Source organism: Miscanthus floridulus, chromosome 9, assembly GCF_019320115.1.
Source record: "Miscanthus floridulus cultivar M001 chromosome 9, ASM1932011v1, whole genome shotgun sequence".
Classification (NCBI taxonomy): domain Eukaryota; kingdom Viridiplantae; phylum Streptophyta; class Magnoliopsida; order Poales; family Poaceae; genus Miscanthus; species Miscanthus floridulus.
In genome coordinates this window covers 37,587,220-37,659,308 of record NC_089588.1, presented here as the reverse complement: position 1 = coordinate 37,659,308, position 72,089 = coordinate 37,587,220, and the positions used below count along the sequence as shown (strand labels likewise).

Here is a 72,089-nt window from a genome sequence, read left to right as displayed (position 1 = left end):
GAATCTCCTCGGAGCTTGTTTAAACGGCCGATATTTTTATTGGCAATTGATGTTCAATAATCAATTGGTCTAGACCAAGCATCTCATAGTATTTCCAAGCAAAATAGTCTTTAAATTCCTTTAATAAATTGACTAACTCTTGCTTATACTCAGGATCCAACTTGGCACTTACATACGTTGGCCTCGGCCTATCTCCAGAACCAATATCTACCTCTTCTAATTCATCGGCTAACGTGAAGCCATGTCCTAGCTTGCCATCTGTACCATCTATTGGATTATCCATTAAAACAATTTTTCAAAGCCGACTGCTTGGATCGGCTGTTGGCTTTCATCATTGATTCTAATGAAGCCTCCTTCCCATAACTTGCCAGAAAAACATTCGAAGTCTTCTAGCTCCCAAAAGACTGGATTGGCTGTTGCGATACTCACAGACTCATCAGCGCGAACCAGCTCAACATCATCTCCATGCCATTGAATCAAACATTAATGCATGGTTGATGGCACACAATAGTTTGCATGAATCAAGTCACGACCAAGGAGTAAACTATATGACCCTTTTCCATCGATGATGAAGAATGTGGTGAGCAGAGTCTTACTCCCAATTGTCAGTTCAACATTCATTGCCCCCGGGTCTTAGACGTATTACCCCCAAAGTCCTTAAGCATCATGTCAGTCTCAATCAGATCTCCTGGTCCCTTGCCAAGTTTGCAAAAAGTGGTGTAAGGTATAAGATTGATAGAAGCACCTCCATCCACGAACATCTTGTTCATCGGCCTCCCATCAACGAAACCTTTTACATATAAAGCCTTTAAGTGCCGATGCTTGACTGGTTTATCAAATATAGCCTACTATATAACTGTCAACTTAGCAACTATCTCCTCATACTCCGATTCATCAAAATCTGAGTAAACTTCTTGATCTGCTAGAGCTCTGAACTCTGATGGCAACATAAAAGCCATTTGAATATTAGCCGATGGTTGCCTTCTATCGGTTGTTTGCTTAGCACGCCACACTTGTGGTCTACCAGATGCTTGAGCCTGTTAGAACTCTCTATTCCTTAGGCATTGCACCCTTTTTTCTGGCTTCTTGTAAGACCTCCTAGACACCATTGGCCTTCCTACCAAACATATTCTTCCTCATTACTTTCTTCTTCATAATCAGCCCAGTTTTGATCAACAACTCGTTTTCTAAGCTGATCATGAACACTTCTATTTTTTAAGCGCCGATCCATGTTATTATGATGATATACATCTTGAGCATGGATAGATCAACGGTTGGCTTGAGATTGCCTAAACTCCCAATATTGTTCACTGCACTCTAGACAGTTATTTTTGGTAGGTAATTTCAAACCTTCATTCCAGCAATGCCTAAAGAAAGGACAATTCCAATGTGATTTAGCTTTGTTTCTTTCATACCTCTCTTTTTCCTATTGACGCTGGTATTCTTGCTCTTCTAACCAACGCTGATAATCCTTTTCCTTCTACCACTGCCATTTATTCAACAAAATTTGAGATGTAACATGTGGCTTTGTCGCTCCATCTTTTGATGTTTCTCTCTGCTCATATCAGCTCTTTTGCTTGTCGTGACGTCTTCTAATTTCTCTATATTCATTAGCCGATATTTGCATCTCGGGATCAACCATTCTAGTTTCTCTTGATCTGGTTAATGTTAGGACCTTAGTCTTTCCTTTGAGCAACCTAGCATCGACCATGTTTTGATCTCCTAGGAAAGGATTATCATCAACTTTCATTTTCCGAGGCATATCGAATTTGAGCCTTCCTTGCTGAATAGCCCTCTGTATATGCTGCTAGAAAACTCTACACTTATTAGTAGAATGAGATGTAGCATTATGAAACTTGCAGAACTTCTTATTCTTCAACTGATCGGGAGGCAACATAACATGATTATCGAGCAACTTGATCTGCCCCTTCCCAAGCAAGAAATCAAAGAGCATGTCCAATTTCGTGATGTCAAAGTCATAGCTCTCCTCGACTCCTCTTCCCCAAGGATTTGGCACCATTACCATCTTCATACCCCAATTCCATTCAGCCGTGGCAACCTCTTCTTCTTCATCGTCTTCATAGCTGTCATCGACTAAATATGGATTATAGGCTTTGGCCGTTGTGGTACTTTTCTGGAATTGGGTATCTCCACGCATACTCTAGAATTGGCTATTAAGCACTGCCACTCATTGAGCCAATTGACCCAAGTTATCAAACTCTTGTCCCAGCAGCTTCTCTCTCCATGTTGGCAACATTCCTTGAATGGCCAAAGCAGCTAGCTGATCATCAGCCAAGTTTAATGAGAAGCACAAATTTCTAGTCTCTCAAAACCTCTAAAGAAACTCGGTGCCTGATTTATTAGTTCTCTGTCTTATAGTTGTCAAATCGATAATCTTCTTTTCTCCTATCCTAGTGTAAAAATATGTTTGAAACTTCTTCTCTAGGTCAGCCAAATTGGCAATGGAGTTAACTGGCAATGATGAGAACCAGATGAAGGCTGGCCCTAACAGGGACAAGGAGAAGAAACGAACTCGATGGGCTTCTTCAATGGATGCTTCACCCAACTATGTAAGATAATGACTGATATGTTCTATTGTGCTTATGCTGTCTTGGCCAGTGAACTTAGCAAACTCTAGGAGCCTATAATTTGTAGAAAGAGTGACCAAATCATACCATTCTGGACATGGGTGTTTGTACGAGAAGGTATGCCCTTTTGGCTTCAAATCGAACTGATTCTTCATCATCTTGGTCACTCTCAGCAACAACTCATCAGCATTTGAATTTGAATTTCTTTGCACTTGCTAACCCATCTATGGATTGAAATCCCGTGTACCTTGATACCCTAGATTCGAAATCATGTGAAGGGTGTTGTAATCTATGCCATAATGATATCCCTGTAGAATCTCTATTTGTTGGGTCCTTTGCTGGTTTGCTGCTTGAAGTCTCTGGTTATAGACGTTAGGATCTATATCTCTATGGATCCTTTGAATTGATGGTGCTATTTTTTGAGCCGACGATGGTATGTGGCCTGATGTGACAAAATTAATCATCTAGTTTTGACCTTGCCCCACCGTTTGCTGCACATGCTACACTGATGATCTAGGATTATATTGTATCTGATTCGTAGTAGCACCTTGAACTTGCTCAGATGAACTCTGAACTACCTGACATCATCATTATTGGCTAGTGCTGCTTCTTGATGGCTAGTACCAGCTTGATTAGTCCCCTGAATCGATGGATGTGGAATGTTATAATAAGCTGGTCCAACCTGATCAACTGGAAATCCATGAAACATCTCTTTCATGGTGTTGTGGAATGTGTTCAAGAAAACTTTATTATGGTTCGATATGGCATCATGAATAGATTTGTTTATAGCTTCCATGAAGAAATGCCTGTCTTTAGCTTCATCTGCATCTGTCTGCCCATGCAACAGAATTCTTGGTAGTGGATATTTCTGAACAATTGTATTGTCACGTGTCTTGGTGTAGGACAACAAACACTTGTTCTGAAATTCTTCTATAGCTTTGTTGATGACATCTTTATCTCCATCAGGTAGGTCCTCATAAGGTACCATAAGGATGTCGTCGTTGTTGTAAGCCGCCATGACGATTATGGTGTCCACCGGGCATGCCAGAACGTGTGTCAGCACGAAAAAGCGTCGGGCACACAAGCAAGCCAGAAGGGTCTGCTCGATGGAGCTAGACATCCGCCTAGCTTCAACGCAAGGATGATCAATCCTACGTACTCCTCCCAAGACGTGCCAGTCAATTTGACCCTGCAATTGATAAGGAGAGAAAGTTTATCAATAATTTAAGGTGGAATGTGCTCGTCTGTGCCTAGATAGTTCCAAGTGTGCTGCTTCGGGAGTAGCCATACGGGAAGAACGATTAAATAGCCGATCTGCATAGAAATCGATTGTTACGGACTGTAAAGCTCATGGGTAGCGATTAATTTCATATCGACAGGTACAATACACGTATATGTAAATGAGATCATTAGCTAGGTGGATATTACCCATATAAATCATTGAGCCGATGAATCTAACGAGAAAAGATATAACATGCGAACAAATCGACTATCTAATACAAACAGATCTATAGACGCTCTGAATCTAATCTGTTACCACCAATAGTGAGGTTTGGCCGAATCGATTGTAGCTATGATGATAGTAACAAACTAAAACCGAAGAATCCGCAAAAACATGTGTACTTCGACAGGCTTTCCGAAAGACATGCTATACGTGAAGGCTCGGATGAATCGGCTGAAATAGCCAATTCGGGTGAAAAGGACTACAACGTGTGAACAATCGACTATTTCACATGAATAAACCTATGGACTCCTCAGACTCAACCTGCTATCTCTAATAGTGGGGTTAATGCACACCGAAGGCGTTAATGCATAGGCGATCGGCTATTTGGCCGATGCAAGCATAGCAAACAGCTAAGGTCACGCCTAACCATGAACAAATCTATTAACTAGCATCCTCCAATCTACAGTGCCATCAGTGGGGATCGACTGGATCGTTACAACCATAATGGTGAACTATAAACTCGATTCAACTATCCAGCAAACCTCTTCAAGATTATTCATGCCTTAACCGCGTACTATGCACGATCAAGATCGAAGTAAAAATAGCCGATGAAGCATAATCCGTCGCTCAAAGTAAGAAACATCGTGTTGTAGTAAAGCGAACGATGGACTGAAAGGATATAAGGCCGATCTAATTCGATCTCGACCAGGCAGATTGATGTTGCTGTAAACTAATAACAATGAAAAAATATCAGCAAGATCGGTAACTTAATGAATCTACCCGAAGGACGCCACCCTTAGATAGAGCCGATAACTTGACCTTAATCTAGTTCAAGCAGTGGAGGTCGACTGGATCGATGCAGCCGTACTTGAACTAGATAAGAGTGTATAACTAGCTTACACTAGAGTCGTAGTGGAGGTCGACCAGATCGATGCAGCCGTATGAACAGAAGTATAAGCCATGACGGTACTTACAGACAAGCCAGAGGTAGACTGGACCGATGCAGCCCTGCTCACTGAAGAACTCGCCGAGATCTACTCTACTGCTACTCCTAAGGGTTGGTCGGAGCCAAAAAAGTAAATGACTTATATTTGATTAATTGTGTGTCCTTTACAATAGCCAGGGTCTACTATTTATACCCGGAACCTACGCATGAATCCTACTTAAGCACGACTCATTACAATCTTTGGCATAAGAGAAAACCTTCCTATCTTAAGATAACTTGGACCCTAATCTTTCCCTTTTTGTAGAGTCCAACATGTTTTTTCCTGACGCCAACCGTAGCTTTTATCGTTATCCGCTGGTGCTTTCTGCAGAGAGCCGATTCCAGTATTACATTCGAATCAGCTGATACCGACCTTTAAGCAATCGATTCCTTGATGACACAATCTTGGGGGCTTTTCGAGTTACTGCAATTCTTCTTCCCAAATTTGGGTGTAAACACCGGTGGACACGTCTTCGGCTACAACCTTCAGGTCCTTCTCCCTCCGGAGCTCATTCTAGAGGTGGCCGACCCACTGTGGAGCATTGGCCTACCCCTAGCGAGTTAGCTCAGTCCCCATGCAGAGCTCCTCTATGGCCCGGAGCAAATAATCCTGCTCCTTCCATAGCCGTTTGGCCTCCACAACGTCTATACGTGCCCTCTCGATCAGGGCCGCGAGCTTCTCCTCAGCCTCGCGGGTGTCGTCGCAAGCATCCTTCTACCAAACTCAAAGGTCTTCCACCTCCTTGGTGGTAGGGGCAAGCTCAGCCACCTCCTAACGGGCGGTAGCGAGCTATGCTGCCAGCCCCTCACTCTACCACGTCTCCTCAGCAAGGAACTAAGACTTCTCCCGACTGCGGGTCATAAGGATCTATGAATAAGACAAGACTTAGAGGCGTGGAAAGAGAACATGAGGGTCGGAAGCACGGTCATATCATACCTAGCCAATCGAGGTGACAATGTCGCGCATCGAGCTCAGCATGGTGGTAGGGCGCAAACCACGTCCCCAACCTCCATGTGGATGCTCCCCCATTCCCTCTCTTCTACCACTTCATCGAGGGTAGCCACCCGGACCAGAGACCGGGACATCCCCGCGCTGACCTCAAGCAGCACCGACCTCTCCAGCTGTGGTAGCTCCTCTAGAGTGGCTCCTCTAGCAATAGAGGGGGCAGGTGACGCGGACACAGAGGCCTACCCTATCGCCACATCCACAAAAGATGCCTTGGGTGCACCCCCTTCTGTCCGCCGCACCATAGACACCACCACCTGCACGGATGGTGGCTCCAGACGCGCCCTCCTCCGCCTGCTCTCACATGGACACAGCCATCGGCTGCGCCTCCCCGGTCAACGCCGTGGCTGCCCAATGCCACTCACGCCCTCCGCCAGCATGGCGACCGCCAGCTCCTAGCATGTTTGCTAGAGGAGGATCTTTTTCAGAGCAAGCCATAGGAGAGTCCCACATCCTCCAACGCTACAAGGGACATGACGGTCAGTTCACGGCAAAAATTCATTAGGACAAAAGGATGACAAAAACTCTTAACTCACCTTGATGCCATCATACGAGGACGCTTTGGGGTCGGCTTGCCCAACCCCGGCTGTTCCTCGTCGGCATGTTGCTGCTTCGAGCCCTCCCTCATCTCGGAGAGCGCGGACGAATCAGAACGGCCACCTCCCACTGACTCCAGAGGCGCCGCTGGGGGCTCAGTCGGAGCAGGGTGACCTATTTCTACTGGCTCCAGGGCTATCGTCAAAGGCCCAGACAAGGTGAGGCGGCCTGACTCTGTCGGTCCTGAGGCCGCCATCGAAGGCCCAGACGGGGCGAGGCAGTTTGATTCCGTCGGCTCTGGGGGCGCGTCCTCCCCCTCCTACCTTGTGACATGCCATGCGAAGGGCCCTACCTATGGTGAAGGTGAGTCCTCATCCTCGGTGGCCAGATCATCCCATGGGATGGGTGACATGGAGCCATCCTCCTCCTCTTCTTCTTCTTCCTCGTCTTCTTTCGATAGCCATTTCTTCTCCTCGTTGTCCTTCTTCTTCTTTCTTTGTTCATCCACGGCATGGTTCGCCGCCCTCACAGTCGCATGCCCTAGCAGTGGCACGATAGAGTCCTAGAAGGCTAACCCCACCGGTAGCTCGATGAAGCCCGCATCCGGCCGCATCACGGGATGCCCCAGGATCAGAAACACGATGTCGGCCTCCCTCGTGGCCTCCTTGATGCGCTGCGTGACCTCACTATCGCGAACCAGCCCCTAGATGAGCATCGTCCCAACAAGCTACACGTCAGGCGTCATCCTGTACAGTGGGAGGACGCACGCCATCAGCGGCGCCACCCTCCTTGCGTGATAACCCCCGATGATGCTAGCCCTGCGGAGGCCATGGGTCTTTAGGAATGCAATGGCCTCGAGGAGGTCGCGCATCCTCTTCTCCTTGATGGGTGGCCTCCACGGCCATGATGGCGGTACCTCGTCGATAAGATGCCCGAAGAAGACCGATAAGGGAGCGGCAGGGTCGTTCTTTAGGTAGAACCAATGCGAGTGCCACCCCTTGTTGAATTTGGAGAGTTGGCAGGGCATGTACTCGGCCACCCGCTGCCCCCAAAGGTGGATGCCCGTGCATCCCATCAACATCGAGGTCTCCTAGCCTCTCTCCTTCTTCCTGATCAAAGAGGTGGAGAAGAAATATCTTCACAGCTCGAAGTGGGGCTCAATCCCTAGGTGCCCCTCGCACATCACGATGAAGTCCGTGATTTGTTGGATCTCATTGGGGTTCAAGTGCTGTAGCACGATCTAATAGTGGTGCAGCAGACCTCGAAAGAACGGGTGGGGAGGAACCATGAGTCCATGCTTGTGGAAGAGCACGAAGGAGATGACATAGTTGTCGGGCGATGCCGACGCATTCTCATGACCAGGCACAAGCCACTCCACAGCATCGGTCCTCCCACGGAGAAGACCATGCTTGATGAGGCCCTCCATGCATGCATGGGTAGCATCAGAGCGGTACCATGAATCCATGGAGGATGGAGGTGGCTGTAGAGAAGCAAAGGCGCCGACGGAGGAGCGGAAGCTATGGATTTAGGGGTCCGACAGCGGATTAGCAAGCACGGCAGATCCAAATGGTGGTGGTAGAGAAACAGAGAAGGTAAGGTTGTAGTTTTGGTCTGCAGGAATGCAAAGGGGGAGACCGCTATTTATAGGACGGAGCGAGGCGAGAAGGCGAACCGTCTGCCTAGATTCACGCACCCGTTGCACCGCATCATGTCACCTTCCTCCAAAGATCGTGCACACGTAATCTCTGGCCGCGCCCTAAAAGGATACGCCGGATGACGGTTTGCCCATTCGATGGGCCAAGAACCATCGCATGTAAGGTGGGATACGGAGCTAAAAATGCTCCTATGGCCCATTCAGGCCCAAGAGTTCGAAGGCTGGCCCTCAGATGGGTTCACCACCGCTCTGGGGCTCCCTTAGAGTGAGGGATGGAAAGGGATGGGCCCACTAGCACCCAGTACCTGGGCACATGAGCGTCATGGGCATCCCAGTCCACATTCAAGTCTTGGTCGATTCCTAGTCCACGGCTTAGCCCCTCCGTTTTATCGAAAAAAATGCTTGAGGGATGACGATCACAAAGACGAGCCGACCCTTGACCGGACCCTGACCACACGCGTGGGCTCGAGGGAAGTTGGACTCACAAGAAGACCGAACGCGCGGTCGTAGTATGGCGATGTACCAATCGGATCCTAGGGGACTAAAATCAAGAAAAATCTTTCCGACCTCTCGAATCCTATGGTTACATGCCCCCAAGAAGACCGATCACAACAAAAGGGAACCACCATCCTACCTGGACATGCCATGGGCTACAAAAAGAAGGCCAAGGCCCTCAGAGTCCTCCTGTCCGGAAAAGCCTCCAAAGGAGTATTCTACTCTTGCATAGGCTTGGGGGCTACTGTCGGGTATCGATATTAGGGATACCCAAAGCAAGGAAGTTAGTGCCCACGCTGACTTCCCTGGATGGAACAAGATGTATTAAAAGGTCTCGCCCGACCCCAAGGCTGTGGGGTCTCACCCAAGGCTCCGTCTCGCCTGACCCCTTGGGTGCGGGCTCCGTCTCGCCCAACCCCAAGGACGCGGTTTTTGTCTCACCCGACCCCATGGCCACGGGGTCTCGCCTAAGGCCACGGGATCCATGTCGCCCGACCCCTTGGGTGCGGGCTCTGTCTCACTCGACCATAAGGATGCGGTATCCATCTCGCCCGATCCCTTAGGTGCGGGCTCCATCTTGCTCAACCCTAAGGCCGCAGGCTCTGTCTCGTCTGACAGGGACCCATACCGCTACCAACCACTCTAGGTCCAAGCATATGGGCCTAGGTCAAAACTCTCACACCAAGGAAGAGACTGGCATGCCTCGATGTAACCCATGGCCATGATGGGCCATACCTAAGGATTCACATCAAGAACAGTGTTGGGAGTGCCAGTGTTGTTCTACCTAACCCTCATACGAACGCTAACAGGCGTGTCAGTTCACCACGACATCCGCCAGGATGGAATGGAATGCCATGACTGGTAGATGATGCCTGCACATGGTGCCAGTGATGAACAGGGCCACGACGTGGAGCCATCCTTGTTGACATCTATAGGAGCGACGAGGCCCACATGAAGGAGAAGAAGGACCCGGCGATCCTAGAAGTCTTCTTCTCTCTCTCGTTCTTCTTCTTTTTCTTCGCTATAACCCATGCTTTCCCTTCGCCTATAAAAGGGAAAGTAGGGCGCCCCATGAAAGGGGTCTGGACAATGAGCTTGAAACACAAGAGCACGACACGAGAACACTGCTGAGCGGCAATCAAGCTCTTAGCACCCGTTCACTCCTTTCACCAGAGACTTGGGATCCTCTCCCTCTCTCGCCTATTTGTAACCCCTACTATAAACCAAGTGCCAATAACACAAGCAGTAGCGAACTATAGCGCTGTAGGATATCACCCAGCAACTGCTTCCCTTGTTCAATGGGGATGCAGCGCTGCAGGATCTCAGTGTGGCTTCGCCTATAGAGCTCGCCCTCAATAATGAAAAAGGACTTGGCACGACGCGCGAGCCACCGAGCCTCCATTTTGTTTGTTGGCAGTGCCTCATGGAGGAGGTAGTCAAGGTAAGGCATCCTCCAGTCGCCCAGAGGGTCGGGCTCTGTAGCTGGATCCTCGTCAAGCTCCACGACTTTAGGGTCGAATGGAGCCGCTGGCTGGTTAGCCCCCGAGCCCAAGGCAGACGGCCCATCACCGGTCTATTTTGGCTCCTCGTAGCGGACCGAGGGCTTATACTGATCGCTGGTGAAGACGGCCGTCGGCACTGGCTCTTAGTCGTATGTTGTTTTCATCAGCATGTCGGCCGCCTTGTTGAGACACCTCGAGATGTGATTGAGCTCGAGACCATCAAACTTGTCCTCCAGCTGGCGGACTTCTTGGCAATACGCAGCCATCTTGGCATTATGGTAGCTTGATTGCTTCATGACTTGGTCGATCACCAGCTAGGAGTCACCCCGGACGTCAAGCCGTCGGATACCCAACTCGATGGTGATGTGTAGGCTGTTGATGAGTGCCTTATACTTGGCTACATTATTGGAGGAGGGGAAATGGATGTGAACCATGTACCTCATGCGTACCTCGAGGGGTGAAACGAAGACCAGCCCCACGCTGGTGTCTTTCTTCATCAGCGATCCATCAAAGTATATTGTCTAGTACTCTTGGTCAATGACTGCTGGCGGCATTTGGATCTCGGTCCACTCTGCAATGAAATCATCCAACACTTGGGACTTGATGGCTGTCCGGGGGGCATATGAAATGCCTTGACCCATTAGCTCGAGTGCCCACTTCGTGATTCTTCCCGTGGTATCCCAGTTTTGGATGACCTCGCCGAGAGGGGAGGACATCACGACAGTCACTAGATGCGACTCAAAGTAGTGATGCAACTTCCTCTTGGCGATAAGGATGGTGTACAGGAGTTTCTGGATTTGGGGGTAGCGAGTCTTAGAATCGGACAAGACCTCACTAATGAAGTACATAGGACACTGCACTTTGAGGGCATGTCCCTCTTCTTCTCACTCTACCACCAGGGCAGCGCTGACCACTTGCGTGGTGGCCACAATGTAGGGTAGAAGTGGTTCTCCATCGGTCAGAGGGACCAGGATCGAGGCCTTCATCAGGAGCTGCTTGACCTTGTCAACTGCCTCATGGGCCTCGGGCGTCCATTCAAAATGGTCGGTCTTTTTAGAAGCTGATAGAGGGGGAGACCTCATTCGCCGAGGCATGAGATAAAGCGGCTGAGCGCGGCGAGGCACCCTGTAACTCGCTGTACCCCCTTTATGTTCTGAATCGGGCCCATCCTTGTGATGGCCGAGATCTTCTCCGGGTTGGCTTCGATGCCATGCTCGGAGACGATAAAACCCAGTAGCATACCCCTTGGGACTCCGAAAATGCACTTCTTGGGGTTGAGCTTAATGCCATTTGCTCAAAGTTTCACGAAGGTCTGCTCTAGGCCAGCTACGATCTAGTCAGCCCATTTGGACTTGACCACGATGTCATCCATGTAGGCCTCAACGGTCCGCCCGATGAGATCCCCGAAACATTTGAGCATGCAGCGTTGATACATAGCCCCCGTGTTCTTTAGGCCAAACAACATTGTGACATAGCACTATGATCCGAATGGGGTGATGAAAGATATCACGAGCTGGTCGGACTCTTTCATCGCGATTTGATGGTACCTGGAGTACGCATCAAGGAAGCAAAGGGTTTCACACCCTGAGGTCGAGTCGACTACTTGGTCTATGCATGGCAAAAGAAATGGATCCTTTGGACACGCTTTGTTGAGACCCATGTAGTCAACACATATTCTCCATTTCCCACTCTTTTTTCGTATAAGAACGGGATTGGCTAACCACTCGGGATGGTATACTTCCTTGATGAACCTGGCTACCAAAAGCTTTGCAATCTCCTCACCGATGGCCCTACGTTTCCCCTCGTCGAAGCGACGCAGGCATTGCTTTACCGGCTTGGAGCCTGGCTTGATCTTCAAGGAGTGCTCGGCGACTTCTCTCGGAATGCCTGGCATGTCTGAGGGTCTCCACGCAAAGATATCTCTGTTGGCGCGGAGGAAGTCGGCGAGCGCGCTTTCCTATTCGGAGGAAAGTGTGGTGCCAATGCGCACCATTTGCCCTTGGAGCCGCTGGGGTCTATGAGGACCTCCTTGGCGACCTCTATAGGCTCGAAGGACCCAGTCGACCGCTTGGGATCGGGTGCTTCTTCGACGACCTCCTCCCTGATGGCTGCAAGTTCTTTGAAGGCGACAATTGCCGCGGTGTGTTAGTAGCACTCGACCTTGCACTCGTAGGCGCGCTGGAAGGCGGTGCCGATGGTGATGACGCCGCATGGACTCGGCATCTTCAACTTCAGATAGGTGTAGTTGGGGACGACCATGAACTTGGCGTAGCATGGACGTCCCAGGATGGCGTGGTAGGTCCCGTGGAAACTGACCACCTCAAAGGTAAGGTTCTCCGTCCTATAATTGGTCGGATTCCTGAAGGTGATGGGCAGATCGATCTGTCCAAGTGGTACGACCTGCTTTCCAGGTCGGGTGCTTCTTCGATGACCTCCTCCCTGATGGCCGCAAGTTCTTTGGAGGCGACAATTGCCGCGGCATGTTCGCAACACTCGACCTCGCACTCGTAGGCACGCTGGAAGGAGGTGCCGATGGTGATGACCCCGCATGGACCCAGCATCTTCAACTTCAGATAGGTGTAGATGGGGATGGCCATGAACTTCGCATAGCATGGACGTCCCAGGATGGCATGGTAGGTCCCGTGGAAACCGACCACCTCGAAGGTAAGGGTCTCCGTCCTATAATTGGTCGGATTCCCAAAGGTGACAGGCAGATCGATCTGTCCAAGTGGTACAGCCTGCTTTCTAGGTATGATGCCGTGGAAAGGCACCCTGGTCGGTTGGATGCACGATCAGTCGATGCCCATGGCGTCGAGCGTTTCAGCGTACATGATGTTGAGGCCACTGCCTTCATCCATCAGCACCTTGGTGAGCTGCTTCATGCCGATGATCGGGTCGACCATGAGCGGATATCTCTCCGGCTACGGGACGCTTTCTGGGTGGTCGGTCCGATCAAAGGTTACGGCGAACTCCAACCATCGGAGGAAGGAAAGCGCGGCCGGCTCGGCCGTATAGACCTCGCGGCGCGCAAGCTTCTGGCGGCGCCTGGAGACATAGGCCGCCGACCCTCCGAAGATCATGAGATAGCCATCCAGCGCCGGAAATCCGCCATCCTTCCCCTCGGCGTCGTCTGCGGCCGGCCTAGGCTCCTTCCTATGCTCCCCCTTGTTGGAGCCTCCAGACAAGAACCGCTTCATGAGGACGCAGTCCTTGTATAGGTGCTTGACGGGGAAAGCATGGTTCGGGCATGGCCCTTCGAGTAGCTTCTCAAAGTGGTCTGGGGTACCCTTGGCGGGCTTCCGATCCCCCTTGTGGTCGGCAGTGGCCACGAGCGAGCCCTCGTGCCGTTGCTTGTTCTTCTTCTTGTTGGGGTGGTTGGAGGCGCCTTCGCCGGCGTGCTCGTCCCGCTTTGCCTTGCCCTTTGGGCGGTCGAAAATCGTCTCGACCGCCTCCTCGCCCGAGGCGTGGCTGGTGGCGATGTCGAGGAGAACCGGGGTGGCTGCTTTAAGGCAACCACCTCGGTTAATATATTAACGGAGGCGGTTGCGTTAGGATAACTGCCTTGATTAATCGTATATTTATCGAGGCGGTCACCTTATAATACCCGTCTCAGTTAAGCATTAACCGAGGCGGTTGCTGGGCCAGCTGCCCTGTCACGAATAATCGAGGCGGGCAACCAGTCTGACCGCCTCGGAGACCATTTTAGAAATGCTTTGTAAAAGTTTTTGTGCAGCAGTGCTTTCATTTGAAATAATTTACGGTACCAAAATTCTGTTTGAAAATCTTATATTTTGAAATTCAAATTTTTTCAACTGTCCAAATGAATTCGGATGGAGAAATGACTAGAACAAAAGTTGTAGACCGTGATGAGACCTACAACTTTGTAGTTGACAACATTTTCATTTGAAACCATTTCGATACCTAAAATTTGATATAATATACTGAAGTTTCAGGGCCTATCCACTGAATGAGATTTTGACAGGACCCTGAATTTTTTTACAGGAGCAAGTGCAGCGTAACAGATTCCGGTCCCCTCGTATTCTAAGGGAACATATCAGGGTCATTGAGAAGAAATATGCTACTGCTCTACAATGAGTGCCAAAGTTTAGAACTCCAGATCAGTATCCATGCCACGGAATCTGCAGGAACACAATGGGGGATTACAGTTGTTCCAACGATAGAAACATGCAGTCCAGATGCAAGTTCAGAGAGGGCTGAATTAACGAAAATATTTATAGGTTTCCTACACTCCAAAATGACTTCATTACAGTAATGCCTGGGACAATCCAACTTCTATCAGTTTATGATTGTTTGCTTGTAGCCTGGGACAGTCCATATACTATTTGTTTATAGTGCTAACGCAATATGCTGCTCCTAATAATTATCTTGCTACTGCCCATATGAGCTGACAGAAGCTAGCATAGTAAAAACCAATCAGTAGCAGCAGCATTAGTATACATGTTTATTGTCTTGCTACTGTAGCATTGCTCAGTCTACTATCATATAATGTAATAATCATGTATATAAATTATTAGCACAGTTCTTGGTGACATATTAGAGCTGACCATGGCCAGATACATTGTTGCTTATACTTGTTACTTGTCATTGTTTCAGTGGTTTGGATTGGTACTGCTCCATATACAGCCTTGTTCTGCAAATCAGTCCTAAGATTACTGCTATAGGCAAGTGCAATCTAGCTTGTCAGTTTCATTTATCTCTTCTTTGTCGGTATTTTTTACATTTTTTATTAGAAAATAGAATTTTTATAGAAGTTGTCCTGCTATGTATATCGTTTGAGTGCTGCTCTATCAGTGCTTCACATTGCCATCATTTCTGTATATTGTTGATAGCATGTTTGCATTTGGTTAATTTTTTTGATATGAAGTAATGTGACCTGACCTGACACGAGCTCCTTTTAATTTGTGTGACTATGCTAGTGAGACATCATTAACACAAGCCATTTTTAGCCCATAATTTTCTGTGTCCAAACATATTTGTTGAACATCTCTTAAGAATGAATTTGCTAGTCAGCTCACATTTGAGTACTGGTGTGTTACTGCTTAACCAAAACTGCACTGTGCCATTTGTATTCTCAGCGCTAGTTTAAAGCATTAAGCCTTATTCGTATAGTCAAGCTAGAAGAATGTCACATTTTATTCAAGAACGAATTTGGATATTCAATATTGCTATGTAACATCAACTGGGCTGTTGTGTTGCTGAAGGTGTTCACCAGCTCACACAGTTGGTGCTCTGCTCTTTTATTTGTTCGGCCATAGCAATTCGAATACTTGGCAGAGCAGTTTTTCCTTCTTACTGTAGCAGGACTTGTTTTAGTGAATATATTGGTGTTTATGTATGCAAATGTATGGTTGTTGGTGCTTTTTTATAATCTGTGAACATATTGTTGTTTATTGATTTCTGATAATATTTTATATGAATATGGGTCACACGAAATTACTCTAATTGTGAAGATTGATTGAATGGGCTGGGCCCATTGTTAATGGGGTTGATATGAAACTGCACCAAAGAAATGCCGGCCTATACGGGCTAAGCCCAATTATCTAGTGTAAAATCCAGCCCATGCTATATGGGTCAACTAGGCCAAATTTGTTTTTATGAAAATTATTTTCGTCATACTACCTGTGCCATGTCACACGTCACGTCATGTACCACGTCGCATCATTGGACACTTGTCAGCATCTCGTCTCATATATTATGACAAATATAGTGACAAATACCATCGTCATAACTTGGTGACAAACGTGCAATTATCACTAAGATTAATAATAAATTGCATTTGTTAGTCAGAGAAGGGGATAGTGACCCACCTTCTATGACCGCAGCTATATCGTCACTGTTGTGTCATAGAAGGGGTATAATGATAAGAAAAAGATTGTAAATATCACAATCTGTTAGTCATAGAAGGCCTAACCTCTTTGTAGTGTGTGTTCATCTTGATGTTTGCATATGTTTGCAATGGCTACACACGTGGCGTATGTTGCAAATGTTTTAGCTGTTTCGGACATATGAAGTGTTTCATCAAGATGTTGTAAAACTAGATCAGGTGTTGCACATATTGCAATGTGCGTGAGAAGCGGGGGAGGCGCGAGCGATTCCCGCGCACGGTCCGGCCACGTGGGCGACGTCCGGACGACGCGGCAGGGCATGCTGGCTCGAGTGCGGGCGTGGTATGCAGGCGTGCGCAGGGCCAGAGTGCAGCGCTGGCGTGTTCGGACGTCCGGACGCCAGCTCTAGCATTGTTATCTGTTATTATGAATTTTTCTAATTGAGGTTTTTATCTCAACTATTGCACGGATACATATATGGATGTACATAGTGCTATGCTTCGCCTGTAGGCTGTTTTTTTAGCCAATGCAAAAAAAAAAAGGACTGATTCACCGGAGGAGCTAGGAATTTGCACATTGTGGGCCCCCAGCTAATTACCACGGTGGCCAAGGGTGCTTCACTCGTAGGGCTGTTTTGTTAGCCAAAAGCCAACAACAACAACACAAAAAAAAACTGATTCACCGGAGGAGCTCCGAATTTGCATGACATTGGTGGGACCCAGCTAATTAGCACGCTGACCAAGGGAGGCAGAAATAGTCGGACGCGACGAACCGGCCACGCTGCAAGCAAACCGTCGCGCTCCTCTTCCAAGGCGGTTCTCGCCTCGTCGTCTCCGGCACGGCACTCCGCAGTCCGCACTCGCCTGCTCTTCCCGGCAGCAGCGGCCAGCGGAGGCCGGCGAGTGTATCTACGGAAGAGCGAGGTACGCTGACGCGTGGGAGCCGCTCATATCCCCTCCATTTCCATGCTGTTCTCTGGCATCTCATTTGCCTCCCCTTCAGCAGCACCGGCGCCCACCGCCTGTTCGACGGAATGCCTCCGGGCCGCGAGGACAAGAGACTCAACCCGACGGCCGCGGTGAACGGCGGCGGGGACTTCCTCAGCAGTCTCCCGGAAGGAATCCTTCACCACGTGCTCTACTTTCTGCCGCCACATGAGGCGGTGCGCACGTCCGTGCTCTCCCGCTTCTGGCGCGACCTCTGGAGGTCGATGACCGCCCTGCGCATCTCCGACGACGGTAGGTGGTCCTCTGCGGCGGATTTCAACACCTTCGTCAACAATCTGCTCCTCTTCCGCGACCGCTCCCCTCTGCGGGAGTTCGAGTTCTATACCTATTTCCATCCCCAAATGCAATCTGATGAATACAAGGACAGTGATGAGGTTGTCCGATACGTCGACATGTGGATCCAGCACGCTTTCATGTGTGGCGTTCGAGTGCTCAAAGTCATTGGCATGTCCTTACCCAGACCCATGGTGCTAGTCAATGTGCCTCTCATCGCCAAGCACTTGGAGACCCTGCAGCTTTGGTCTGTATTGCTGGATGGCTGCTCTATGGATTTCTCAAGATGTGAGAGGTTGGAGGATCTTATGATGGATGACTGCAGAATTTCGGCCCACAGAATGGTCTCCCAAGTCACTAAGGCGCCTCCGTGTCTGTTACTGTCACTTTTCTCATGATACCCGTACTCGGATTTCTGTGCCGAGTCTTGTTTCGCTTCAACTGGATGGAAACAGAGGCTTGACACCTTTCCTTGAAAGAATGCCGCTGCTAGTCACAGCACTGGTCAGACTTGGTCCGACTACGGCTCTCAAGGATCTTGATGGCAGCCAAACGTGTGTGCTTCTTGAAAGTTTGTCCAATGCTGCAGATTTGGAGTTGGTAGCTGAATCTAGAGTGGTATATTTATTTCTACCCTATCTTCCAGTATCTGTTCTGGTCAATTGCAAACTCATGCAGCATTATTGGCATTGCATATTTAGAAAAATTGTCTTCTCTAAGTTATTATTTGTTTCAAATGGAACCATGAAGATTACTTAGTCTGCAGGGTGTAGTGTTACAGGTTTACAGCCCATCTTGTAAGGGGGGTCTCCTGGCCCCCGAAAACTCTTTCTTCTTAATCAATGTTATGCCGAGCAACCGGATCTTTCAAAAAAAAAAAAAGGTTTAGAGCCCATGTTCTTGGAACTGCTTTTCTTGGATTTGGAATCTGAAAATAGTTAGATGCTCATGCATGGTTATTTCTACAGGACTTCCAAGAACATGTATATTTCTGTGCCAGTAAAGAGAACCCTGTAAAATGAGAAGTGATCTTTAGCCCTGTCAAGTGTTCCTCTTCGCTTAATGTCTTTTATACAGAAAGATTTTATGCTTTCTTCTTCATTTGTTCTGTTTTTTTCTTAAGCTGTGATGTTTCAAGAAGCTGTTCCTGATGGGTATTTTGTGTCTCTGTGTTGTGACGCAACAACAACAACAACATAGCCTTTTAGTCACAAGCAAGTTGGGATAGCCTAGAGTTGAAACCCACCAAGAGCCCCAAGTCACGGTTCAGGCACTTCAATAGCTGCTTTCCAAACACTCGTATTCAAACATAGATCTTTAGGTATATTCCAAGCTTTCAAATATCTTTTTATTGCATTCCTCATGTCAATTTCGGTCTTTCTCTACCTCTCCTCATATTATTAGCTTGGCTTAGGACTACACGATGCATTGGTGCCTCTGGAGGTCTTCTTTGGACATGGCCAAACCACCTCAACCGATGTTGGACAAGCTTTTCTTCAATTGGTACTACCTCTAGGCGATCACGTATATCATCGTTCCGAACTCAGTCCATTCTTGTATGACCATAAATTCATCGCAACATATGCATTTCTTCAAACACTCAGTTGTTGAACATGTCGAATCTTTGTAGGCCAACATTCTTCTCCATACAACATAACTGTTCTAATCGTCATTCTATAGAATTTGTCTTTTAGCTTTTGTCGTACCCTCTTGTCACAGAGAATGCTAGAAGCTTGTCGCCACTTGATCCACCCTGCTTTGATTCTATGGCTAACGTCCGCATCAATATCTCCATCCCTCTGTAACATCGATCCCAGATACCGAAAGGTATCTTTCTTAGCCACTACTTGACCTTCCAAACTCACATCTCCCTCCTCCTATGCAGCTCTGTCAAAGTCGCATCCCATGTATTCGGTTTTAGTTCTGCTCAATCTAAAACCTTTAGACTCAAGGATCTGTCGCCATAACTCTAGTTTTCTATTTACTCCCGCCTGACTTTCGTCCACTAACACTACATCATCAGCGAACGACATACACCAAGGGATATCCCCTTTATGTTCCTGGTAACCTCATCCATTACTAAGGCAAAGAGATACGGGCTTAAGGCTGACCCTTGATAAAGTCCAATTTTAATCGGGAAGTAATCTGTGTTACCATCGTTTGTTCGAATATTAGTCCCAACATTGTTGTACATGTCCTTGACGAGGGTCACGTACTTTGATGGGACTTTATGTTTGTCCAAAGACCACCACATAACATTTCTTGGTATCTTGTTATAAGTCTTCTCCAAGTCAATAAAAACCATGTGGAGGTCTTTTTTTTGCTCCCTAAACCGTTCCATAACTTGTCTTATTAAGAAGATTGCTTCTGTGGTTGATCTTCTGGGCATGAAACCAAATTGATTTGTTGATATCTGCGTTGTTCCTCGCAGGCGCTGCTCGATGGCTCTCCCATAACTTCATAGTGTGGCTCATCAACTTAATTCCCCAATAATTAGTATAACTTTGGATATCTCACTTGTTCTTGTAGATTGGTACTAATATGCTTATTCTCCACTCCTCAGGCATCTTGTTCGATCGAAAGATATTGTTGAACATCTCGGTTAGCCATACTATAGCTATATCCCCGAGACATCTCCACACCTTGATTGGGATACCATCAGGGCCCATCGCTTTGACCTCTTTCATCCTTTTCAAGGCTTCTCTGACCTCCGATTCTTGAATCCTCCGCACAAAGCGCCTGTTAGTGTCATCAAACGAGTCGTCCAACTGAACGGTGGTGTTCTCATTCTCACCATTGAATAATTTATCAAAATATTTTTTCCATCTATGTCTGATCTCATCCTCCTTTACCAAGAGCTGCTCCCTCTCATCCTTTATGCACTTGACTTGGTTGAAGTCTCTTGTCTTCCTATCGCGAGCTCTAGCCATCCTATAAATGTCCTTCTCTCCTTTCTTCGTACTCAAACATTGGTAAAGGTCCTCAAAGGTCCGCCCCTTTGCCTCACTCATCACTCGTTTTGCAGTCTTCTTTGTCACCTTGTACTTCTCTATGTTGTCTGCACACCTGTCATGATACAAGTGCTTATAGCATTCCTTTTCCTTAATAGCCTTTTGCACATCTTCATTCCACCACCAAGTGTCTTTCGAGTCGCATCCGCTCCCTTTGGTCACTCCAAGCATCTCTGAAGCAACCTTCCGAATGCATGTTGCCATCTTCTCCCACATGTTGTTTGCATCGCCTTCATCTTTCCAAGGGCCCTCTTCAATGACCTTTTCCTTAAGACCTTTGATACATCCCCTTCTGATTTCCACCACTTCATTCTAGTTCGTTCTAGCAACCCTAGCTTGTTTGTTCACATGAGTTTGCACCAGAAAGTGGAAGTCAGCCACCACCAACTTGTATTGAGCGACCGCATATTCTCCAGGTATCACCTTACAGTCCACGCATATTCGTTTATCCCCCCTTATAAGGACAAAGTCGATTTGACTAGAGTACTGGCCGCTACTAAAGGTCACTAAATGGGACTGTCTCTTACGAAAGAAAGTGTTAGCTATCATCAGATCAAAAGCTATGGCGAAGTCTAAGACTTCCTCTCCCTCCTAGTTCCTACTACCATATTCAAAACCTCCATGAACCGCCTCGAAACCTGCACTTGATGTACCTACATGGCCATTAAGATCACCTCCTATAAAAAGCTTCTCGCTATTAGGGACAGCTTTAACCAAGCGATCTAACTCTTTCCAGAAAAGCCGCTTAGCACTCTCATCATGGTCTACTAGGGGGGCATACGCACTAATTACGTTTAAGACCATACCACTAATGACAAGTTTAACTAAGATGATCCTATCCCCTTGCCTTCTCACCTCCACCACACCATCCTTGAGGCTCTTATCAATCAAAACTCCTCCATTTTTATTCGAAGTTGTCCCTGTGTACCAGAGCTTGAAGCCGGTATTGTCCACCTCCTTCGTCTTCTGCCCCTTCCATTTAGTCTCTTGGACGCATAAGATATTTACACGCCTCCTAACTGTTGTGTCCAATCTCTTAACTTACCCGTAAGGGACCCTACATTTCAGCTACCTAAACGGATCCTAGTTGGCTCGACTAGCTTCCTTACCCTTCACACCCGCCGAGGTAGGTGTGAAGACCCTTGCTCATTTTGCATCACACCCAGGCGCCGATGTGGCGCGCCACTAAGGATGCGACGACCCGATCCTTGCTCACTTGACACCGTGTCCAGATCGTGACACGGCGCGTCACGGGGGTGACGACCCGGCCCTTGCTCATTTAACACCATACCCGGGTTCCGACATGGCGCGTCGCTAAGAGGGTTACGCCCCAACAGGATTCTTTTGTTGTGACGCGACTTTATAGTTTTTAAACTTTTGTAGACAAGTTGTTTGAAGAATCTGATGATGTTTAGAGATACTCAGTATTTGTATAGGAGGAGGTTTCTGGGTGTGATGAATCTTAGATTCCAGTTCATTATTGATTAATTCCGCTTTCAAAGTCTAATTAGATATTTTTGAACCTTTGCTCAGACTATTTTCAAGCAAGATCCGAAATGGTGCCCTAAATTTAACAAGTTAAAGACTTTGATACTCAGTGATTGGGTGTTGGGCCATGACATTCGTGCACTAAAAGTTATCCTCCAGCATGCTCCAATTCTCGAGAAGCTCATTCTTCAACTTTCTGATGTATGACCTCACTCTTTGTCTTTATGATGTACTGCGTATATGCAGTTTATGTTAGTTGACATCTTTCTGAACTTATCTTGCGTGATTAATTTAGGTAAGATACTTTTATATGATACAGGATCATAATTACGGAATTGAAATGGAAGAAAGTTGCAGTCTAGTGCAACAATTTCTGCTATCTGAGCACCTCAAAGTATTTGAAGTTAGATGTAGAATGGATGATGAAATGGTTCGCAAGTTTGAGAAAATGTTGAAGGCCTTTGGCATAACTTCTATTACATTCACTTTACAGGAGCCCGACAGTTGATTCACATGTAAGTTAATTAGATACTAATGTCCACCACACTTCTTATGTTACTATATGCGCTTATACATCAATTTGTGTGCTATAATGTGAGCCGTGAAGTTCTTGGAGAAACTAAGTATATGTTTAATGTTAGAGTTGGTTGAGCATGTGAACATTTAAATCCCCACGTCTGCTAAGGAAAAGACTTAAATGGTCTTATGCATTTACTTGCTAGGACCTATTATCATGAATGACATCTACAGAGGTGTTGGTTTTACATAACTAGATTCTACGCACTAGTTTTGAGCTAATTATGTTATTAGCATTATTTGAACAACACTAATTGTTTAGCATTGGTTTATGGAGGTGGCGAGATATACATACTTTAACGAGATATATAGAGTACTGGAGAAGGATGATGAAATGGTTTTCATTAACTTAGAGAAGGCTTATGACAAGATACCAAGAAATGTTATGTGGTGGTCTTTGGACAAACATAAAGTCCCATCAAAGTACGTGACCCTCATCAAGGACATGTACAACAATGTTGTGACTAGTGTTCGAATAAACGATGGTAACACAGATTACTTCCCGATTAAAATTGGACTTCATCAAGGGTCAGTCTTAAGCCCGTATCTCTTTGCCTTGGTAATGGATAAGGTTACCAGGAACATACAAGAGAATATCTCTTGGTATATGTTGTTCGCTGATGATGTAGTGTTAGTGGACGAAAGCCAGACGGGAGTAAATAGGAAACTAGAGTTATGGCGGCAGACCCTTGAGTCTAAAGGTTTTAGATTGAGCAGAACTAAAATTGAATACATGAGATGTGACTTTGGCGGAGTTGCATAGGAGGAGGAAGATGTGAGTTTGGAAGGTCAAGTAGTGCCTAAGAAGGATACCTTTCGGTATGTGGGATCGATGCTACAGAGGGATGGAGATATTGATGTGGACGTTAGCCATAGAATCAAAGCAGGGTGGATCAAGTGGCGACAAGCTTCTAGCATTCTCTTTGACAAGAGGGTACCACAAAAGCTAAAAGGTAAGTTTTATAAAACGGCGATTAGACTGGCTATATTGTATGGAGCAGAATGTTAGCCTACAAAGATTCGACATGTTCAACAACTGAGTGTTGCAGAAATACATATGTTGCGATGGATTTGTGGTCACACAAGAATGGACCGAGTTCGGAACGATGATATACGTGATCGCATAGGGGTAGCATCAATTGAAGAAAAGCTTGTCCAACATCGGTTGAGATGGTTTGGCCATGTCCAAAGAAGACCTCCAGAGGCACCAGTGCATTGTGGAGTCCTAAGCCAAGCTAATAATACGATGAGAGGTAAAGGAAGATCAAAATTGACATGGGAGAGACAGTAAAAAGAGATTTGAAGGCTTGGGATATACCTAGAGATCTATGTTTGAATAGGAGTACTTGAAAAACAGCTATTGAAGTGCCTGAACCGTGACTTGGGGCTCTTGGTGGGTTTCAACTCTAGCCTGTTAGTCGCTGAATTCTCACTCTTGGTAGTAGGAGAATTTTTACTCTCATCGAGAGAGGATGACACTAGGAGTTGGGGGAATTTTTTTGTCTATTTCTCACATAAGCTCACACAAATGCCATACCAACCTGAGGGGTTGGGGTTACATATTTATAGGCTGCTAACCAGTCAAGCATATGCCAAGATGCTAGTCTAAGATGCTAATATGCTGTCCTAGCTAAGATGCTGTCCTCTAGTCTAAGATGCTGTCCTCTAAGATGCTGTCCTAAAAACAGAAAAACAGCCACAAGGACCATGTGAGCAGCACAGCCCCACAAAGACCAACCACACATGAGACTTATCCATCATTCTCCCCCTAAGTCTTGTGCGTCGTCTTGTGGGAGAGTTGAACCATCCCCGTTCTGGAGCAGAGCTCAAGGAACTTAATCCTTCCAAGGGGCTTGGTGAGCAGGTCCGCAAGCTGGTCCTTGGTGTTGATGTAGCTCGCCTTGATGCTCCCTTCCTCCAAACAGCCTCGGATGAAGTGATACCTCACCCGGATGTGCTTGCTGCGTTCGTGGAACACGGGGTTCTTTGCCAGGGCCAGGGCGGACTTGCCGTCCACCCTGAGCTCCACCGCTCTAGTGTCTCTGCCGAGGAGATCACCAAGCAGTCGAGCGAGCCAGAGCGCCTGAGTCGAAGCGGTGGAGGTCGCTATGTACTCGGCCTCGCAGCTGGACAGGGCCACCACCTGCTGCTTGACCGACTGCCAGCTAACGAGGCACTTGCTGAGGAAGAAAGGATCCCGCTCGTGCTCTTGCTGGTGTCGATGTCGCCGGCGTGGTCGCTGTCGCTGTACCCGACGAAGTGTGCCGCCCCAAGGCACCTCGGGTAGTAGAGGCCGTGGTCGAGAGTCCCCGCAACGTAGCGGATGATCCTCTTCACAGCCTGCTGGTGCTCCGTCGTCGGTCGCTGCATGAACCGACTAACGTAGCCGACGGAGAATGCCAAGTCCGGCCGTGTGTGGGCGAGGTAGCGAAGGCTCCCCACAAGACGCCGGTACTGCGCAGCGTCCACCTCCTCCGTCATGATGTCGCGGCTCAGCTTCAGCCTCCTCCATCGGAGTGAGAGCTGGGTTGCAGTCGGTGAGCCCAGCTAGCTCAACGACGCGCTTGGCGTAGGCGGTCTGTCGAAGCGTGATCCCAGAGTCATCCTGGTGCACCTCGATTCCTAGGTAGAAGGAGAGAGGCCCCAGGTCACTCATCTGGAAGGTGGTCTTCATCTCTTCCTTGAATGCCGCCACCTCCGCATCCTTGGTGCCGGTGATCATCAAGTCGTCGACGTAGACACCCACCAGCAGGGCATTACCTCCATTGCCCCGTCGGTAGATGGCCGCCTCGTGCGGGCTTTGCTCGAAGCCCATCTCCTTTAGCGTGGAATCCAACTTGGCATTCCACGCCCTCGGTGCCTGCCGCAAGCCATAGAGGGCCTTGCGTAGGCGGAGTACCTTGCCCTCCTTGCCGGGGATCGCAAATCTCGGCGGCTGGTGCACGTAGACCTCCTCCTTCAAGTCGCCGTTAAGGAACGCCGACTTGACGTCCATGTGATGAACACGCCAGCCCTCTTGGGCAGCTAGCGCAAGGAGGAGTCGCACGGACTCCATCCGTGCCACGGGAGCAAAGGCGTCGTCGAAGTCGACCCCCTCCTGCTGCACGAAACCTCGTGCCACCAAGCGAGCCTTGTGCTTGACGATGGCACCGGCTTCATCCCTCTTCAGCTTGTACACCCACTTAAGGGTGATCGCGCGATGACCACGAGGAAGGTCAGCAAGCTCCCAGGTACGGTTCTTCTCAACCGCATCCATCTCCAAATGCATCGCGGCGCGCCATGCCGCGTGTCTCTCGGCCTCTGTGAACGACCGAGGCTCGCCGTCGTCACACGCAAGGTGCAACTGCGCCTCCAGGTCGTGAGGCACCGGTCCCGGCACCGGCTGGTCGCCGAGAAGGTTCTCCATCGTATGGTACCGCAACGGCTCGCCGTCGTGGTACGCGTCGACGCGCTCCTCGTCGTGAGAGCGGAGTAGCGAGCTCAACCGGGCCGTGCTCGACACGAGCTGGTGGTGGAGTAGACGTGCCCGGAGTGGTGCCTGTCGGTGCTGGAGTGCGTGGCGTTGCCGGCTGTGGTGGAGCCGGCGAAGAACTCATCGCAGCCGAGGTCCTGGCTGGAGAGCGTGGTGCTGTCGGAGTAGCAGGCGCCGGGGTCGGTGGAGGCTCGGGGACTGGGGTAGACGCGCTCGCCGAAGAAGAGCCGCCTACTCCCCCAGCTCCCTCGAAGTGGACGTACTCGACAGAGAAGTCGTCGTACGTCGGAGCCAAGCCGTCGTCCACCGCCTTGTCCCATGCCCATCCTCGCCCTTCGTCGAACACAACGTTGCGCGCTGTGCGCACACGCTGTGTCTTCGGGTCGAGGATGCGGTAGGCCTTCGAGCCCTCCGCGTAGCCGATGAACACTCCCGGAGTGCTCCTATCGTCGAGCTTGCTGATGTGGCCAAGCTCCTTGGCGAACGCGAGGCAGCCGAAGACCCGCAAGTGGGAGACCGCCGGCTTGCGCCCATGTCAAGCCTCGTAGGGCGTCCTGCCGTCGAGCGCCTTGGTAAGCGAGCGGTTGAGGATGTAGACGGCCGTCACCACCGCCTCTCCCCAGAAGACAGCCGGCATCCCCCTTTGCTTGAGGAGGGCCCGAGCTATCCCCACAACCGTCTGGTTGCACCGCTCGACGACGCCGTTCTGCTGCGGGCTGTACGGCGCGGAGTAGTGGCGCTAAATGCGCTCGTCAGCGCAGTACGACGCGAATTCAGCCGCCGTGAATTCGCCGCCGTTGTCGGTGCGCAGCACGCGCAGCTTGCGGCCGCACTCCGCCTCCGCAGCAGCCTGCGCGCGCCTGATGGCGTCCACAGCCTCTCCCTTGCTGCCGAGGACCATCACCCACATGTAGCGGGAGAGGTCGTCGACGAGCAGCAGGAAGTAGCGTCGTCCTCCCGGTGTGGCCGGTGTCACCGGACCACACAAGTCCCCGTGCACAAGCTCGAGCCTCTCCTTGGCTCGAAAGCTAGCCCGCTGTGGAAAGGGGAGTCGCCTCTGCTTCGTCAACACGCAGACGTCGCAGAGCTGCTCCACATGGTCGAGGCACGGCAGGCCTCGCACCATCTCCGTGACACTGAGCCGCTTCAGGGCCTCAAAGTGAAGGTGCCCGAAACGCTCGTGCCACTGCCACGCCTCGTCGTCCCGACGAGCAGCGAGACAGAGGGGTTGTGCCACCTGCACGTTAAGGACGTAGAGTCGATTTGCGCTTCTGGATACCTTGGCAAGAAGGCGACGACGACGATCCCAAATCCTCATGACTCCATCCTCAACCACCACGCGCGAACCGTTCTCATCCAGCTGTCCCAAGCTGATGATGGAGTTCTTCAACGCGGGGATGTAGTAGACTCCGGTGAGCAGCCTGTGCTCACCAGACACGGTGGTGAAGATGACGGAGTCGACGCCCTTGATCTCTACGCCGGAGGCATCCTGAAAGGTCCTTGTTGGTTTTGGTAATTGAGTGACAACCTAGGTGGACTAATTGTGTTTATGTGAGATACACAGGTGATTAGTCCACAGGTACATATGTGTGAGCAACATATGCCATGAAGGTGAAAATGGCTTGGAGATGTTGCAAAGCTCACACATGTGATGATGAAGGAGCTTAAATGCACATGAGACATGACATTGAGTCATGTGATCAAGGTGGAGAAGATCAAGACAAGACTTGGCTTGATGGACCGGTTGCAAGCGTGAAGGGCAAGTCGAAGGCTTTGGAGTGATGGACCGCGTGGCGGTGAAGCTTGAGCAAGACTTGGCGCCGATGGACGATGGCAACGGTGAAGAGCAAGTAAAGTCAATATCGATGAACCAATATGATCACGTGATGATATGAAGTGGATCATATCATTGTTGATCGTGTTGGTGCATGTGTTGCATCGACATTGGAGGAGATGGAATGGAATGCGCAAGGCAAAGGTATAACCTAGGGCATTTCATTTCACCGGTCATAGGTGTGTAGAGAAGTGTATGACCGGGTTTAGGATAGATGGCCGTACTATCAAGAGGGGCAAACTTGTTTGCATATCGGTCATCTAGTGCCACTCGAGTGATTTAACTTTGCATTGTCGCTAGGATCGAGTGGCGTGGCAAGTTGAGTGGCTAACATCCTTTGGGAAATGATTGTGAAAATGCTAACACACATACACATGATGGTGTACACTTGGTGGTGTTGGCACATTTACAAAGGAGGTGGTGTTTGCAGGGGATCGAGTGGCGGGATTCGGCGCTTTCGGGAAAATAGAATGCCTATTTTCTATTGCGCCGGATGCAAATTCTTGGTGGTTGGCTCTTTGGAGCAAGGATGAAGAAGTTAGAAGTGAGAACGAGTTGGTCGCGAAGATGCTGGCGTCGGTCAACTGACCGGACGCTGGATCTGAATGCACCGGACGCTGGCAGGCTGCGTCCGGTCGCGCTGACGTGGAGCATAGCAGTAGCTGGAGAGTGACCGGACGCTGGTGCTGCGTCCGATCGCGTTCGACCGGACGCGTCCGGTCATGCTCGGGAGCTTACTGGAAACGACCGGACGCTGAGGTCCAGCGTCCGGTCAGTTGAAGCTGCTGCGTCCGGTCAGGTCAAGTAACCGTTGGAATCGGGACACGTGGTCGTCTGCGGGCGACCGGACGCTGAGGTCCAGCGTCCGGTCAACACGACCGGAGCGTCCGGTCAGCCCGACCATTGCCCAGTGAAGGGGTAACGGCTAGTTTAGCCCTTGGGGCTATAAATAGAAGTGGCCTTCGGCCATGGCTGGGGCTGAGCACCTCAAGGGACTTAGTGTCCATGCTTGTGAGTGCTTGGGAGCCCTCCATCACACACATACTTGATAGCGATCATCCGATTGTGTGAGTGAGCGATTCTAGTGCGATTGCATCGTGAGGTTGCATTGAGTGGCACTAGGTGATCGAGTTGCTAGCCGGTGGTGCTTGTTACTCTTGGAGGTTGCCACCTCCTAGACGGCTTGGTGGTGGTCTCCGTCGAAGCGCGCAAGAAGCTTGTGCGGCGCTCCGGAGAAGTGCTTGTGAGGGGCATTGTGCTCGCCCCGCGGGAGCTGCGAAGAGCAACTCTAATAAAGCGTGTCATTGAGCTACCCTCACTCAAGGGGTAGGTTCTTGCGGCGCCCGACGTGCGGGCTTGGCGGGTGATGCCAATTAGCCGCCGAACCACCAAGTGAGCGGTCGACACAACGGGGACTAGCGTGTTGGCAAACACGTGAACCTCGGGAGAAAAATCATCGTGTCAACCTTGTTCTTCCCGTTGGTTTGCATCTCCGTTACACAAGCTTGCGTTTACTTTCATATACATTAAGCTTGTGTTGTTGCTTTTGTAATTAGTTAGCTTGTGTAGCTTGCTAATTACCTTCATGCTTGTGTAGCATAGAAGTAGCTCCTTTGCGTGGCTAATTTGGTTTGTGTAACCTTGTTAGTCACATTACTTAGTTTGTGTAGCTAAGTCTTTGCGCTCTCTAATTAGGCATTGGTTGCCTTGTTATTGAGCATTGCTAGTGAGCTTAGTTAGCTTTGTGCTTTTGCTTACTAGCATGTGTAGGAGCTCCCTTGTAGCTTAAAGTACTAGTGGCATAGGTTTGTGTGACCTTACTTCTAGAATTGGTTAGGAGAGCTCTAACTAGCCCGGCACCTTTGTTGCATAATTGTTATCTTTGCAAGGTGCTAGTGAACATATATAGTGGGGTATAGTCTTGGCTAGACCGATAGTTTTAATTCCGCATTTGTATCGGTTAGCCGACGCGATTAAGTTTTAGAAAAGACTATTCACCCCCCCTCTAGTCCGCCATCTCGACCCTTCACATCCCCAAACTTGACGGAGCCTCGGACGCTAGGGTCAAGCTCGGTGAAGAACTCCCGTCGACCGGTCATGTGATGGGTGGCGCCGGTGTCGAGGCACCACCCGTCAGTCTTGTCGTTGCCGGAGCTGTCGCCGAGGAGGGCGTGTGCTTTTGGCTCGTCAAGGTGGAGGAGAGCCGCTGCGGCCGGTGCCGCTGGAGGTAGCTCGATGCTGGCATGTGCCATGAACAGAGCCGTCTCCTCCTCCTCCGCCTGTGCGACGTGGGCCTGGCCGTGTCGTGGCTGTCGACAGTCCTTGGCCCAATGGTCAAGCTGGCCGCAGTTGCGGCAGGTGTCGTCTCGTGCCGGCTTGTGCCTGCCGGCGGCGCCGCCCTGGGCGCCTCCGCGGGCATCACCCTCGGCACGTCCTCGCGCCCCGGCCTGGGCGTCTCTGCGCGCCTTGCGCGGCTTGCCACGCTTGCGGCCGCCTGTCGCGGAAGATGGCTCCCCCTTCCTCCGATCACCTTGGCTGGCAAGCCACTGCTCCCGAGTGAGAAGGAGCTTCCCGCCAGTGGTGATGGGCCCCGAGAGGGACTATGGCTCATCGCTGTCGACGACCTTGAGGCGACCTATCGCCTCCTCGATCGACATCGTGGAGAGATCCAGCAGAGACTCGATCGAGCGAGCCATCTGCTTGTACTTCTCGGGGACGCAGCGGAAGAGCTTTTCGACAGCTCTCTCCTCGCCGTAGGTGTCGTCGCCGAACTGCACCATCTTCTGCAACAGAGTGTTGAGACGGAGAGCAAAGTCATCAACGTCCTCACCTGGCTTGAAGGCCAGGTTCTCCCACTCCTTGCGAAGTGCCTGCAGTGTGGACTTGCGGGCGCGGTCGCTGCCGATGCGTGCTGCAACGATGGCGTCCCAAGCCTCCTTGGCAGTCCGCTTGCTGGTAAGCGAGAACTGCATCTCGGGCGGGACTGCAGCGATGAGAGCATCCAGCGCCCATCGATCTAGGTCGTAGTCGACGTCGCCGTACCGAACTGCCTCCCACATGTGCCGCACCTGGAGATTTACCCTCATCACCGCAGCCCACTCGACGTAGTTGGTCTTGGTGAGGGCAGGCCACCCACCGCCGGGACCGACGTCCCTGACAACAGCCTGGAGCCCGTGGTAACCACGGTACCGATCCGGGGAGAGAGAGCCACGCTGCCTGTGAAGGCCGCGCTCTCCATCGACCCGTCCGCCACCGTTGCCGTGCGCGCCTCCTCCAGGAGCGCCGTCAGCGCGTCCGCGCCTGTCTGGGCTGCCGCCGCGCTCGTGGGCGTGCGCGGCTGCCCCAGGAGCGCCACCGCCATGTGCGCCTCCTCCAGGAGCGCCGCCAGCACGTTCGCGCCTGTTTGGGCTGCCGCCACGCTCGTGGGCGTGCGCGGCTGCCCACTGTGCCGCCCGCGCTCGCGCTGCCTCCCTCTCTAGCAGCTCGAGATCCGCGTCGACAGTGTCGTCAGCGGAAATGGAGCTGCCGATGCTGCCGCGCAGAGCCTCGACCTCCGCTGCCGCCGCACACGCTGCATTCACCGCCGCCGCAGCTTCCGCCTCCGCTCTGGCTGCTGCCAGCTCCGCCGCTGCCAGCCTCGACGCCCTTGCCGCCGCTGCAGCGGTCTCTGCCGCCGCTCGCTCGCGTTCCTCTGCCGCGGCAAGTTCGGCCTCCTGCCGACGCCGTGTGCTCGAGGCGACCGAGCGCTGAGACTGCCCTGCGGACATGACGCGCTACCGGGGGGCTGCTGCGTGGGGAGAGGGCTGCTTCAGACGAGCTGGGAGAGGAGTGAACAGGAGCGGCCGGAGGAGCTGCTGCTGCCAACAGCTGGGGCTGTTGTGGGGCTGGGAGAGAAGATGAGCAAGAGATGCTCAGGCTACAGGATAATACGGCTCTGATACCAGTTGTTAGTCGCTGAATTCTCACTCTTGGTAGTAGGAGAATTCTTACTCTCATCGAGAGAGGATGACACTAGGAGTTGGGGCAATTTTCTTGTCTATTTCTCACACAAGCTCACACAAATGCCATACCAACCTGAGGGGTTGGGGTTACATATTTATAGGCTGCTAGCCAGCCAAACATATGCCAAGATGCTAGTATAAGATGCTAGTCTAAGATGCTAATATGTTGTCCTAGCTAAGATGCTGTCCTCTAGTCTAAGATGCTGTCCTCTAAGATGCTGTCCTAAAAACAGAAAAACAGCCACAAGGACCTGTGAACAGCACAGCCCCACAAAGACCAACCACACATGAGACTTATCCATCATAGCCTAACCCAACTTGGTTGGGGCTGAAAGGCTATGTTGTTGTTGTTGTTGTATATAGAGTACTAGAAATATCTATGTTGAATGAGAAAATAATTCCAATTTTAACCAATGTCTAGGGACAAGGGGAAATAAATTTGATTCATCTCAAGCAGCCGATATATTCCTTTTACATTTTTTTTTAACTTTACAGAGCTTATATGTTATTGGTTCTTGAATTGGTAGCTTGCACCTTCTATGCCATGAACATGAGCATTTGTGGGTGTACAATGGCTTGCAGTTACTCTTTTTTTTCCTTCCTTTTTAATTTACATTTTCCAGAAATTACTATGGTCGTGTATCTCCATTCACAAATTGAACTTGAAATTTAGTGCTGGACTAGTTGTGGAATATGGATACATCAATAACAGAATCAAATTTTAACTTTCACATTGATTTTTTTTCTCTGTAAACTATTCTAGGGCGTGTAGGGTTCCTATGGCTTTGCAAAATGTGTCTACTATGTGATATAAAGTCTGGTGATAAATTTGTTTTTGTGTCTTTCTGTCCACTACATTAAACTTTTCCCTCCCTTTAGTATCACATCAGTAAATGGTTTTGCTTACTTCAGTGTCTAATTTAGCTTCGACTTTTTCCACACTTACTGGTTCTCTTTGTTCTACTTGTACTTTGCTGTTTCAAGTCATTACTTTCATGCAGACTTCTAGCGCCTCCTTTTTATTTGATAATTGTTTTGTACTGCTTTTAGTCCATAATCGCTTATGTAACTCTTTGATACGTGTTATGATTCGCTATTTTAGTGCTATGAGTCCTCAGTGCTTTGTTGCTATGATGCTGGTGATTTTTGCCATTCCCTAATTCTCACTGGGTGCTACTTTCGATGATCAGGATTCTTCAGTAGAGGAAGGAATTATCTGATAAGGTTTCAGTTAAAACAATAAGCTTGAAAATTATCTGATAAGTTGTCACTGTAGATATGAATTAGGTGGGAAATGACGAAATGGTATGTTAGTGGCACAAGGCTATTTGTGCAATATGAAAATTTTGGTTGAAATTCTTGTTGAGAGTAGTGCAGCCAGTTTCACTAAAATATGTCCAACTTGCATGCTAGCCTAGGTGAATTTTTGTAGGAGTGGCACATAAAAGTTCTATCTGTGTGCAAATTCTAGGTACAGAAAAATCTCACAACCCATACTGTACCATTACTTGGCCTGAAAATAATGGTTACTGACATTTTTCAGAATGCCTTTTGACATGCAAACTTAGAAATTGATCACTTTGTGGCTTGTTCCTCCACAGAAACCGTGGCTCCACCCGTATCCTTTCCCAGCAACTGAATATCCTGATATCATATATGATTCATAATCTATTATGATTTTTCGTGTTTGTGCAGACCTCAGTTTCAGGATGCGCATGGATGAATTTGCTGTTATTGGGTCTGTACATTCTTTCTTGAGCACCCAGAAAGTTGTCGCTTGGGTTTGGATGAAAGAGTTTGCTGATGAAGCTTACAAACTGGAGCTGTGAATTGGTTATATTTCCTACTTGGATGTGACCAGATTTAACAACACTGTTCAAAATATGCTTTTAGCTACTCTGCAGTTGTAGTTTCGCAAGATGAACCTCTCGTCTCCTGTGTTGAGAGCCAGAGAGCGTCATCCCCCCAACCTCAATTGTCTTTTCATAAACGTGCACACCTGATGGTCTTGCAAGACTTTTGTCCTTCGTTCTATCATGTAATGCTTAGGTATACCAGCTTGTTGTTATGGGCTGGCTAGGGTCACCACTCTGTGAAGCATCATTTCCGTTGGCGCCACATGTTTTGTATCCAAGTGGTGATACATGACTGATGATTTTGCAGCTCTTTTTTGTCTCCCTGAAAAACTTAGATGTTGGCGAGAGAATTTGTAGATTCGCGAGAATATAACGATAAAATTCTTGATCTTTATTTTTTTTGTCGTGGCTATAATTTGCAATTAGCTAGGTTAACGAGCATACTAGTATGTATTTTAAATTAGTTTCATCCCCATTTAAAACTACGACATATCAGCAAATTTCATTAGAATGAAACCTAGCCATCATGGTTACCAACACGAATGAAAATAGATGAAACAAGCGTCAGAACTCAGGCCCCATTTAGTAGAGCTCCTGTCGGCGCCAAGTTCTCTAGCGTATTCCCTGTTCATCCACTGTTTACATAAGTTCTTTTTTCTCTCTCCTCTCTCCTCTCATAGAGCCCGTGGGAGTAGAAGCCAAAAAAAAACTGGTTGCTCCCACCGGCTCTATGAGAGGAGAGATGAGAGAGAAACCGAGAAAAAGAGAGGAGAGATGAGAGAGAAAACGAGCTCCTGTGAACCGTGTATGAACAGTGAATGCACTAAAGAAGCTGGAGTCAGTGGGAGCTCTGCAATTGGGGCCTCAATGGTTTCATCCTCACACGTTCCCAGATCATGTGCGCCTTTTGTTGCTCCCCACCCAGAGCGCCCAGTGTGCCACTATTTTAGTGTAGTTTTCCTTTTCTCACGTGTAATGAAAACTAAGAATCACATATACTACTCTAGATTCACCAAACCACACCTCTTTAGGTTGTATGGCAGCTTTGAAAACTGCATAAATGCACTAGGAATGGTCTTAACCTTTTATGCTTAACTTTTGACATTGCTCATGAATACTTGTGTGTAGGGATGACAATCCTATTTGCATGGATTGTGCTCGAAGAGTGTGGATATGTATACAGATTTTTATCAATCGCACAAGTGCGAGTATGTCGCTTCAAGTGTAAAACTTCTCTAGGCCATGTCATACTCATATCCTTCTAAGGAATCTAAGTGCCAGGGAGAGTGTTGCCATATGTGAAACATCCAAAACCATTGGCTCTAATCTGGTCTATTTTGATGTTGTAGTTTTATTAAAAAACCATAGTTATTTGGCGTTTATAACCAGACAATTATAATCAGGGTGGCGTACCTTGCACGGGGAATTATAATTATTATTAATAATAATGATGTGAATGAAGACATAAAGATAAGAAAAAGAAAATGATTGGTGGGTTGGGCCAGTCTTGAAGTTTTTTTTTTTGTTACTGGCAAAGCCCAGTAACCATTTCTCGGAGAAGTTACAGAACCGGGGCTACAGAAACATCCATTCTCATTTCCCACCCCTCGCTCGCGACTCGACCTTCCGTCCTTCCCCCGTTCCGCCGTTCCCGTCGTCTTCTCGTTCCCAGCGTCGGCAGCGTTGGCGGTTGGCGGCCGGCGGCCGGCGAGAGGGTCTTCAATCGAGCGAGGTGAGATGATGCGTCTACTAAAACTTCCTTGCATCATCCTTCATCCATTTCCATGGCAATGGCATTCTTTGGCGTTTTATCCTCTTCCGCTTCTGCAGAATCGCCGCCCGCCTCCTGTTCGATGAAATGCCTCCGAGAAGCAACAACAAGAAACTCAAGCTGATCGCTGCGGAGAGCGGCGAGGACCGCATCAGCGCCCTCTCGGACACGGCGATTCACCGCGTGCTCTCCTTCCTGCCGGTGTATGAGGCCGTGCAGACGTGCTTGCTCGCCCGCCGGTGGCGCCAGATCTGGAAGTCCATGCCCGTCCTGTGCGTCGAGGTTGCCAGGAGGAGCCCGGCAGAGTTCAACAAGTTCGTCAACCACTTGCTGTTCTTCCGCGACCAAACGCCCCTGGACGAGTTCGAGGTCAGGACTAGAATGGCGTATAATGCCTCTGCGGACAGTGTGGAGCCTGTTCGGTACCACCAGATGTGGATCCGATACGCCCTGATGCGAAAAGTTCTGGTGCTCAGGGTCCGTTTCGGTTATTTGTACAAACGCCCGCGGTTCTTCAACGGGCCTCTCATCTCCCAGGACTTGGTGACTCTAGAGCTTCATGGTGTTGTTCTGGATCGCTGCTCTATGGATTTTTCTAGCTGCCCTTTGTTAGAGGATCTTGAGATTAGTGACTGCCGAATTTCTGCCCACAAGATGTCATCCCAATCCATAAGGCGTTTGTGGATCCATAGTTGTGAATTTCCTAATGCTGCTAGGCTACAGGTGCTTGCCCCAAATCTTTTTGCACTTCGACTGGAGCGAAATGATGGCCTGACTCCTTTCCTCGGAAGCATGCCATTGCTTGTAAAAGCATATGTCGCACTTGAACGTGGGTCGTTGTCCATTTGGCATTGTTGCAGGCGCACCGACCTAGGGTTTTATTGTAATCGTGATCTATGCATTGATTGTTATGGCAGTGAAAAGTGTGTAGTATTTGGAGGTCTATCCAATGCTACAAAAATAAAGTTGAAAATAATTGGGCGTTGGTCTTCAGAGGTATGTTTGCACTTCTTCCTTGTCTCCATGCTTAGTTTTACCATTCATGCTTTTATGCAGAATGTTTACATACCATTACATGTTCATAAGCATTAGACTGTACCATGGTTTGAAGGGCGGGCCTGGTGCAAGCGGTAGAGTCTTACCGCCTGTGACTGGAAGGTCCCGGGTTCGAGTCGCAATCTCCTCGCATTGCACAGGCAAGGGTAAGGCTTGCCACTGACACCCTTCCCCAGACCCCGCACAGAACGGGAGCTCTCTGCACTGGGTACGCCCTTTTTTTACTGTATGCTAAATTATCATGTTAAGTATGGACATCTAAAGCTGTTTGGGAATGTGAAGATATCTACCATTGCAATGTTTCAGTGTCAGCAAAGTGAATCTTATAAATCAAGAGCTTCACTACATAATTGCCCTTTATGTGTTGACTTTGATTTAAAGTCTAACTGGATGCTTTTTTCTTTACCCCCAGAATATCTTCAAGCGAGATTTGAAACGGTGCCCCCCCATTTAGCAAGTTAAAGACTTTGGTACTTGATGATTGGGTTGTTGACGTTGCTAACTGCGATATTCGTGGGCTAATCTGCTTTCTTCAACTCACCCCAATTCTAGAGAAGCTGATTCTTGACATTCATGAGGTATTAAACTCACTCTCTAGCTTTATGAAATATATCCATTTTATGATGCTTCACATTTTGCCAAATTTACCGTGCCAGACAGATTGAGCAAAGTTACTTGTATCTTTTGCAGGAGATTACATTTGAAAAGAAAATCGATAAAAGTTGTAGTCTGGTGGAACAATTTATTCCTTCTGAGCACCTTAAAATAGTTCAAGTCACTTGCAGCAAGGATGCTAAAAATGTTCACAAACTTGTGGAGACTTTAATTGCCTGCGGCATACCTACTGATATAATCAATATCAGGAGACGTATAGTTGTTGAAATGTAAGTTACATTTTATCATTGGGCAAGCAAAGAAGGTCCCACACTTTCACTAATTTCAAGTTTAATTGTGTGAATTGTCATTGTTACTTGAAAAGTAATACTACAACAGTACATCTTACTTTAGAGAAATGCGGAAGTTACATTGAGTGCATCTTGTAACAGCCCATAGTCCTTCACTTTTTACATATTGTCCTATCTAGTTGTAAAATAGTCCTGTGGTATATCTGCATTTTTGTTTTAGTTATATATTGTTGCTGTCTTGTTTGCTGAATTACTTGCACATCTGTACAGATAGCTGGTCTCCTTATCCCATTGGTCAATTTAGCTTGCACTTGTTCGCCACTTGCTGTTTGTGTATGTTATTGATTTGGTAGTGCTTTGAGTCATTACTACATTGTTCTAGACTTCAGTACTGCTTTTGGGTTTTATTTGGTGTCTTGGGTTTTACATGTTTTCCACCTGCACTGAAGAACAAGATCAATGAAGGATTCCATGGGTGGTCTTTCTCGTTGGCAATGTTGTGCGAATTAGGAATAGGAAAGTGTAGGGGACCGTGACGCCTAAGGGGGGGGGGGGGGGGGAGTGAATTAGGCAATTTAAAAATTCTACTTCTAAACTATGGCATCTTTTTCTACCTTTAGCAAAACCTATGCATAAGATAAATTATCTAATGTGCAACTGCGGTTTTGCTAATGTGTTGCTATCTCTACCGCAAAAGGAGTAAAACAAATAATGCAAATGCGTAAGCTAAAGAGTAAGGTAGAGATATGCAAACTCCCGTCAACAACTCCGGTATTTTTACCGAGGTATCGAGAAGCGCGCAAGCTTTCCCCTAGTCCTCGTTGGAGCCCCTCGCAAAGAATCCCTTGCAAGGGCCAATCTCTCGGTCGGGTAACTCCGTGAATAGCTCCGGGCCTTCTCCACGCGCAAGCGGGTCTCCGGTTAAGCCACTCGTGGTAAAGCCTCTCCCGGACCGCTCCCCGCCATCTTCACTATCAAGCTTCCGGCCGAAACGCCGCGAGCCTTGTTTCCTCCGGTACACGGTGGCGGCCACACCACAAACGCGGTTGGTGTCATCTCGCAAGACTACAAGCCCCTTCGATGTACAACAATGGTGCGCGCAAGCATCGAGTGGTGAGAGGTATGCAAACCTCACTAAACACTAGGCCTAAACCTGGAGCAAGCGCATAAGCGGTGGTCTAATCAACCTACGCACTTCACAAAGCACCTACGCTAATCACCTAATGAATCACTAAGCACTATATAAGTGGAGATCACTAAAATGGTGTATCAACACCCTAGATATGTTTCCTCAGCTCCACCCTTGTGACATGGCCAGTTGGGGGGTCTATTTATAAGCCCCATGGAGAAAGTAGCCGTTGGGGACGAAATCCCACTTTTCTGCTACTGACCGGACGTTGCTTTCGTCCTGACCGGACGCGTCCGGTCGTCCCGACCGTTAGAGCGCGATCAACTGATCGAACGCTGATGGCGTCCGGTCACATGCCACCAGACGCGTCCGGTCGCAATTTCGCCACTCTGGAACCTCTCTTGACTCGATCGGCCGCTGCAGTTCCTGCGTCCGGTCGATTTGCCACCAGCGTCCGATCAATGCTGATCTGTTGCCGGGATGATGAACAGTACCATCGGTGCGTCCGGTCGCTATAAGGACTGCGTCCGGTCACCTCTGTGAAGCTCGTTTCTTCGCGATCTTGCGTCCGGCTTGGTTCCTATCTTTGTGCTTGGACTTTGCTTGATATCTTTTGGGTCTTCTCTTGTGCTTCTAGGGTCTTGCTTATGGTGCTGATCGTGGGATCACCGTGTTGCCTTCGTCCAAGTCACGTCTTGCACCCTATTGAACTACAAAACAATCACTTGCAAATTCATTAGTCCAAATTGGTTGTGTTGGTCATCAAACACCAAAATCCAAGGTAAATGGGCCTAGGGTCCATGTTCCTTACAGAAAGATAGTTGTTTAGCAATAACCCTCACTTCGGTCAATCAGTTACTGGTTCTCAGCTGCTACCATGCTACCTTTTTACAATCAATGAAATGGCACTCACGAATAGATAGGAGTCCGTCCTTCGAAAAGGAGATGCTCGAGCGTAAGTTATCGTTTCGTAACATGCCTACGTTAGTCTCCAAAACAAAAGCAGAGGAGGTATGGTTACCTGAAGAAACCCTGAACTCGGAAAGATACGCTAACTGAGTTATTAGAAACAAGCAAGGACACATTGGGTTCTCCGAACCCTTCAATCACTCATCCCTCCAGAGGTGGACAGATGATTATTATCATTTAATGGTTCTCGATGATGCTTATTTTGATCTAGTATTGTAGTGCTCCTTTCTGTATTATTGCTTTGCTCACTGCGATATTGTTGTGTTTGCTCAACTGAGGCATGTGATAAGCCTCCACTTAGAGCAATAAGCTTAAGATGCTCTTTTCGTTGCTGTGAATTAAAGGGAAAATGGCCAAATTGTATTCCCACGAGGCTAATTCAAATATCAAAACTTTGTTGAAGTTGCTATTAATTTCACCTATTTAATTCCATGTTGCAAGTTGGGCTAGGTGAACTTCTTATGCAGTAGTAAAACACCTTGTTCCAATCAGGTCTCGACTTCCAGTTTTGTGAAAAGGAAAAAAATATATACTAGCTTGATTCTTGGCTCGAAAGCACTGATACTGGTATTTTACTGGATGGTTTAATCTGTTTAATTTGACATCAAAAATTTGAATTGACCATTTCTTGGCTAGTTAACTCCGAGAAACCATGTATTAAGTGTGATTCCTTCCCAAAACAACTAAAACGCTATATAATCCTGTGTATCAAATATGGCCTTTCGAAATTCACTATGATCTTTTTGTGTTTTACAGGCTTTAGTGGTAAGAAGTGAAAAGATGATCATGCTATTCGTCGATCAACAAGTTCTTGACCACCTACGGATTTTGTTTTCTGGAAACGAGACGTGTCTGACAAAGCTAATGAAGTTGACCTTAAAAGAATGTTAGTCATACTGCATAGCTGGATGTAGTAAGACCCGGTTTATTAGTCTGCTGACTTGTACTCCTCTTGCTACTCTGTACTCTCTAGTAGTACACAGTAGTTGTGGTTTTGCAAGATGGAGTTCTGTATCAGTCTCCTGGCCCCTGGCCCCTTACTTTTTCAAGTAACGACCGCACACCACCTGTGTTGTTGCAAGTATTCCTTTTAATGCTCTTCTCTTCGTTATACTTGTAAGAGCACTTTGGTGCCGAGGTAATGAAAATGTGTGTGGCGAGTGGTCCACGAGTCATGACTTTGTATAAGTTTTTGTCGTGTTCTGTATGAATGTTTGAACGCTGTCAAGGGAGAGGCGTTTTCTATATGAATTGGTTGGGCATTATTTGCATTGCAAATTTCACGTATTTGCCGGGGGGAAAACAACTTGATGTGATTTCTTTACGCTTTAACATGACGTTTGGAATGGAAACAGTATCGTTGTACGGATTTGTACAACCGCTTAGCATATACGTGTGGCTCAATAATAAGTGAACCATCAACCAAGTAGTCCCATTTCACCGGCCGTTTGGATCCTCCAGCTAAAATTTATCTGGCTAAATTTAGTTGTGGTGGATCTAAATAACGTACAACTAAACTTTAGCTTGAGGCTAAAATGTACAGAATCCCTTCATCTGTTTCAACCTGAGCTAAAAGGCCTCAATGACCAAACTCTCCCGGCTAAAGTTTAGCTAGAGGATCCAAACACTTCAAGCTAAAGTTTAGCTAGCTAAATAATAAAATTAATGAGGGGTAACATGGTCAAGGTTTTCAATTAGTTAGAGAATACAAACACCGTCAGCTAAAGTTTAGCTAGTTAATCTTTAGCTGGCTAAATTTTAGCTCTAGCAATTAGCTAGCTAAATTTTAATTAGGATGGATCCAAATAGGGCATAAATTTTTCTGTTGCTAATATGAATGGCAACTCATTTAATTTCAGAAAACATGAGCATTGTCTTATTGCTTTGCAATAGGAATGCTTTCTCAGTACACATAGACGTAAAGGATGGAAACGGGAGGGGATACACAGGATGGAGGCACAATTTGCTGTATTTTTCTAAAAAAAAGGAAACGAAATAGATTCAGGAAAATTTGGAGTTTGTTTCCTTGTCGAGACTCTAGAGGCACCATTGCACCAGACCTCCATCTGGTGCATGGATTCTATCAGCCACTTGAAGTGATGCTGTGGAGTGGTGGGGTAGCCTCATGCGAGGTCACATGTCTCAAATTCGATTCCTGCTGCCGGGATTGCCTAGTGGGCTTCTCTTGGTGCTTAAAAATGCTATTTTTTCTTGATTTTCAAATTCTGTAAATGTCTAGATGCGGCTGAGTTTCGATCTGCCTCTAGAAATTGATTTCCTTTTTAGAAAACGGAATATAGTTCCTGGGCAGCTGGATTTCAACTTGCCACTAGAGTCGATTTCTAAGGGTGTCTGAATAGCCGCTTCTAGACATAGTTGATTTTTAGAGACACACAAGTAGAAAAATATATAAGACCGCCTCTAAAATATTCTAGTCTACTTCCAAATCACACCTGAGTAGTGTAGCCCGTTGCACCAAGAGAGCATGGCGCCTCTAACTACAAACTGGGGAAATCAGGAGCAAAAAATTAGGGAATAAAACAATGAAAAAAAGACCCCCAAGGCTCCAACGAGGCACACCTCTTCTTCTTGATGGCTAATTGTTCCAAGACAATAGCTCATGTAGGAGAGCAAGAGAATTTGTAGCAGAGGCAAATAGAAATGGGCGTGTGGTGGAGCTGAGGAGGTAAGGTTCATTCTACTTTTTTTTGCAAGAGAAAGAGTGCATTCATTAATCAATAGTAACATTACAATCCAGTTTTAGGAGCTCACTAATACAAATAGAAAATCTGCCTCTCCAAACTACATACTGCATTGTACGTATTGCTAATCGAGCTAATTCGTAAGCTACCTTATTGCACTCTCTCCCAATTTTGCTAAACTGCACCTCCAGGAGCATCCTTATAGCATACTTCCTTCACAATGTTTGAATATCTTGACCTGTCCTCCATAGGCATTTTTAGAGCCTCCACTAGGTATTGGCATTCTGTCTGAATTATATTTTTTATCCATTCCTCCACTGGCTTGATACCTTCAAAACAAGCTTCAGCTTCCGCCTCTTTAACCGTAGCACAACTTTTTGTTTACCTTCCATGCTGATAATAGTACGCTACCTGAATGGTCTCTGGTAGTGGCTCCACTAGAATTCTCCCATGTCACCACAACGAATGATGCATCAATATTCAATTTTACCCATCCAATTAACCAGTGGCACAATCCATTTCTTCATTCCCTCTGTTATTTTTCTTTTGTACACTTCCCTTCAGTTTCCACTTGGCAATTTTTGGTGCTTTCCTTTTGACATCTTCATTTCTCCCATGTTGAATGTTCAACAATGGCTGCTAATAGCTAACAATAAACCTTGCCAAACCCACAATGGAAGTTGTGCCATTGCCATGGATTGTATCATTTCGTAGATGCCAAGCCCTCCATAAACAAAATAGGAGCTGGGCTTGCCACTATATTATCCAGCAGGATCAAAAACCATTCCGTACCAATTTTCTAGAGTTTCCCTTCTGGCACCACGTCCCAACTTTTCCTCAATTCCTCTCTCAGTGCCCTTGTTTTGTTACAGGCTATCACTACATCGAAACCATCTTCCTCTCCTTGACCATACAAACGACAGGTTCCATTTGCTTCCAAATTCCTTTGATTCCTATTTTGCATAGTGGCCAGACCCTCATTTGCTTCTCACAATACCATGCTAAGACATCCACTGCTCGCATTTCTAAAGTTTTTATTTTTGGAATCTCTTCAGCATCATGGGCAAGGAATACTCCCTTGATCAAGGTCTCATAGGGCGTGTTTGGTTTGTGGGGTCCATTGTAGTCTGGCCAAGGATCCTAGCTTAGCCTGGGCACCGCAGGCCTGTTTCGAACCAAGAGGCGTTTGTTTGGTTGCGTGTGCTGTGGAGCCTGGCCAGGACGAGTTCGTGTTTGGTTTGTTGTGCAAAGGGCATAGAGTCACCTCTTCCCTCAACTGGTAAGTCTACCTCCTCTCAGGCATTATGTCGAACAGGTGGTGTGCGCGTAGGGGAAGCACCTCGGTGACTGCAGAGACTCCTCCTCCTCCTCCTCCTCCTCTTCGCCATGGCCGGGGACGAGAATGCATCCAGCTCCTCCTCCTCTGTCCATGGCCGGGGATGCCTCCTGCTCCTCCTCCTCCACCACCTCCTCGCCATGGCCTGTGCGTCCGCGTTCCCGCCCTGCTCCTCCTCCTCCTCCTCACCATGGCCAAGATAGCTGCTCAATGGTGCCCTGCGCGTCCGCGTCCTCGCCCTACTCCTCCTCCTCGCCATGGCCAGGGCCGAGGGTGGTGACCGCGCCGAGGTCCGGTGGCAGGGGGCGGAAACGCTCGCCCCCTTCGTTTCCCTCTGGCCAGGCTAAGGCCTGTCACTGGCCTGCTGAGACCTGGCTAAGAGGCCCGTTCACACAACCAAAACACACCCATACTAATCTTGAACATTAGCGCATTAACTATGATACCCAACACAGAACATCTCCTCCTCCTCCCTGTTACCTTCATAGTTGGAATTTTCGTATCTAGTTATCTCTCCATATTCTTATGTGATCTCCATTCCCATCATGCCACATTATCCTTTTCTTTACGAGTTCCAGACCGAACCCAGGCACTTCCATGAGGGCAAAGAATCTATTGGAAATACTGTCAGCTCCCCATTTGGAAAAAAACGAGCTTTTAACAGTCTCACGCAAAGGCTATCGGGATATTGAATTAGCCTCCAAGCTTGCCCTGCAAGTATTGCTTGGTTGAAAAGGCGTAGACCTCTGATCCCCATCCCACCCATACCTTTAGGTGTCATCATTTTCGCCCATGCTATCCAATGTGCTTTTCCTATTGCCTGGTTCATCTCCCCACCAAAAATTTTGAACCACGCTTGTCTGAATTCTGGAGGAATCTAGATGGTTTGGAGGAATGCTGGAGGAATTTGTGAGAGAAAAACACTGTTCCGGATGAAAAAATAAGCGGATCAAGCCGGATTTAAGGGCACACGAACAGGGCGATAATCATCACAAAAGCCTGCAGTGAGTTTAAGTTCCCCCATTGCATATGTTGCTATGGCCTATGCTACTGATTTGATTAATACCTCTTCTCCTGTAGACATATTCTTCTCTGACCAAGCATTCGGCCTCTTAAAAAACTAGAAGATGCTCCGTGCGTTGCTGCGGAGATTGCGAAAAGAATTTGGAATAAAAATGAGTGAAGATGATGTATATTGAGTTTGCAATTAAGAGGTTGGAAGTTAGCAGGATTACCTGTTGGAAGATGATGTGAATAATTAGTCGAGATGATGACTTGTAGTGGGGATTAGCTTTATAAGAGATATAGATCTCTCCTTTGTTGGTTGGAAACATTCAACTTTCATTCATCCTTCCACTTAACAGACCCAAATATTTTTCTTTGGAAGAAGTGTGCTCCACTGCTAGTACTGAGGTCAAGACATTAGGGAGTTTTTTGCTTGTAGACTGTCATCAGCAACTAAGAGATGTGAATCCTAAAATCCCAGTTTGGTTTTGGTAACTAAGTGGCAACTAGAGGATCGTGCTGATGATTTCAATGGAGATGATTAAGCTAGGTCCACATGATGGAGTTGAGCAAGGTGACAACCATGGTGAAGATATGGTAATTGCCACAAGTTGGAGATGCTCAACCTTAGAGAGAAAGACAAGAGGACCGATCGAGATTTACGAAGAAAAATCGAGATTTATGAAGAAAAAACATAAACCATTGGTCGACCATTTTACGTAGACGATGATACCAAGTATATAAATCATGCCACCCATCGTTAAGCTACTCGCCATCTCTGTGATTCTAACTACGGCGCTCAGCATTATTATTTCTGCTCAACCTCGCTTGGGATGTTTCCTCCCCAGATCGGCGAAGAACTTGTGGAGCAGATGCTCGCCGCAGCGGCGATGCAGCGTCTCCACGGGGTCTTCATCCCTTGGTGAATGATCCACGATCACGAGTGCGTCTGCGTCGTCACGGGGCTGCATGCTCAGCATCGGCGGCTTCGGTATGAACTTCGACGACAGGCAATCTAGGTGCTGCACGACTTTCTCCATTATTGGTTTGGCCTTCTCATCCATCTCCTCGCTGCCGTGGCCGCTGTCGTCTTCCTTGTGGTAATGGAGCTTGTACCTTTGGCTCTGGTAGTAACTCTGGTACCCGTGCTGGGGTATGTCGTCCGGGATGTCCTTGCCAATGGCGACCGCCGTCTGCATAAGACCACGGCGTATAAAAAATCAAATAGCTGTGATCATAGTTCATATATAGAGCCTAGCTATGATAGTACCTCGTAGCACCAGCAGGAGGCGACATGGTTGATGGTGTAGCCGCCGCCGCCCAGGAGGAGGAGCGGCAAGCCGTAGCCCTTGACGATGCTGACGCACTTGGCGTGGCCGCGCACGGACAGGCCCAGGCCAGCGAGCCGATCGCCGGCGAGCGAGTCAGCACCACACTGCATCACGACGGCGTCCGGCTTGAACACGGCCATCACCCTGTCCACGATCGGCCCGAACAGCTGGTGGTACACCCCGTCGCCCGTTCCCGCCTCCATTGGCACGTTGATCAGAGTGGGACACACGGCGTCGCCTGGTAGTAATTCGCCGACGTCCACGGCGGCTCCGGTGCCCGGGAAGAACTCGCCGCCGAACTGGTGGAACGACACCGTCAGCACCTGGCTGTCTTCCACGAACGCGGTCTCGACGCCGTCGCCGTGGTGCGCGTCGATGTCCAGGTACAGCACGCGCCTGATGAAGCGGCGGCCGTGGTGGAGGAGCGCCTTGATGGCGACCACGATGTCGTTCACGTAGCAGAAGCCTTGGGCCTTGCCCTTGCACGCGTGGTGCATGCCTCCGGACCAGTTGATGGCGATCTTGTACTTGCCGCTGGCGAGGGCGCTGGCAGTAGTCCCAGAGGTTCTCGATGACGGGGTTGTCGTTGGTGAAGGTGAAGCAGCGGTTGTACTTGTCCCTGGTCCAGATCTCGCCGAGGTTGTATTTCTCGGCTGCTTCTCTCCGCGTCTTAGGGTCGGCGTTGTAGTCAGCTGGCGTGAGGCTGCGGACGAGGAATTTGATGTACTCTTTATCGTGAGTGCCGCCGAGCTCGAGGTCTTCCTCGGTGGCCGGTGCGATGCCGAGAAGGTCCATGTCGCCGAGCAGGCCGTAGGCGTTGATGAGGGCGTGCGTCATGGTGACGCGGTGGGGCACCATGGCGTGTGTCTCGCCGTAGTCAACGTAGGAGATGCGCGGGTCGTAGACTCGTAGTAGTAGCACACGCTCTTCTGCTTGGTGCCGCCGTCGTCGGCGGCGCATGGCTGCTGTGGCGGCGGCGAGTGCTCGCTTCTCCTTTTCCCCATGGCCAATCCTACCTATCCTATGTCTCTGTTGGACTAGAAGCATAAATAGGAGATTCGGAACTGAACCCCTGGTGGACTAGTAGTCGTCTCGGCCTCGAGACGGGACTCTCAGAGTTCAGACCGAGTAAGAAACGGCCAATCCTTTTTCAGACCGAGTTCAGACCAGTTAGTTCCCCAGAAACATCCACCCTCCTGTTCGGGGTCGCGTCGTGTCCTGTTCCCAACGGCTGCTGCCTGCGTGTGAGAAGCACAGCAGCTTGGCCGGGGAAGGGGAAAGGAAAAGCAGGAGAAGAACAGCAAGGATTAGTTCGTCGATACAATAGTTCATAGTTTCAGGAACACCATATTGTCCACAGCCAAGGTGCGCTCAGATCGCCCTTTATCAGCTTCGCGATTCATTCTGGCTTGTGCTCGTAGCAAATGTTGCTTAACCAATGCCTGTATTGTCTCTCTGTTTGTCATCCAGCTCTGCAAATTAGGAACAGATGCCACTGACTCAATGTCCAGACCAAAATGCTAAGGCTATGTTTATACCGTGTATCAATGGTCAATTATGAGTAGAAGGTTCCATCGGAACAATTATTATTTATTTCAAGCTATTTCGGCTCTTTCTTAATCTTCAAAAAGAAATTAATTCCGTAATGGTAGGACGAAAAAATAAAAAATAAAAAGGAAGTGTGGAAAAAATGACAAGCGATTTCTCTTTTGCTAGGCCCAGCGCTAAAAAATCTACTTTCTTATGATTACGGGGTTTATTCAAAGATGAAATTGCATCTTAGAAAGATAAAAAATAAGTTACGAAATGAAGTAATTCTTCTTTATTCTTCTAATTGAGCCGAATTTAAATAGATCTTGATACGACCATGAGACTTTACAAATCGAGATTGTGTGGGTGTTCAGTCACCCAATCTCCTCCTTTTTGGTTCTGGCTGGTTAGAGCAAGAGAAGTGAGAAATCGGATCGACAAAGCACCATTTCCTCCGCTCAAGGAAAAGGAAAATCAATGCCGAAGACTGACAACCAACATCGATAGGTATTACAGTGCCTCTGAGTTATCTCGTACTCGCGGTTTGACCTACCCAACCAGTAACTGAAGTGTTGAGTAAGAAGTTCTTTTTTTCTATAGAATAAAAGAACTTCTTACTTCCCGATGCCAACTCCTTGCTTTTAGTTGACGTTAGTAACATTCGTCTTCGTCTTCCAGGATTGATTTGCGGCAATAGATGTCTTTCACATACAACTAGAAAAAAGTAATTCCCTTTTTGAATGGCAGCTCCAAAAAAACGTACTTCGATGTCAAAAAAGCGTATTCGTAAAAATCTTTGGAAAAAAAAGACTTATTTTTTCATAGTACAATCTTATTCTTTAGCAAAATCAAGATCATTTTCTAGAGGAGAAAAACTTTGTTAGAAATTAGCCCTTTCCTGATTGGTATCAGGGTTAGGAAGAATGGTTGGGATAACAAACAACCATCAGGTTTATACTTTGGATACCCGGTAAATTTTTTTTAAGTCTATTTAGCTTCTTCGTAGAAAGAAGGGATTTGCTGCTTTCTTAGTAACGGAATTTATCAATGATTTGTATAATCAAAGACTTGAAGCTAAGAAAAATGGTGATGAAGCGTTGTCATTTGTATTGAAGACAACAATGAACAGTCTTTATGGCCGTTTCGGTATATCGCCTGAAAGCACTAAGACAGAAATAGCTGTAAGTAAAGAAGAATTTGAAGCAGGCATAGAGAAAGAAGGGTATTACGATTTTAGACCCCTAGGGACCTCAAACGGGGAACAACCCAATGCCGAGTGGGTGGAGAAACTGTACCAGAACTCCGCTAATGACAGCCAGGAGCTCCACTTGGATGGGCAGGCGTGAACGAAACGCCGCAAATAAGTTTGCAGGCATTGGTTCACACGTTCCAACTGACCATCCATTTGCGGGTGGTACGAAGAATTGAGGCGGAGGCCAGTACCAGCAGAGCAGAGCGAAAAAGGAGCTGCCAAAACTTACTTGTAAAAATTCTGTCGCGGTCGGAGATGATATAGTCTTGGGCGGCCCGTGTAGGCGGAAGACAGTGTCCATGAATAGACGAGCTACTTCTGCTGCTGTAAACGGGTGCTTCAACGGAATAAAGTGTGCGAATTTTGAGAACTTGTCAACGACGACCAGCAGAGCATTGGCGTGCCCAGACGTGGGAAGTCCCTCAATAAAGTCCATTGGGACTAATTCCCATGAAGCTGATGGCACCGGTAGTGGCTGGAGTAGCCCTGGATATTTGGTGTGGTCTGGTTTAGCTTGTAGACAGGCAGAACACGACTGCACATACGACTAGACAGCAGCTTTCATCCCAGGCCAATAGAAGAGGCGTTTGATGCGACTATAAGTGGCTGGAGCAAGGACTGGCTGGAACCAAGCCAAACCCGGGACTTGTGACGCATAACACCATTTGTAAATGAGAAAGGAGGCCTGGAGTCCGGTGACACCGATAGATGTGTGATCAAGTCCAAAGCCACAGGGTCAGACTGATATGAGCTGACGACATCTTCAAGCCATTGATGCTTAACTGAAGAAATTGCAGTAAGATGTTGAGGATGAGCGCGACGGGACAGAGCGTCCGCTGCTCCAATCTCAAATCCTTTACGGTATTGAATGTGGTACCGCAAGCCCTAGAGCCGAGCAAACACCTTTTACTGCCATGCCGTATGCAGGCGTTGCTCATTGAGGTGAGTTAAACTCTGGTGGTCAGTATGGATGACGAACTCGGCTTGAAGAAGATAATGGCGCCACTGATCCACAGCCATGAGTATGGCGAGGTACTCCTTCTCATAAACTGTTAGGCCCTGATTGTGACCGCTTTTAGAGGCTTGCTGATGAAGGTCAGAGGGTGACCTCCTTGATGTAACACCACTCCAATGCCTGATCCAGACGCATCCATGTCAATGTGAAATGGTTTGGAAAAGTCCGGCAATGCGAGGACAGGCGCTGCATAGAGGGCTTCCTTAAGCAACTGAAAGGCTACTGTATGAGTTTCAGTGCACACAAACAGTTGATCCTTCCGCAACAGCTCAGTGAGTGGTTTGGCCATGATTCCAAAGTTCTTGACAAACTTACAGTAATATCTGGCAAGACCCAAGAAGCCACGAAGATCTTTCACAGATTGAGGAAGCGGCCAGTCCATGACAGCTTGGACTTTGGAAGGGTCTGTTGACAGGCTAGTAGCAGTGTAGCACAGATGATATGCCCCAGGCACGAGATTAATTCACAAGCAAAACAACACTTAGACAATTTCAGCTTCCAATTATCTGCTCGGAGCCATTGAAACACTTGGTGGAGATGGCTGATATGTGCTTCCAGAGAGGGGCTGTATACCATTATGTCGTCGAAAAATACTATGAAAAACTTCCGAAGACCAGGGGATAGTGTAGCATTCATCGCCCCTTGGAATGTGCCTGGAGCGCCTGTGAGGCCAAAGGCCGTGAGATTGAACTCGTACTGACCAAAATTTGTCTGAAATGCCATCTTAAACTCCTCGCCAGAGTGGAGCAGGATCTGGTGAAAGCCCGCTCTAAGATCGGGTGTTGAGAACCAACTGGCGCCCTGTAATTCATCCATGAGCTGGTCAAAGACAGGCACCGGAAACTTGAATTTCTGAGTGAGCGCGTTGAGGTGGCGGAAATTGACACAAAAGCGATATGATCCGTCCTTCTTCTTGACCAAGAGTACTGGAGAAGAAAATGAACTTGTACTTGGGCGAATCAAGCCTTGTTGCAGCATTTCATGAACCTGACATTCTATCTCGTCCTTCAACTTGGGCGGATACCGGTATGACCGGATAGAAACCGGCTGAGCTCTGGGCACCAATGGAATCTCATGATCACATGCTCTCGAAGGTGGCAACTCAGTCGGTTCTTGGAAGAGATCACTGAATTCAGCGAGCAAGGGCTGGACTGCAGAATACAGAACTTCAAACTCATTGGATTCAGCAGATGTGGCCGATAGCAGGTCTAGCTGAAGGAGAACCTGCCGAGGAGCAAATGGGGCAAGGCCCGATAACACATGAACTTGACCATTATGAGGCACTGCAAGCCACTTCTGCCTCCAATCCAGTTGCATTGGACTATGAGCTTCTAACCAATCCATTCCGATTGCCACATCAAAATTGGCCAATGGTAGAGTTCTGAAGTCAGAGTGAAATGTACAGCCATCCACTGTCCACGGTACTTGATGAAGCACAGCAATCCACCTTCGGCTACCTGCACTGAACTTGCAACATTCTCTGAAGAAATGTCGCTGAGCTGTGGAACAAGATTCTCATTGACGAAAGATGATGAGCTGCCTGAATCGATTAATATCAGCACCGGTACCTGTTACAGTAAACCCACCAAACGGACTGTACGTGCTGCAGGAACACCAGACAGAGCTAACATCAGGTGCTCAGCTGAGGAATTATCTGGTGAAGAGTCTGCCAATGAGTCATCTGATGAAAACGAATCTCACAGTGCATCCAGTAGAAGAAGACGCAGCGGCTGCCTGAGGTGCAGCAGCTTGAACAGCTGGTGCAGGGCGGGGCGGTGGAGGCAAAAGCGGCAGTGGCACCCGCGCCGGGGGAGCATGCTCATACACCGACTGCCAATCACCACCACGCACGGTCTTCGCAGCAACGGGACTGGCCACCTCTTCCTACAACAATGCCAAGGAGCAGGCAGCATCGAAGGTTTGGGGACGTTGAACGAGAACAATAGCTTTGATGTCCGGCTTTAGGCCATCCATGGAGCTCATGGTGAAATACATTGGGTCAGAATGTTGGGAGTAGGCTGTGAGTTGGTCTTTCAGTTCAGAGAACTCGGTGACATAGGCTGCGACAGTTGTTTGCTGGTGGAAATTGAAGAGTTTGCAGAGCAAGAGCTCATGCTGATCACGATCAAATCTGTCGTGTAGGAGGCGGCAGGTGTCCCAAGAGGCATCGGCGAGCTGGGGTGTGATAGACTGGTACCAGCGATCCGCTGGAACTTCGAGATACATCCCGGCAATGCTGAGCCAAAGGGGTTCATCAACCTAATACATGCGGAAGTATTTCTCACAGGGGGCCTCCAACGACGAGGATTCTCACCGTTGAACTTTGGAAAAGATAGCCTAGGGAGACGACCAAGGTTTGCTGCAATTTGGTTGGGATCTGGTGTACTGCAACAATTGGGCAAGGGGTGGGGTATGAATTGGGTGGGGGTTGATGGATTGGGGTTGAATTTGGTGGAGGCTGATGGATTGGCGTTGGCTGAGGAATTGGAGGGTGCTTGGGATCGTGGACAGGTGGTGGACGGGTAATCGGAATAGCAGGAAGTGGAACATGAGAGGGGGACGGCAGAGACATACCCAATGCTGGGACATGGGTCCATGTCGTGAGGACTCCGGACCCAAGATCCCATGTAGCCCGTGCAACGCGGTGCCCGCTGGGCAATTCGGCACCGGATTCGGCCGGGGCTGGGGCAGACGTCGATGTTGGGGATGTGAAGATGCCGGGCTGGTGCGGCGCGGAGTCGAACACCACGCGGTCGTAGTGCTTGGCCATCTTCTGGACCTTCATGTTGAGGTCGTCGATGAGCCCCTCCACCTCCGGGCGCCACCTGCCGAGGTCCGTGGCGGCGGCCTCCAAGGCGACGACGCGGGCGTCGCGGTCGTCATGCACCTGCTCGAGGCGGAGATGCTGCAGCTCGCCGCAGGCTGACTCGAGGAGCTCGAAACGGGCGTCGACCGCGGCGGGCGGAGTCAAAGTCCGCGAACTAGCACTCCCACTGCGCTTCATGGTCGTCGAATCGGCGACCGAACTCCACCTTCGACTGCTGGATCTCGTCTAGAATCAACTCGAGTTGTGGATCCATGGTACCTAGGGATCTCTGGAAGCGGGTGTAATGAGGATGCGGTGGATCTGAGTCCAGGATGACGAGTCTCTGATAGCAATTGTGAGAAGCACAATAGGTTGGGGAAGGGGAAAGGAAGAACAGCAAGGATTAGTTCAGAGGAATGCTTGAATAGACAGAATTTTTTTTTGATTGCCTCTCGTCTAGGTACACCACACACGTATACTATTCACACCATCCGTGTACAAATAAATCTATAGCTACGCTTAAATTTAAAGACCGCAACCTTCTAGAGAATCACCGAAATGCACTGAATATTGGATACAATAGTTCATAGTTCATCCTCTCTCTCTGGTATGTCTTGTACTAGCTATCGCCTACTTCCTCCAGACTGGACAGGCGTAGCGAACGTTGGGCCTTCAGTTCCTGTTGGGCCGGGGCGCGGGCGAAGTGGAGGACGAGCCTGGTGCTGAGTCTTGGGCAGCTGTAGGTGGGACGAGCTGTTGACACTGCAGAGGCGGTTGGCGGCCGGCGAGAGGGCCTTCTATTCTATCGACCATAGGTGAGATGGTGCCTATGCTATTACACAACTGATAACATTAATATGAATGTACAAAGGTAAACAAAATGTGGAAAATGGACATTCTAAGCACAAAAGTATGCACCCATACCACATTAGGATAACTTGTTAACTCTAAATCCGTGGCGCTTGACTAGCCTTCAAGAAGGAGGCTGCTTCCATCAATACCATAGCAACCTGCGCGACAGACAACATAGGCATGCTGTCTAGGACCGGAGCCCTACCGGAACCGACAACCAGTCGCCATTGAGATGAGGCGACGGGAAATACGACAGCGGAGGATCTCACTATCGAAGCCACATCCATTGATGCTCGATCAGACGTCTCAACAACTGGGACAAGATTCTGCCAACACGGATCCTGCAGCGTACCATGTCTAGATCCTGCAACGCCGGGCAGCCTGAGAGATCCATGGCGTAAAACTTGAGAGTCGCGTCCGTGAGGTGCACCCTCGTCATGAACCAGGAGACGAAGACATGGGCTGCGGTCGTGCATGAACACAAGTACTTAGGGGGTGATTGGTTGCCCCGACGGGGCGGTCCTAAGGCCCATCCGGCACAAGTTGGTGCAGTGAGGGCGTGATTGGTATCCCAGCTCGCACCATATGCCTGCTCCTCTCCATACCTTTCCCCTCTGCCATCCCGCACGCCCCCATCTTCTCGATTTCTCCTTCCCTCTCGGTCCTCGACGCCGCGATGCTTGGCGGGAACGATTTCAGCTTGCGCGGGAGATCTTGTCGTCCTGGGCTAGGGTTACCGCCCCCATTTCGCGCCTCTCCTTCCTCCTCTGGTTTGGTGCGCTCTCTCCTCTTCCTCGCCATCGAGCTCGCTTGACCTATACGGTTAACCTCCACCGGCGGATTCGTGTTGGTCCTCCAGTGCTCCGACAGTATATCTCACCTGCCCCTATCTCCTACCACTCTCTGTGCAGTGATTTCTGTTGAATAGTTTATGGATTTTGTTTGCCATCCACTGATATTAGGGTTCATGTTCTTAGATACTTAGATCTGGGCGACATTTTTGCTGATCTACATGTTTACATTTGCTTTCGTCTTGTTCTGTCCTCAGATCTGTGTGATGTGCACCTCTTATTTGTTGTACACATGTGTTGTCGCCTAGATTTTACACATGATGATGCCTAGTCCGATTTACAAACTGAGCAAAGTGCCTTGGTCGATGATGTTTACTTTGTAACCCTAGGCGCTGGAGGAGCACCCTATGGTGTGGCAGCCGCGTCTTGCTTAAGTTCATAGCTCTAATTCTAGTGAGGGTTCTTTGTGCTGAAGCATCTAGAATTTATGACTGTGATGTTCAATCTATTGATATGACTGTGATGTTCAAACTCTTGATATCTATTTGGCCAATGATGCAACATGAAAAATAAACTCTGAGGTGGCTGCAATTTGTTTTTTATGCATTCTGTATGATTCTCATGACTGTCATCAAACCATGGGACATGATCTTAGTTTTTTTCTATCTATTTTTGTTTGCCTTGGCAGCCACCTATGATTGAGTATCTGGAAATTGTACCAACATATCGTTGAGCTGAGGCCTCACTTACTTTGCCAATGATGATATCATATTAAGCATGTCAACTACGTTACCAAGAACTGATGACCTTGAGCTTGTGTTGAGGTACTGGAACTTTGTTTCTTACTCTGTTTGTTTCTTATGCTCCAAGCTCAAGGTCAACCGAGGAGCAACTGATATCTGAGGCCAATGTGTCGAATACTACATCATTTGGTCACCATCTTATTATTGGTATTTTGTGTACCTGGGCTACATGCCATGCACAGGTCACTGGTTTTCCAAACTACTGTTACAAAATCTTTTCTACCAAAGCAGAGGCAGTAGCATCATTCTTGGAGTTCAGGGGATGTGAAGATGAGAAAGTGTTTATGAAGCCTCCTTCATAGGTGGTCAACAAAACACCTTTGTTAGTTGTTGTTGGTATGGTTTCAAACTACCGTGCAAAGTTGTAATGCCAATGACCTTGTGAGGTACTGTGACTGTAATGTTGTTGACTATTAGATGAGAAAATTGTTGTATGCTTGTATTTTGTCATTAGATGCTCCAAGGTCATTGTCAATGACAACGCACAATGAACCAAGGCAAAAACATCTTTATTGTCTGCCTTGTACTGTTGAGTAGGGTGGTAACCTCACCAAAACCATACCTGGGTGCTCACACCTTCTGTCGTGCGCCAACCAAACACAGTTGGGCACACCAATTCATACCACAAAACCGTCCACACAAGCAACCAAACACGATTTCTATGATCCCGTATGCTACACTCATTTGCAACCAAACAGACCAAGGTGCATGGTGTAACACCCCAGGTGTTTGGCTTCCACATTTGCACTTGCATTTCATGAACATGAGCATCATTCATCCATTCATAAGCTTATATCACATGAAACATGATTTCGAAACATTGCAACATGTTGCATATTTCATGTGTGTTGTTTCTTTTATGAAATGAATAGTGTGCAACACTTAAGTGAAACATGTGCAACTCACTTTAGTGAAACAAAGCTAGTTAGTACCATGCAACAAGATCATGAAACAGGTGAAACATGACTATGAAACAAATGTAACATTTCATGAGTTTTTCATTGTTTCAGTACATACAATGCTTGATTCTTGTGTGACCAATGTGTGGTGTGGCTAAAAATTCTCTTAAACAACTTAGTGACACTTAGAATGTCATTTGGAACATTGTTCATGTTGGTCATGTTGCCTAATTATGATTTCAAATAGTGGTTTGACTTGTTTTGACCACTAAACTCTTTTGTTTGACTATTTAAAAAGTGTAGCTTAGAGTGTTTGCATGTCTGAGCAACCTAAAGCAAAGTTGTAGCAAATTTTATAAGGAACAAACTTTGTTTAGAAGCCAAGTCATGAAAATGTGCACAACATTTTCAAAAAGGACCCACAAGTCAGTACTGAAGGCTGATTCAACACTTGAAAATATTTCTAAGTCTTAGTTGAATTTCAGTTTTCGTGTACCCCAGTTTAGAGCTCTGTAGTTTACAAACAAAGCCAAACCATCTCGAGCTCCAATTATAAAAGTTGTAGTTCACATGTAGATGTCCAACTTTGTCAATTATACCTTGAGCTATGTCATCACGGATTAGGAGTTAATCACCGTCAAAGTTTGCCTGTCAGTCGGTACCTTTGAACTCTGAATCGCAGTTTCAGACCAGCTACAGTGCCCCCCGGCAGGTTCAGAAATCGACGGCTGCATGGCGCCACCCATCACCGGCCGCCTGACCGCGCAGCCACGCACCGCGGACGTCATGGCGTCGCAAGCCATGACTTGAACCTCCCACGCGCCTGCCCGACCAGTTCGCCAGCCCAATTTTCATTTCCATCGCCTCCACCGCGAGCAGCAACCGAGCAGCGCCGCTCCGCCATTGCTGAGCAAGCCGCGCCGTCGCCTAGCTCGCTTGCCACCGCAAAAGCGCGAACCACATCTCCACCATAGCTCTGCCATGTCCTCCTCTACTTCCTCCACCTCTTAGCCGAGCCGATTGAGTTTTGGTAAGGGCACATTGGCCACTTCCGCTGTCACCGCCATGAGCGTGACCTCACCGGAGTTGAGGCCGCCGTGGTCGGGGTAGCTAGGAACCTCCTTGTCCTCCTCTCTTTGCTTGGGTAGCACCGTAGTGACCTCGTGGAGCTCATACTGAGCTCGGATGAGGCAGCCATGGCTTTCCGTCGTCGGCGTCTCGCGCCGGAGCTCTGCCGTGCCGCCATCATCGATGACGAGCCACCTCTGATGGACCTTAGGTCTTGCCACTAGCACCAATCGGTTCCCCTCATCACGTAGAGCACGTAGGTGTCCTTGGTGTCGCCGGAGTCCTCGCCGTTGGCGAGCTAGACCACCGCTGCGCCATCGCACGCCGCCTCCCCTGTTCTATATCGCTGACAAGTGGGTCCGGCTGACAGGCAGGTCCCACGCGTCAGTGACTATTTGTTCAAAAGCTAGTTCAAATTTCTAGTTTTGAATGCTGTTTTGTGAATTTTGTAACTCCAAATGTGTAGATCCAAATGGTGTGATTCAAATTTTGTTAGACTCACAGTGAAGTCTAGTATTTAAGAAAAATATGACATGAGCACATGATGTAGAAATTTTGGATGAATTAAATAGGAACTTGAAATGTGTTTTTAAATGCTTGCAAACTTGTTTAAATTATATCTTGAGTTTCTGTGATCCAAAAATTATGAAATTTTGTGGGTAAGCTATTCTTGCTTAGTAGAAGCTTTGGTAAAAATTTGAGAGTCATTGCATGTATGGTTTTTGAGTTATAGATTTTCCTTTTATCATTGATTGATAATTGTGTAAATTTTTGTAAATTATATAGGAATACTATGACCATGAAACTTTGTGGGTAGTATCCTAGTACCTTAAGGATGCTAGGAAAAATATGAAATCTATTGCTTGACACTTTTTATGGTAGTCTACTTAGAGCATGTAGTATCTACTGTAATTTTTATAGATTTAATGGTGTAGTTTTTATATATGTTTACCATTTCTTCTAATTAATTAAATAAATTAAGAAAGGTATTAAAAGAAATATTTTGGTGATGGACATCCTACTTTCTGGTGTTCTTGTGATATGTGTAATAAGTGAGTAGAATTAGTTTTGTCCAATTATGTGTTTACATCATAAGTTAATAATTATTTGTTGCATTATGTCCTTCTGGACAGATCTGGGGACTTTATAAAGTTCCCCATGATATTTTGGTTTTCTGTGAATATAATGAATACAAAAGTTGTAGATCATTTATGTATCTAGCTCCTGTCAAAATTTGATAGCATATGGTCCAGTAGTTTAGGAACTACAGCTGTTTAAAGTAGGTTCCAGTTTTGCCTACTCTCTGTCTTGTGAAGACAGGTTTCTGTTGATTAAAGAATTCAACCTGGTAAATTTTGGAATCATGCTTAGAGGTCTGAAAATGAATTGTAGAAAATTTCATAATCTTTCCAAATTGTCTTGTTGCATGTCATTTGGATTTATTAATCTCCAGTTATGGCCAGTTTACTGTACCGCTATATAGTCTCCATTTTGCTGCAATACAAATGCTTGAGTGTATGCTTCATTGTCACGCCCTCGTTGATTGTTTAAGAGCTAGCCTAACTTGAGAACATGCTTAGGTGCAGGTGCTAGGTCATTAACTGAAGATGAGCAATTATACATTAGGTTGTATGAACTTGGTAAGTAAAGTGATTTGAATAGAGCTTAAGTTGGAATATGCAGACTACAGTGAGCATGTGCATTCCCCGAGCATCCCTGAATTCGTCATGTGCATCCATGATATTTATCTTGCGCATTCATGCAATAGGTGTGCCGGAGGGAGTGACGTTGTTGGAGTTCGAGGGAGCCAACCAGGAGGAGGAGCCCGAGGTGCAGGAAGCCGACAAAGCAGCCGCCGCGGAGGAGTTGCTCGAGTACCCTGACCACCAGCCTTCCTCTTTCCTGAAAGGCAAGCCCCGGAGCATATTAAGCCTCCCATGTTTTTACAAATACATTGAGTATCTTTTATTCGTTGATGATGCATTAAGTATAGGAATTGGTTGGAACCAATTGTTGCATTATATATCCCTCCTTGTCCAGATATCGTACTGGAATCCTATTTAAGTTTAGGAATGGGTTAAATGCTTAGCCATGCTTAGTGCGGTAGAATTCAGGTGATTTCCTGTCACCTGTGAGCTTTAGGATGAGGTGGATCACGGTTGGCTATATTTGCTATCGTGGAAAAGAACCATGTGAATAATGAACTAAGACCGGGCAGAGTCTTATGTAGGTTTGAACATAGTGACTCCGTCTGTGTCGTTTAAGGACCGATACGCTGTACGTCCTCGTGTCATGTTGAACGTAGCCTAACACTTAGCTGGCCGGATAAGTCGTTCCGACCGCGAAGCCTAGTAGCTCGGTTCAGGCCGGGGACGCGAGCAGGGGTCCACAATCTGGATGGAAGTAAGGATGTGCAGGGAACCATTGGCGTAAGCCCAAGGCCGGGTTAAGTCACCGAGCACTCATGGCAGAGTGGTTCTCTAATTTTGCGGCACTGTTTGGACTCGCGACTTCTAAATTGTACCAACGGTGACTTGTTTGCGACCCTGACGGGGGAAGCAGGGTTTGTGTTTAGGAATACCCCTCCAGCTGGATAGGAATCGATTCGAATCGCCGTCTCTCCCGGATAGTGAGAACTTGACTGAGCAGTGGCAACGTAGATTCAATTAATTTAACGATATGGTTAAATGGATGATGATGATAAGGTTGCCACAATGTATACCTGATATGGTTATTAATGTTGTTTGCACCCTAATAAAATGATTCTTAGTACAGGTGCTAATATAGATGACAGGTTAATGGCTAAAAGTCACTGCTAGTCCAGGTTATGTGTTGATCATTATTACTTATGCTTTTCCACAAAAAGAAAGTGTCAGCTAGATCCCCTAAAATAAGCTATGCATAATCCTTGGTGTCATTTGTTTTGATTTTCTAAGGTAAGTCTAGCTGAGTACATTCTCGTACTCAGGGTTTATTCCCTCTTGTTGCAGATGACCTTTTATATCAGAGATTCTGTAAGTATTGTCTCCACTCGGCGGGTGATGAAGACTAGATCATAGGCATGATCTCTGTTTCTCTTATCCGAATGCTTTTGCGGGTTGTGATCAGTGAACCAGTGTTTGTATTTGAACTCGGGTGTGTAAGTTAAACTATTTGCTTCCGCGTACTTTACAAGACTTGTTTTGTAATAACGATGACTCTGTGATGATGTAATCTATTTGCAAACGTCTGCGAAATGTTGTAACGTACGATATGTTATGTTGAATTACCGTGATCTTGGTTGTATGCAAGTTGGTTTGAAATCCTTCGAGATTTCAGTTGAGTACCGGGTTTATATGGGCTCAAGTTCGAGAATTTGATCGTTTCGGCGATTGTTTTTGTACTTGTGCTCTTATAAAATGGTCGGTTCTGTGACACATGGTCTCATCTAGGATAGTTCGAGCCTACACAGGCCCTCCATCCCGGCTGGCAGACCAAGGAGCAACCAATCACGCCCTTACTTGACCACCTGTTCAGCTTTTCAACGCACGGCTGGAAGAGCCGCAGAGAGCTGATGACGAAGCCCAGGATGGGGCATAGATAGACCTCCGGAGAGAAAAAAACTTGGTCGATGGTTCATTTGCTGAGGAGTTGTACAAATCCGTCTCCGTACAATACTATTTCCATTCCAAACGTCACGTTAAAGTGGGAAGAAAATCACGTCAAGTTGTGTTTTCCAGCAATACAGGAAATCTGCAATGCAAATAATGCGAATCATTTTCATATGGAAACCACATCGCCCATGACAGCGCTCATATAGAACAAGATGAAAACTCCTACAAAGTCATGACTCAAGGACCACACGCCAATTCATGCACATTTGCCTTACCTATCACCACAGTGCTCTTACAAGTATAGCGGCGAGATGAGGAGTATTACGATCGTTAGTTGGTTACTGAAAAAGGAAGATGACAGGAGAGTAGGATAGGATCCCTCCCTGCACACCGAGACATGGCCCATCTTGTAAAACCTCTACTTCAGACTATAGAGTAGCAAGAATATATAAGTCAGCATACTGATAAACTGGGTCTTACTATATCCCAACTGTGCATACCACAAAGATTCATTTAAGCTCAACTTCATTAGCTTCGGCACACACGTCTCGTTCCCAGTAAACCAAAACCATAGGTGGTCAAGAACTGGTTCATCCATGAATAGCATGATCATCTTCCCACTTCTCCGACCATGAAGTAATGGGAACGGGGATCCCGATCTTCCGTTAGGTAGTGATAACTATTGTTGTGGCGGAGAATGACACACCGATCCGGCTTTAAGCATTAAGCACACATTCTGGGAAGGATCAAATGGAGATGACTAGGTCTTTGTTAACCCCATGAGGTCTGATCCATCATGTGTAGGCAGTAATGTCAGGAATCAAGAAACTCATGAGTCTGAAAAAAGTGTAGAGGGAGAAAGACAAGACAATGTTGAAACTATAAGCTTCTTTACTATATTACGTCAATTTTTATTTTGTTCAATATCTTGTGATCTCTTTTTATGTCACTAACAAGGTAATTTTTTATGATTAGAACGTTCTCCACATGGTGTCTTTACCTTTTACTGAATATTCTGACATGGCCGAAGCTTCAACTGCTGCTCAAGCTCCAACTGTTGCTGAAGTTTCAACTGTTGTTGTTCCTCTAGCTGTAATCACTCCTTCTAGAGAAAAACTCGATATTGTAACTTGGACCTCATAATCTTATCATTTTTGAACTATGTCTTGTGTTGTATATATTCAGAACAAAGGCAATTGAAGCATTTTGTTCTGTCCCCTTCTTTCTATCTCTATTTGTTTGTTTTTCATGTGATTGCTGGTGAGGTAGTTGCAGAATACGATGAAATATTGTGAGCCTTGTTATTTTTTTTGAACAATCGGATAGTGAGAACTTGACTGAGCAGCGGCAATGTAGATTCAATTAATTTAATGATATGGTTAAATAGATGATGATGATAAGGTTGCCACAATGTATATCTGATATGGTTATTAATGTTTGCACCCTAATAAAATGATTGCTTAGTACAGGTGCTAATATAGATGACAGGTTAATGGCTAAAAGTCATTGCTAGTTCAGGTTATGTGTTGATCATTATTACTTATGCTTTTCCGCAAAAAGAAAGTGTTAGCCAGATCCCCTAAAATAAGCTATGCATAATCCTTGGTGTCATTTGTTTTGGTTTTCGACGGGTAAGTCAAGCTGAGTACATTCTCGTACTCAGGGTTTATTCCCTCTTGTTGTAGATGACCTTCTATATCAGGGATTCTGTAAGTATTGTCTCCACCCGGCGGGTGATGAAGACTAGATCATGGGCATGATCTCCGTGTCTCTTATCCGAATGCTTTTGCGGGTTGTGATCAGCGAACCAGTGTTTGTATTTGAACTCGGGTGTGTAAGTTAAACTATTTGCTTCCGCGTACTTTACAAGACTAGTTTGGTAATAACGATGACTCTATGATGATGTAATCTATTTGCAAACGTATGTAAAATGTTGTAACGTATGATATGTTATGTTGAATTACTGTGATCTTGGTTGTATGCAAGTTGGTTTGAAATCCTTCGAGATTTCAGTTGACTACCGGGTTTATATGGGCTCAAATTCAAGAATTTGATCGTTTCAGCGATTGTTTTTATACTTGTGCTCTTATAAATTAGTCGATTCTGTGACAGCTGGTATCAGAGCTAGATTCAACATTAAACATGTCTTACGGCTATTTAAAACAAAAGCTTTTGTTGTGAAAACGGTTTTCCAACTTATAGTTATATATAAGTGTTCAAAAATCAAAATTTTTATGGTGTACTGGTGATCACATCCCTTGTAGCCCACTTAAGGACTTCTAGGTGACTTATATATAATTAATAACTTGAGGAAAATTGATTGTTTCTATTTCGTCGTCCATGCGGCGTGATATTGCATGGGTGCCATTCGCTTGAATGGTAATGTATGGATCAATTGCCTATACGCTAAGGTAAGTGTGAGTTGCGAGAGCATGCTCGTCTAATCATCGGTCTAGGGGAGAGCTAGTTGTGGTTACTGGAGTATTTACATGTTGCATACATGTATATATGAAGGTACTTAATTGTGGGTGCATCTGTTGGGTAGTTTGGATACCGAAGTATATATATCTGGGGATGTATATATGGAGAGTATCTTAGTTACTACTTGTGTTAATTAGCATTATATCTTGTTGGGTTAGGCTGCAATGAAGTTTTCTATAGGTACGCTAACAACGCACCATGTAGATCGACTAGTTACCGCTAATTGAGAGAGCGTATGTATGCCACCGTATATCCCGCTAAAACTTAACTTTTCTTAGGTTTGTGAGGACGTACGGAACAAGCATGCATCATATTCACTCATGGCATTCATATTGCATTACTCCCTCCCTTATAATTGCTTATCCCAAGTATAAAGTGCAATCTCTCAGTAAAATAATCCTCTCATGTGAATTGCATCTCTTTTTGATATAGATGGCCACGCCCATGTTTCCTACTGGTAGCAGCACCTTTTTGGACCAGTTTGGTACTCCCACTTTGCTCTAGAGGGTGCTCAGTTCAGTTGGGTACCCAGAGGCACCCAGCTACATGTGGAGGCAGGCGGTACCATTGGGAGATGTACTATGGTACGTCGTGACCTTTATAGTGCCGCAAAACCCCACAAGGCCATTGTGGCATGGGTGGAGCATTGAGACTGATGGGCAAAGCCCATGGGAAGCCGCTCAGGTTGCTACCCTTGATGTGCTAATGGATATAGCACAGAGCTTCGGGGATGAGTTAGTGGGTGGACCAGCTTCATCCATTCCTCGAGTGTCTCCTACTGAGGCTGAGTGGACTCAGGACGTTGGCCAGGCCTTGGTTCGAGGCCATGGCGAACATGTGCAGAGCGATAATGCTGGGATGAGTGCTATGATGGTAGTCTTGAAGCTTTGTCGAGTCAGGCAAAACACCCTTTCCAGTGTGCTAGATGAAGCCGGCAAGGCAATGGAAGCCCATCACAAGTTTAGGTTGCGTGCCCGCAAGTATCGCCATAGGGCAGATGCTTGTGGGAGAGCTCAGCAAGAAGTTGATGAGATTCGTGGTATTACAAATTATCGCCTACAATAGTGGGGTCAAACCGCACGCGAGAGAGATGAGCTTCATAACCAGCTGATGAACCTCACTATTGAGAGAGATGAGGCTACACAAGAGTTGGATCGTGTGACCCGTCACAGAGATGCAGCTTTAGAGTTAGCAGAAGAAAGACGTCGGGGTTGGATTTTGGCTAACCACAACGCCTTTCAAAGGGAGCAAGCACTACAAGAATAGCTTGAAGAGCTTTAGGTTGAGCACCATCAACTGCACAACCGTCTGTTTCCTATTCCTCGCCCCATACCAAGGTATCCAAATGTGGGTGGACCTCAAGTGATTGAAGCCGATGAGGAAGAAGAGGACGTGCAGATGGATGACAATGCAGCTGAGCCGGCAGACAAAGAAGAAGAGGAAGACCCAGAAGAAGTCCAAGGTGTCTCCGATGTGGACAGCGATCACTTTGACGAGTAGTTCGTTAGCAAGTCTTACTAGTTATGCTTTTGCAGTCATTGATGTAATGGACTTAAGTATGATGACTGATGTTGGATGTACCTTTTTAATTCGAACTTGGCATATAATGTACTTTAATTCGCTCCCTTCGGGATGCGTATCGTGATGATTAAGTTTAAAACTTGTCATGTTGGAATGCACTGCGTATGGCGCTAGTAATCTAATTGATGATGTGGGGATTGGAGAATGAATTATTGCCTCTGTTTATTGTATGAAGTTTTCATTCTCGTTAGTAAATACAGTTTGGCACAATTACATTGTTTCTCTCCAATGTGCTAACATCATCAATAATTACTGGTTGCGCATGGTTGCAGATGCCTCATACTCGTTCCACTGGTGCGGCTAGTGATGATGAGGACCTTCCACCGCCGCCACCACCCACACCAACGGAATTGATGGCAATCCTTGTGGAAGGACAGCGCACTATGGCTGAGGCTCTCTGTACGATTGCGAATCGTGATGGCCGTGGTCCACGCCAAGGACCGGAACCAAATCAATACAGTGACTTCAAAGATTTCCTTGACACGAAACCCCCGATCTTCAAGGAGGCTGAGGAGCCCCTACAAGCTGATGAGTGGTTGAATACTATCGAGCAGAAGTTCCGTCTGCTCCGCTTGACTGAGGTGCTGAAGACTAAGTACGCATCTCACCAACTGCATGGGCCAGCTGGCATTTGGTGGAGTCATCATCGGTCCACTATGCCCGCTAATGCCCAAATCACTTGGGATTAGTTCAAGTTTGCTTTCAGGGGAAATTATATTCCTTCTGGTCTCATGGCAATCAAGCATATAGAGTTCATGAAGCTGACCCAGGGGAACAAGAGCTTGAATGAATACCTACAGGCTTTCAACAACCTTGCAAGGTATGCTACCGAATTTGTGGACACCGATGCCAAAAAGATTGCTAGTTTCAAGCGGAGACTTAGCCCCAAATTGATGAAGACCATGGGAAATTGCAAGTGTGCTTAGTTTAATGAGTTTATAAGTGATGCTCTATCGCAAGAGAACAACACTGCTGTGTATGCTGCTTCAAAAAGTCATGAGAGGGCCTATGAGGCGGGTGCCTCACAATCCAAGGCTCCAGTCACACAGAAGGCTCCATTTCGTCCTCCAGCATCAGCCGCTAAGTTCCACCCACTGCTGAAGAAAAATCTAGGCAAGACTGGATTCCACAAGGCCTTTACTGTTGCTCTTCCCAAAGGCACTACCAGTCAGGGTAGTTCTAACGTTCCACCAAGCAACATGCCATGCTGGAACTGCAACAAGCCAGGCCACTAGTCGAGGAAGTGTCCTTACCCTAAGAAGAATAACTACCTAGGTGGTCGTCAGGGGCAGGTGAACCACACTAATATTACTGAGATTCCTTCAGGAGAGGTAGTGACTGCTGGTAAGTTTCTAGTTGATCAACACCCCGTAGTTGTACTATTTGATTCGGGTGCTTCGCATTCCTTTATTAGTCCAGCATTTGCATCCAAGTTTATGCATAAAACATATACTGTTGAGGGTGAGAGTTATTGTATTAGGGCTACTAGTGGTATTATCCCAACCAAGCTGGTAGTTAGGGACGTACAATTTGAGATAGAGGGGCGAAGTTATCAAGTTGATCTGGTAGTTTTGCCGGGCTGGGTATCGATGTGATATTGAGAATGAGCTTCTAAAGAAAGGCCTTATACGTCCTAGTTCATCTCCGTGGGGGTGCCTAGCTATCTTTGTGAAGAAGAAGGATCAACCCCTATGCATGTGTGTAGATTATAGACCCTTGAATGCTGTTACAATCAAGAATAAGTACCCTCTGCCACGCATAGATATCTTATTTGATCAGTTGTCTAAAGCAAAAGTCTTTTTCAAGATTGATTTGAGATCTAGTTATCATCAAATCAAAATTCGGCCTGAGGATGTCCCAAAAACTGCATTCTCTACGAGATATGGTCTGTATGAGTACCTTGTTATGTCTTTTGGATTGACCAATGCCCCCACACATTTTATGTATCTGATGAATTCGGTGTTTATGCCCGAGTTGGACAAATTTGTGGTGATATTTATTGATGATATCCTGGTTTATTCGGAGAACGAAGAAGATCATGTTGAACATTTGCGAGTGGTTCTCACTAGATTGCGAGAACACCAACTTTATGCAAAGTTCAGCAAATGTGAATTCTGGCTTCGTGAGGTACCTTTTCTTGGACACGTGTTGTCCGATGGTGGAATTATGGTTGATCCCACCAAGGTGCAAGAAGTGTTGAATTGGAAGGCTCCAATCTCGGTGCACGAGGTTCGGAGTTTTCTGGGGTTGGCTGGCTATTATCGTCGCTTCATCCCGGATTTCTCTAAAATAGCCAAGCCTATGACTCAGTTGCTGCAAAAAGACATGAAGTTTGTCTGGACTCCTGAGTGTGATGCGGCTTTCCATACCCTGCGAACTCTTCTAACTTCGGCTCCGGTTTTGGCACAACCAGATATCGAGAAACCTTTTGACGTGTTCTGCGATGCATCAGGTATTGGGTTAGGAGGTGTTCTTATGCAAGAGGGTAGAGTCATTGCTTATACCTCTCGCCAACTTTGGAAGCATGAAGTGAATTATCCAACGCATGACTTGGAACTCGCTGCTGTTGTTCATGCTTTGAAGGCCTAGAGACATTATTTGCTCGGCAATGTGTGCAACATTTACACTGATCATAAAAGTCTCAAGTACATCTTCACTCAACCAGAGTTGAATATGTGTCAGAGAAGATGGCTCGAGTTGATTAAGGATTATAACCTCCAAGTGCACTATCACCCTAGCAAGGCAAACGTCATCGCGGATGCCTTGAGCAGGAAATCTCATTGCCACTCTTTGATTGAGAGTGATGTCCATTTGTCAAAACTCCTTCATCCTACAGTCCTTTACAACATCACTGTTAGTTGTACTCTACAGAGTCGAATTATCGAGCTATCGAAGACAGATGCAGGTGTGTTCCACATCAAGCGCAAGATGAAAGAGCAAGAGACCAAGCATTTTCGAGTAGATGAGGATGGCGTGTTATGGTTCAAGGATAGGTTGGTAGTTCCGAAGGATAGAGAACTTAGAAATCAAATCATATCCGAAGCCCATTCCTCTAAATTATCTATTCATCCTGGTAGTAGCAAAATGTATCACGATTTGAAGCCTCGCTTTTGGTGGACCAAAATGAAGAAAGAGATAGCCGCTTATGTGGCTAGGTGTGACACTTGTTGTTGGGTCAAGGCTGTGCACATGAAAGCTGGATTACTTCAGCCACTCTCTATTCCAGGTTGGAAATAGGAGGAGATAAGTATGGATTTTATTGTTGGACTCCCTACTACTCAGAGGAATTTTAACTCCATTTGGGTGATTGTAGATCATCTGACCAAGTCTGCACACTTTATTCCTGTCCTCATAGATTTCCGTCCAACTGACTATGCGGAGTTGTATTTTAATCAGATAGTCCGACTTCATGGGATCCCTCGTACTATTGTCTCGGATAGAGGACCACAGTTCACTGCTCATTTTTAGGAGCACTTACACGGATTATTAGGAACTAAGTTAGTAAGAAGTTCTGCCTATCATCCGCAAACCAATGGGCAAACTGAACGAGTGAATCAAATCTTAGAAGATATGTTGAGAGCATGTGTCATTTCGGCTAAGGGTTCATGGGAAAAATGGTTGCCCCTAGCTGAATTCTCGTACAATAATAGTTATCAAAAGAGTATCAAGATGGCACCGTTTGAAGCTTTGTATGGCCGGAAGTGTAGAACCCCGTTGAATTGGGTAGAAGCCAGTGAAAGGAGATACTATGAAATTGATTTTGTTCAAGAAGCCAAAGAACAAGTCCGTACTATCCAAACCCATATGGCCGTAGCTCAAGCTAGGTAGAAAAGTTATGCTGATCGACGTAGAAAACCTATTGAGTTTGAACTTGGAGACTTCGTTTATCTGAAAGTCTCACCCATGAAGAGTGTCCAATGCTTTGGTGTGAAGCGAAAGCTTGCGCCGAGATATGTTGGTCCATTTGAAATCATTGGACAAAGTGGTAAGGTGGCGTACAAGATTCAATTACCTCCTGAGATGAGTGCTATCTTCAATGTCTTTCATGTATCCCAATTGAAGAAATGTCTTCGCATCCCTGAAGAGAGAGTTCCATTGGGGGATATCGAGTTAAAATCTGATTTGACCTTTGAAGAAAAGCCGGTCCGAGTGATTGACACTCATGAGCGAGTGACTCGGAGTTGGGTGGTCAAGTTTTACAAAGTCATGTGAAGTAATCATGGTAGTGAACGCTATGCAACGTGGGAAAGAGAAGATTATTTGAGGGATGGTTATAAGGAATTCTATCAACAATGGTACGCTTTTCAAATCTCGAGACGAGATTTTTATAAGGGGAGAGGGCTGTAACACCCCAGGTGTTTGGCTTCCACATTTGCACTTGCATTTCATGAACATGAGCATCATTCATCCATTCAGAAGCTTATATCACATGAAACATGATTTTGAAACATTGCAACATGTTGCATATTTCATGTGTGTTGTTTCTTTTATGAAATGAATAGTGTGCAACACTTAAGTGAAACATGTGCAACTCACTTTAGTGAAACAAAGCTAGTTAGTACCATGCAACAAGATCATGAAACAGGTGAAACATGACTATGAAACAAATGTAACATTTCATGTGTTTTTCATTGTTTCAGTACATACAATGCTTGATTCTTGTGTGACCAATGTGTGGTGTGGCTAAAAATTCTCTAAAACAACTTAGTGACACTTAGAATGTCATTTGGAACATTGTTCATGTTGGTCATGTTACCTAATTATGATTTCAAATAGTGGTTTGACTTGTTTTGACCCCTGAACTCTTTTGTTTGACTGTTTAAAAAGTGTAGCTTAGAGTGTTTGCATGTCTGAGCAACCTAAAGCAAAGTTGTAGCAAATTTTATAAGGAACAAACTTTGTTTAGAAGCCAAGTCATGAAAATGTGCACAACATGTTCAAAAAGGACCCACAAGTCAGTATTGAAGGCTGATTCAACACTTAAAAATATTTCTAAGTCTTAGTTGAATTTCAGTTTTCATGTACCCCAGTTTAGAGCTCTGTAGTTTACAAACAAAGCCAAACCAGCTCGAGCTCCAATTATAAAAGTTGTAGTTCACATGTAGATGTCCAACTTTGTCAATTATACCTTGAGCTATGTCATCACGGATTAGGAGTTAATCACCATCAAAGTTCACCTGTCAGTCGGTACCTTTGAACTCTGAATCGCAGTTTTAGACCAGCTACAGTGCACCGGCAGGTTCAGAAATCGACGGCCGTGTGGCGCCACCCGTCGCCGGCCGCCTGACCGTGCAACCACGCGTCGCGGATGTCGTGGCGTCGCAGGCCATGACTTGAACCTCCCGCGTGCCTGCCCGACCAGTTCGCCAACCCAATTTTCATTTCCATCGCCTCCACCGCGAGCATCAACCGAGCAGCGCCGCTCCGCCATTGCCGAGCAAGCCGCGCCGTCACCTAGCTCGCTCGCCGCCGCAAAAACGTGAACCACATCTCCACCACAGCTCTACCGTGTCCTCCTCTACTTCCTCCACCTCTTAGCCGAGCCGATTGAGTCTTGGTAAGGGCACATTGGCCACTTCCGCGGTCACCGCCATGAGCGTGACCTCGCCGGAGTTGAGGCCGCCGTGGTCGGGGTTGCTAGGAACCTCCTTGTCCTCCTCTCTTTGCTTGGGTAGCACCGTAGTGACCTCATGGAGCTCATACTAAGCTCGGATGAGGCAGCCATGGCTTGCCGTCGTCGGCGTCGGGCGCCGGAGCTCTGCCGTGCCGCCATCACCGACGAGGAGCCACCTCTGATGGACCTTAGGTCTTGCCACTAGCACCAATTGGTTCCCCTCATCACGTAGAGCACGTAGGTGTCCTTGGTGTCACCGGAGTCCTCGCCGTCGGCAAGCTAGACCACCGCCGCGCCATCGCACGCCGCCTCCCCTATTCTGTATCGCTGACAAGTGAGTCCGGCTGACAGGCAGGTCCCACGCGTCAGTGACTGTTTGTTCAAAAGCTAGTTCAAATTTCTAGTTTTGAATGCTGTTTTGTGAATTTTGTAACTCCAAATGTGTAGATCCAAATGGTGTGATTCAAATTTTGTTAGACTCACAGTGAAGCATAGTATTTAAGAAAAATATGATATGAGCACATGATGTTGAAATTTTGGATGAATTAAATAGGAACTTGAAATGTGTTTTTAAATGCATGCAAACTTGTTTAAATTATATCTTGAGTTTCTCTGATCCAAAACTTATGAAATTTTGTGGGTAAGCTATTCTTGCTTAGTAGAAGCTCTGGTAAAAATTTGAGAGTCATTGCATGTATGGTTTTTGAGTTATAGATTTTCCTTTTATCATTGATTGATAATTGTGTAAATTTTTGTAAATTATATAGGAATACTATGACCATGAAACTTTGTGGGTAGTATCCTAGTACCTTAAGGATGCTAGGAAAAATATGAAATCTATTGCTTGACACTTTTCACTAAGGTTTCCTAATTATGTCATTTTAAGCCATTATGTCTTATCATTTTTGTGTAGGCTGTTATACTTGCTCAAATAGTGTGAAATTTTTATGGTAGTCTACTTAGAGCATGTAGTATCTATTGTAATTTTTGTAGATTTAATGGTGTAGTTTTTATATATGTTTACCATTTCTTCTAATTAATTAAATAAATTAAGAAATGTATTAAAAGAAATGTTTTGGTGATGGACACCCTACTTTCTGGTGTTCTTGTGATATGTGTAATAAGTGAGTAGAATTAGTTTTGTCCAATTATGTGTTTATATCATAAGTTAATAATTATTTGTTGCATTACGTCCTTCTGGACAGATCTGGGGACTTTATAAAGTTCCCCATGATATTTTGGTTTTCTGTGAATATGATGAATACAAAAGTTGTAGATCATTTATGTATCTAGCTCCTGTCAAAATTTGATAGCATTTGGCCCAGTAGTTTAGGAACTACAGCTGTTTAAAGTAGGTTCCAGTTTTGCCTACTCTCTGTCTTGTGAAGACAGGTTTCTGTTGATTAAAGAATTTAACCTGGTAAATTTTGGAATCATGCTTAGAGATCTGAAAATGAATTGTAGAAAATTTCATAAGATTTCCAAATTGTCTTGTTGCATGTCATTTGGATTTATTAATCTCCAGTTATGGCCAGTTTACTGTACCACTATATAGTCTCCATTTTGCTGCAATACAAATGCTTGAGTGTATGCTTCATTGCCACGCCCTCGTTGATTGTTTAAGAGCTCGCCTAACTTGAGAACATGCTTAGGTGCAGGTGCTAGGTCATTAACTGAAGATGAGCAATTATACATTAGGTTGTATGAACTTGGTAAGTAAAGTGATTTGAATAGAGCTTAAGTTGGAATATGCAGACTACAGTGAGCATGTGCATTCCCCGAGCATCCCTGAATTCGTCATGTGCATCCATGATATTTATCTTGCGCATTCATGCAATAGGTGTGCCAGAGGGAGTGACGTTGCTGGAGTTCGAGGGAGCCAACCAGGAGGAGGAGCCCGAGGTGCAGGAAGCCGACGAAGCAGCCGCCGCGGAGGAGTTGCCCGAGTGCCCTGACCACCAGCCTTCCTCTTTCCTGAAAGGCAAGCCCCAGAGCATATTAAGCCTCCCACATTTTTACAAATAC

General features: G+C 47.0%; 3 pseudogenes; 2 read left to right on the top strand and 1 right to left on the bottom strand.

Moving 5' to 3' along the window:
• Positions 1 to 16,839: 16,839 nt before the first annotated feature.
• On the top strand, positions 16,840 to 33,874 carry LOC136483656 (F-box/LRR-repeat protein At3g26922-like; annotated as a pseudogene).
• A 1,306-nt stretch (positions 33,875 to 35,180) lies between these two features.
• Positions 35,181 to 40,660, top strand: LOC136479676 (F-box protein At5g03100-like; annotated as a pseudogene).
• Positions 40,661 to 45,141: 4,481 nt separating this feature from the next.
• LOC136483653 (histone deacetylase clr6-like) lies at positions 45,142 to 53,030 on the bottom strand (annotated as a pseudogene).
• Between the last annotated feature and the right edge of the window lie 19,059 nt (positions 53,031 to 72,089).